Source organism: Ascaphus truei, chromosome 9 (assembly GCF_040206685.1).
Source record: "Ascaphus truei isolate aAscTru1 chromosome 9, aAscTru1.hap1, whole genome shotgun sequence".
Lineage (NCBI taxonomy): Eukaryota > Metazoa > Chordata > Amphibia > Anura > Ascaphidae > Ascaphus > Ascaphus truei.
The window spans coordinates 19,434,717-19,502,248 of NC_134491.1; the positions used below are offsets into that span (position 1 = coordinate 19,434,717).

General features: G+C 47.5%; 2 protein-coding genes across 2 annotated transcripts; one reads left to right on the top strand and one right to left on the bottom strand.

Moving 5' to 3' along the window:
- Positions 1 to 21,534: 21,534 nt before the first annotated feature.
- ATP6V1D (ATPase H+ transporting V1 subunit D) lies at positions 21,535 to 37,550 on the bottom strand. The gene is made up of 9 exons (XM_075613566.1): positions 37,228 to 37,550; positions 33,714 to 33,831; positions 29,684 to 29,763; positions 27,942 to 28,009; positions 27,002 to 27,046; positions 26,807 to 26,910; positions 25,035 to 25,101; positions 23,580 to 23,658; positions 21,535 to 22,169 (listed from the first exon to the last, which is right to left on the bottom strand). Exons 1-9 carry the CDS (start codon positions 37,266 to 37,268, stop codon positions 22,025 to 22,027), a joined length of 747 nt encoding a protein of 248 aa, XP_075469681.1. The 5' UTR covers positions 37,269 to 37,550; the 3' UTR covers positions 21,535 to 22,024.
- Positions 37,551 to 40,726: 3,176 nt separating this feature from the next.
- EIF2S1 (eukaryotic translation initiation factor 2 subunit alpha) lies at positions 40,727 to 58,954 on the top strand. The gene is made up of 8 exons (XM_075613565.1): positions 40,727 to 40,864; positions 49,537 to 49,778; positions 51,338 to 51,417; positions 53,487 to 53,638; positions 54,527 to 54,633; positions 55,738 to 55,835; positions 56,112 to 56,255; positions 56,583 to 58,954. The coding sequence occupies exons 2-8, from the start codon at positions 49,538 to 49,540 to the stop codon at positions 56,706 to 56,708; spliced, it is 948 nt and encodes a 315-aa protein (XP_075469680.1). The 5' UTR covers positions 40,727 to 40,864; position 49,537; the 3' UTR covers positions 56,709 to 58,954.
- Positions 58,955 to 67,532: the final 8,578 nt, after the last annotated feature.

Here is a 67,532-nt window from a genome sequence, read left to right on the forward strand (position 1 = left end):
ACACTACCGTGGTCCAAGTACCAGGCGGCCTGCTGGTGATCCAGATAGCCGATCAGGAGTACCTGCGGTGCCTATGCGCCCATTGCGGAGTGCCCGGCGAGGTACCCAGCACCAAAGCACGATGCTCCTTGTGTGGTACCTACTACTTCTGGTCTACGGAGCCGGAACCGATGACCGAGACCCCTCGGGGTGCCTCTCCGGGAACGATATCGGAGGTGGCGGAGGGCAGCGAGAGAACGGCCCTGGTTCCCCGTTACAAGCGAGCGGGACGAACCCAGGCCCAACCGGCTGTCGAGCCGAAAGAACTCGGAGCAGGGACACCTTCCTTAATGTTACTTTCCTGATCACCCTGGCAGTGGGCACCATTGGGTTAATCCCTTCTCACTCTAGGTAGGACAGGAAATAGACTTTTGCAGGTAGGCCATATAAGGCCCCTCCCTCTACCTGCACCTTAGTCTTTTTCCTGTCCTCACAGCTAGGTGTAGGATTTTTTTATTTTCTAACAGGACTCACTTACTGCACCTTGTGCAGATATCCAGGGTCTCAGCCTCTCTGCCCTGAAGCTCCGATCGACGCGCCCTACGGGTGGCAAGACGGAGACCCCTTAGAGTCGGGGGAGCCCCTGTTGGGGGGGGGGAGCAGCTGCAGCCGCGGGTGGGGAAGCTTAGGTGCAAAGCCCCAGGACCAAACAAAGGCGCGCTGCAGCTGCAGCTGGGAGCCGTGGAGGCCCAGACTCACCGCATTAGCGTCTGGTACGCTGCGGTAAAGTACCCAGGAGCCCGCTACACGCGGAGGGGGGAGCAGCCATAGCTGCGAGCGGAAGGCTCAATGACCGCACTAGCATCTGTGGATGCGGCGGTAAAACTACCCCAGGAGCCCCGCTACACGCGGAGGGGGGAGCAGCCATAGCTGCGAGCGGAAGGCTCAATGACCGCACTAGCGTCTGTGGATGCGGCGGTAAAACTACCCCAGGAACTCTGCTAGAAGCGGAAGGAGTAGCAGCTTTAGCTGCGAACCGGGAAAGGTTCTTTTGACCGCGTGAGTATTTGAAATACTGCGGAAAAAAAGGGTACAGTACACGCGGCCGCTTGGGAGCGCGCGCGTCACGCCGGCAGATATGTGCACAGCATGTGAGCCGTGCACGAGCACTTGATGACGTCAGAGAAGTGACGACCACACTGTGTGTCTGTGTGAGGAGAGCGGCAGCATGGAACGCTCAGCAGGGAGAAGCCAAGTGCTGGAAATGGATTCAAAAACGGAAACACCCAAAACTTCAGTTCCCAAGACTAGGTGAGTCCTTAGTTTTAGTTCTACAGGGGAAAGAGAGATGGTATATATATACATTAGGGTGTATGTTTAGTATTTATTTTGTTTTTATAATTTAGTTCGGTGGTTACCCTCCCAGAAGCAGAATCTTCAAAAGGGAAGGGGGAATCCCTGCAACATAAAAGAAAGGTTGCTAAGAAAACTAAATGGTGTTCAGCTTGTGAAAAATCAGCCCTAATAGGGAAGAAATTATGTGAAGATTGTCTTAAGGCAGCCTATTTTGATCTGGTTTAATACTGATTGGTCGGCGAACCCGGCCAATTCAGTTAAACAGCAATTCTACTTGTTGCCAAGTAGAACAAAGAAAAACCAGTCAAACAAATATATAAGGGAATCAGCAAGTGCACTGTAAAAAATGCACTTAAAAAAGAAGGGTTAACTCAGAAGACCCCATGATGGGGGATACCGAGCAGAGCACCCCGCCTAACGCCCACTGGGAGGCAAACTCCGAAACCGTCCCAGCGGACTCGGCGTACGTGAACTCTGCCCGAATACGGGAGTGCACCAGCGCCCGGAACATGGCCACGATGTTCGTTGGGACCCCCCTCTCCAAACGCTGCCTCCTGGTCTTGTAAATGGCTAGCTTAGCCACTGCCAGGAGCAGGTTGACTAGGAGATCCCTAGGCTTATTGTCTCGGGACACTGGGCACCCAAAAATAAAAAGATGAGGAGAGAAGTTTAACCAGAACTGCAGGAGAAGTCTCCTCAAGAAGGACAAGAGGGGCTGCAGTCTGGCGCAACTCAAATAAATGTGAAATACGGACTCCCGCTCGCCACAGAAAGGACAGGCGGCGGGGGAGTCCGTGAAGTGTGCCAAAAACTCTCCTGTGCTCAGTGCACCGTGGAGGACCCTCCAACTCAAATCCCCGGCGGGACGGGGAACCAAAGCTGAATAGAGCTCTCTCCACCGGGGTCTCTCATCCTCGTTCCCAAAAAATACCCGCTTCCAGATGGTATCTGGGCGGGTGACAAGGGCGAGGTAGTGCACTATATGGAGCACCAGAGAATACAGGACTTTCCTCGGCATGCCGCGAAAACATGCCGGGGACATATCCCCCAACCTGCTGAGGTTTGGGGAGATAGGAACTCGAGGGGGTTGCCTTGGTTTGGGTTCTACGCAAAGATTCGGAGAGCTGAAGTTGATACACTGGCGACACATTTAATTGCACTGCGGCCAGATCCGCAAGCCGGGAGATTTCCCGGCTTGCTAGTGGCCGCCCCTCGGCGTGCCGCGCGTCATAGACGCGCGGTCACGCGTCTTCGGGAGCGTGCGCCCCCTGCACGCACATCCAGGGGCTCCCCGAGGGAGCCCTGGTGTCCCGCGATCGCGGGACAGCGGCAGGGGGTTCCGGGGGACCCGGCGGACCCGGCAGCGGGAGGGAGAGCGCCCCGATCGGAGGGCGCTCTTCCGCTGCTTCGGCGCGCGCCCGTCACACTCGGGCGCGCGCCAGGCTACTGCTGCGGCACAGAACGGGCAAATGCTCGAATAAACTGTGCCGCAGCAGTAGGTTGACAAGGCTCTCCGGTCTGCAAAACCCCCTCGATGAAGGTGCGTGAGTCGGGGTGGATGGCATCTTTAATCTCCTGGATCAAACGACGAGGCACGCGGGCAGTAAGCAGACCCATACGGGGCGCGAGCTCCTCTGCTCCTACCCAGTCCCGCCGCTCAAAGTCCAGGAGATCCCCGACTCTGGTCACCTGTGCCAGGATTAGCCGGCGGCAAATAGAGGGTGAATCCAACATCCGAGCCCCCACTGCCGGATTATATAGCAGGGGCTCAGCGAGGAAACCAACCCCCACCGCCTGCCCCTTCCTGGTCGCGGAGACCAGTTTCCAGGCCTTCAGTAAGTACCGGTAGTATGCCGGCAGCACCGAGAGGTTTCTACCTAAACCCTCGTGCCTGATGAAAAACAGTTGCCGGTCATACCTCATATTGTGCAGCTGGCGAAAGAAAAAGGTCGCCAGCTGGCACCACTGCGGAGACGGATCTGCGAATAGGTATCTCTGCAGGTACTGGAGGCGGAAAGTGTGTAACTGGGAGCGGACACACACCACTCCCTGTCCACCCTCCTCCAAAGGGAGACACGCAACTCCCGCAGAGACCCAATGCTTCCCCATCCAGAGAAAATCCATCAATCTCCTCTGGATCTTGTTGATAAATTCGGGGGGCGGACCCATGGCTATCAGCCGGTGCCAAAGCTGACTGGCCACCAGCTGATTAATCACCAGGGTCCTTCCCCTAAGGGAAAGCATTCTCGACAGATACACCCATGACCCCAGACGAGCAATGACCCGTTCTTCAAGATCACTGAAGTTTTCTGGGGCCGGGTCCTCCGCAGCAGACAGGTAGACTCCCAGATACTTGAGAGTATCGCTCTCCCACGAGACATTCCGAAACGTGGGGGGCAAAGAGTCCACCTGTAAGGGACCCACCAATATGCCGGAGCACTTGGACCAGTTGATCCAAGCAGAAGAGGCCGCGGTGTAGACCTCTTGGCACGCTTGTGCCCGCTCTAGATCATCTAGGTCCTGGGCCACGAGGAGCACGTCATCGGCATAAGCCGACAGAACTACTCGCATGTCGGGCTCCCGCAGCACCAGCCCGGTGAGCCTCCTCCTCAGTAAGCAGAGGAAGGGCTCAATGGCCAGCGCGTACAGTTGCCCAGACAGGGGGCACCCTTGACGTACTCCCCGACCAAACACAAAAGGTGCCGTCAGGGACCAGTTGATCTTCACCAGACACTCTGCAGAGGCGTACAGCATCTGGAGAAAGCCCACAAATTGTGGGCCGAAGCCAAATGCCCGCAGGGTCTCCATAAGGTAACGGTGATGTCAAACGCCTTCTCCTGATCTAGGGACAGGAAGGCGAGTGACAGACCAGTCCTCTGCGCGTAGTGCATCAGGTCCCGGACCAGAAAAATGTTGTCATGAATGCTCCGGCCTGGGACAGTATAGGACTGGTCGGGGTGAATCACCTCTGCCAGCACGGACTTGAGCCTCAGCGAAAGTGCTTTGGCTACGATCTTATAGTCCGTGCTGAGCAGTGAGACCGGTCGCCAATTAGAGATCTGACGGAGATCCCCCTTCTTCGGCAGCAAAGACAGTATTGCCCGCCGACACGAAAGTGGCATCTCACCGATCTCAAGGGCTTCAGCTAGGACCTCGGTGAAATCAGATCCCAGCATCTCCCAGAAAAACCGGAAGAACTCCACAGTCAGCCCGTCTAGCCCCGGCGCTTTTCCGTGGGACATGAGACTGAGGGCTTCAGAGAGCTCGGCCAGAGTCAAAGGTAACTCAAGCAGCTCCCTTCCATCCTCACTGACCGTGGGAAGCCCCTCTAATATGACCCTGCATTTATCTGGCTGGATGGACTCCGGAGAGAAAAGATCTACATAGAATCTCCGGGTGCTGTCCCGGATGCTCTCCGGGTCAGTCAGAGGGGTACCGTCCTCTGCCAACAGGCATGTGATATGTCTACGGTTTCCCCTCTTTTTCTCCAGCGCGTAGAAGAGGAGCGACCCGCGATCCATCTCTCGAAGGAAGTTGATGCGGGATCGCACATACGCCCCCCGAGCTCTCCGATCTTCCAAGTCCCGGAGAGTGCACTTCCTCTCCACGTACATACTCTGCAGGTATTGGTCTCCTGCCACAGACAGCCGCTTCTCGAGATCGAGCACCTCCTCCCTGAGGGCCTCAATCTCAACATCACGCCGCCCGCTGGCACCTTTTGTGTACTCCTGACACACGAGGCGCAGATGAACCTTGCCCACGTCCCACCACTGCTCTAACGTGGCAAAGTCTGACCTGCAGGCCATCCAAAAGTCTCGGACCATCGTCGCAAACCCCTTGTCCTCCAACAACATATTGTTGAAGTGCCAATATGCGGCCGAGGGTGCTGCAGGTAGCAGCGTCACCGTCACGGACGCACAATTGTGGTCCGAAAACGGCGCCAGCCTAATGGCACTGTACTGGGCTCGTGACAGGCTGTGGCTGAAAATATACAGCCTGTCGATCCGGGACCAGGACATCCGTTCACCCCTAAACACCCTAACATGGGTGAACTCAGTGGATGCCTCAGGATGTTGTTCTCGCCAGACGTCTACCAAGGAGTAGCGGGTGATGACCTCCCGCAAGGCCGACGCAGAACACGGGTGTGGCTCCGGACCATTCCGGTCTTTCCGAGCCTCGAGGGTACAGTTAAAATCACCCCCGAGCACCACGTATTCGTCTGCATCGACTGTCTCCAGGTATTCAGACATTCTGACGAAGAACTGCCTTCTCAGGGGTCCGTTGGCAGGAGCATACACGTTCAGGAAATTAAACGTGTAGTCCTCGTGTCGGACCCTGATATGCAACAGGCGACCTGGAACAACAGCTTTGGCAAGCAGCAGCTCAGGTTGAAAGGATTCAGAGAACAGGGTCGCCACCCCACAAGATGTCGAAGTGAGGTGGCTGAAAAAGACCTTGCCTCGCCACTCCAGATGCCAGCTGGCTTCAGCCTCTGGAGTGGTATGGGTTTCCTGCAGGAAACTCACAGAATACTTTCCCTTTTGTAAAAAGGAGAGTACCTGGAACCTTCGAAACCCGTCCTTACATCCATTTACGTTTAGCGTACCGATGCTCAAAGCCATTGGTAATCAAGAGTCTTGCTTCCCATAGGCGCTCAGGGTACTATACCCCGAGAAGCCTTTACGTGCTCTCGCATCACTTTGTTAAACTTTAGGACCCGAGTATGTTCGATAGTCCCGGAAAGTTTGGCCTTGTGGTTAGCCTTGATGTATACTCTGAGAGAGTGGAGAATGACCGAAGCATCCTTCCACCTCTCAAGGGCCAACTGCACCTTCGTATGTCCGTGTCTGCAGAGGGTATCATCCAGGAAACTATCTAGCTCCCGGGCAGGGATAATGGTGATCGAGGATTCCACCGACTCCATGGTGCCAGAGGACTCCCCTCTGAGCCCCAACTCCCCAGGCTCCTCTTGGCTGGAGAATTCAAGACCCCCTTCCTTCTCTGCGGGGGCCTCTCTCAGCCCTAAATTGGATCCCCTCCTCGGTGTTTCCACGAGGGGGTCCACTGTGCTCTCCACCTCCATCCCCGAGTCAGGATGTTCAGGGGCAGCTGGTGGCGACATGGCAGAGGCAGTGGTCTCCCGAGAGTCCTCGGGGGCCACAGAAGCACACGTGCCACGGGTGTTCGCATCACCCGCGGGAGGGCACTCGCCAACAGCGGGAGGGCCCTCACCATCCGCGGGAGGGCCCCCACCATCTGCGGGAGGGCACCCACCATCTGCGGGAGGGCACCCACCATCCGCGGGAGGGCACCCACCAACCGCGGGAGGGCTCTCACCAACCATGGGGGGGCACTCCTTAGCAAGGGCTTCAATGGGAGGGTCTTTCCCAGCGTTCACTCCCAGCAAAGTGCCCGCCCAAAACTCTGCACCAAGAGGGTTCAGGTCAGACAACTCCCAGATGTAATCGGAAGTGCTCACCACAACACCCTCCAAACCCTCATCCACGGGGGTCAGCCCTAACCCATCTCCTTCCTCTGGTGACGCAAACCGGGGCTTTTTATCCCTATGTGCGTCACCCGAAGGCGGTACAGCCGAAGGGGGATCTTGGTTGGCTCTGAAGATAGGTGCACTCGGCATGTCAAATTTACCGAAGCACAATTCTCCAGGGGATGCTCTCCAACCGAGAGGAGCGCTGGGAGGTTCCCCAACGTCCCCAGAGGCATCGGGTACCTCCAGCTGCATTCCTTCCAGAAATTCGAGGGGGGTGGGCTGTACATTTGTGGGATCCGGCTTACACTGGTTAATCCCAACCAGTGGGTCGGACAGGACCACCTTGTGCGGAACTGATTTTTCTTTCCGCTTCTGAGGGTAAACATAATATGGTTCACGCTCAACCTCCTCAATCACCCTCTTATTGGTTTTAAATTTGCTCTTCCTGGGGATTGATTTCCCAGGAGAGGGTGCCGCTGTCTCCATAGCAGGAGTTTCCTCCCGCTCCCCTTCACCCTGTACGGTGCTTACAATGGGGTTAGGGGGTTCTTGGGGGGGGACAGCGACAGAGGGTGACTGTTTTGGGGTGACTTTGTTCTTCCCCCTCTTTTTTGAGAGGAGAGGTTCAGATGTCACTGTTTGAGTTGCGACAGTGACATCTTCTGTGGTCCCAGGAGGGACCTGGGCCCTCGAGCTCTTTTCCTTCTCCCTCTGTTCTTTGGGGAGAGGTTCAGATGTCACTGTTTGAGATGGGGCAGTGACATCTTCTGCGGTCCCAGAGGGGGCCTGGGTCTTCGAGGGCTTTTCCCTCTCTCTCCTTCTTTGGGGGAGAGGTGTAGACGTCACTGTCCGAGATGGGGCAGCGACATCTCCTGTGGTCCCAGCGGGGGTCTGGGCCCCCGAGGGCTCCGCTGCGGTGGGTGCAGTGGCACAGGGCGTTTCCCCCTGGGGGGAGACAGCGCTAACAGAGGCTGGCCGCTCCAGGGCGACCCCCTCTCCTTCCTTCCGCTCTCCAGGAAGAGGTGCAGAAGTCACTGTTCCGGATGGGACAGCGACATCTCCTGCGGTCTCAGGAAGGACCTGGGCCCCTGAGGGCCCCGCTGTGGTGGGCACAGCGGTACCGGGTGTCTTGGCAGAGGGAGGGGCGGGTGCAGGAGTTGGGATGGGTCCTCTGTTCCCTCTGAGGCAACTCCTACGAGTGTGCCCCAGCTCTCTGCACAGATAACATCTAACCCCCTCCGTGCCATAAAACACAGTGTATGCTATGCCCTCGTAGGGCACCCTAAACGAACCCTCCACAGATTCATTGCTCCCTGGCAGCAGCAGTTGTACCTGCCGCCTAAATGAGAGTACATGCCTCAGCGCCCTATCTCTGCAGCCCAAAGATAATTTTATTATGGGGGACTTAATGTCTCCCAGGGCTTGCAGGTACGGCTTCATGAGGCAATCTGGGATGAAGGGGGGCACATTTGACAGAATGACCTTTGTGCCTAACCCCTCCATGGGTTCCATAGGGATGTATTTCCCCCCTACACTGATGCCTTTCTGCACCAGGTAGTGAGTGGCAGCCAGCGTACGAAGGAAGAAAATGCCCCTCCCATACATTTTGCTGGCCACCACCACAGCAGAGGGACCCACCACATCAGCCACAGCCCTTACATATATCTCCATGTTTAGGCCAGGTGACATTGGGCACCTCACCCCAAGCTTCCTGCTCAAACAGGGCGTGGCCCCAGCATTGTTGTTGCTGGGGTCAACACCTGCAACTGCCACATGCGCCCATGTTTGAACTGGGACTGCAGGGGTTATGCTGCTAACAGGTGCTGGGGGAGGCGTGGCCAGGGCACTGGAAGGACCAGGCCTAGGGCTGTCACTAAGAGTGTTGCTCCTAGGGGCCACAGTTTTTGGTGTTCTGTAACCGGGCGTCGCCCCCGTTGCCGCACTAGTCCTATTCCCCTTTCCAGGCATGATAACAAATAAGCCTCTAAGTCAGGGGAAGGTATTGCTTAGTGAGAGAGGTATTGAGAGAAAACTGTCCCTTTAAGAAGAGATCTCTCTGCAAGGGGAAAAAACAGCAGCTTTTAAAACCTGCTGCAGTTTTAAATCTTTTCCTCTTATTATTAACTCTCTCTCTGTTATAGTAAGCAAACACCCCAATTTACAAGTCTTTATAGAAAAGACACAGAGCTCTCAATAGCAAGTGAGAAAAGGAATCAGGCTTAAGAAAAACAAAAGAGTGAAATTGGAAGTTTAAACAACCAGTAAAAACCTCCAGTAGTGAGGGAGGAGAGAGGGGGGGAGACTGCAGTTTTCCAGCCAGCTAAACTGCAGCTATGCTGGGTTAAATCACTGCAGCCCCTGGGTGAAAACCAAAAACGGTTTTTAAGCCTGAAAATGCACCCAAAACCCTCTATAAAACTCCCAGTATACTCACAGTATACTCCCCCACAGATCCAAGCCAAAATATAACAAATAAAGAAAGAATAAAGCTGATTCCTTACCAAATGCCTGGAGCTCTGCACATACACTTCTGAGTGGAAGCAGCAGCAGGTGACAATGAAAAAAATGAGCAATTTCCTTGTATTAATGAAGGAGGCAGTTAAACAGAGTGTGGATGAAGCAGTCCAGCAAGCAGTTAACCCTACGCAGAAAAGATCTAGATCCCAAACCAGTTTGGATAAAGGGAAAGGGTTTTCGTCAGATGAGTCTGAAATTGATTGTTTTCAAATATCAGAAGGGGAAGTGAATTCATCAGATCAAGATATTCAGGAGGAAGAATCTGAATTTGATGTAGAGATGGTGGATCCACTTATCAAAGCCATGAGACAGGCGTTAGAACTAGAAGACACTGAGGAGTTAACCCACAAGAAGGATAAACTTTTTGGGGCAAGACAAAAGAAAGGTAGAGAGTTTCCTATCCATCAAGTGATTAAAGACCTCATTCAGGTGGAACTGGCTCGACCAGACGCCAAAATATTTGCGCCTAAAAGATTTGGGAAGATGTATCCATTCCCACAGGAAGAGGTAAAAAATTGGGAGGTTAGCCCAAGGGTGGATACTGCTATTTCCAGAATAGTAAAAAAGACCACAATCCCAATAGAGGAAACTGCGTCACTAAGGGACGCTATGGATAAGAAAATGGATTATGTTTTAAAAAAAGCATATGTTACCGCAGGAACAGCTTACAAACCTGCCATAGCAACTACGTCAGCAGCAAGGGCTATGCGAGTATGGATTGCCAACATTGAAGAGGCAATAGACAAAGGCGTAAAAAGAAGTGCTATTCTTAAAGCACTGTCAGAAGTAAAATGGGCAACAGATTACATAGCAGAAGCTTCGTTGGATGCAGTAAAATTAGCTGCCAAATCTATGGCACTGACGGTATCAGCAAGAAGGGCTTTATGGCTCAGACAGTGGATGGCTGACACAGCATCAAAGAATACCTTGTGTGCATTACCATTTGAAGGTGAATTCCTCTTCAGCAGCAAACTGGATGCAATAATAACAAAAGCATCAGGAGGTAAGAGCACTTTTTTACCTCAGGAATACAGAGCCAGAAGATTCGGCTTCCAACAGGCTAATAGAAACCAGTATAAAGAAGCAAAGACATATAGACCTGGTAGGTCTTTCCCAAAACAAACAACATGGATAGGTGGCCAGAATCGGCTTTTTCGTGGCTCCAGAGGAAGAGGATCCTTCACAAGGAATAAGTCCACATGAAGGTCAGAGGGCCCAGCAATTGTCCGTAGGAGGGCGGCTGAGACAGTTTTATACAACATGGGCCCAAACAATACTGGACAATTGGGTATTACAGACCATTCGTCAGGGGTACAACATAGAATTCAGGGAGATACCAAGAAGGAATATGGGCGTAATAACATGTATACAGTCCAAGGAAAAAAGAAGACAGATGAATTCGGCTTTAAAGAAATTATTACGAGCAGAAGTAATAAAGAAGGTACCTCAGGAAGACAGAGGAAGCGGAATTTATTCCAGGATTTTTCTAGTAAAAAAAACCTACTGGGGATTACAGAGCAATCCTAGACCTAAGAAGGGTAAATTCATTCTTGAAGATAAGAAAATTCAAGATGATGTCCTTGAATCTGATTATTCAAGAAATACAACCAGGAGACTGGATGGTGGCGATAGACTTAAAAGACGCTTATCTGCATGTGCCCATAGCAAAAGGACATCAAAGATTCCTAAGGTTTGCAGTAAATCAAGATCATTATCAGTACACAGCGCTGCCATTTGGTCTTGCTACTTCCCCAAGGACGTTTACAAAGGTTCTAGCCCCTCTAGTGGCAGAAATGAGAGAAAGGGGGGTAGAAATATACCCTTACCTGGACGACATCCTGGTAAAGTCAAAGGATTTGGAGAAACTCCAACAAGACCAAAATATGGTAATAACCTTCCTAGAACATCACGGTTGGTTAATAAACAGAGACAAGAGCCATCTCGTACCCATTCAGCTGTTAAGATTTCTGGGCGTAGAATTCGATACAGCAAAAGGAGAAGTGAGACTACCAGAGGCAAAAAGACAAGACATAGCCATACAAACAAAGAAGCTCAGGAAAGCTACCAGGACTTCAGCAGAAGAATGCATGAAGCTCCTAGGGAAATTCGCTTCAACATTAAGCGTCACAAAATGGGCAGCACTACATATGAGACCACTGCAAAACAATTTCCTACAACAATGGAATGGGAATCACAAAGACACAAGACAAAGAATCTTGTTACACCCACACACAAAACAGGAATTAAAGTGGTGGGAAGATACCCGAAACCTTGGAAAAGGAAAAACGCTACAACCAGTACACTGGTTAAGAATTACAACAGATGCGAGCAAAACAGGTTGGGGTGCCCAGATGGGAGAAAAGGTGGTGCAAGGAACCTGGGGAAACCAGGAAAAGCACCTGCCATTAAATCTACTGGAATTAAAAGCAGTACAAAGGGCCCTAGAAGCTTTCCAAGACCATATAAGAGGTGGTTGTATAAAAATAGAATCAGACAACAGGTCAGTTGTCAAGTATATAGCCAAGCAAGGAGGAACCAGGAGCAGAAAGCTGATGAATCTCACAGCAGAAATCCTCTTTTGGGCAGAATGCCACTTGTTGGATATTACAGCCATACATATCCCAGGACTAGAAAATGTCACAGCAGATTTTCTAAGTCGGAACATCATACACCCAGGAGAATGGTTATTAGATCCAGAGGTGTTTCAAGAATTGGTAGAGCGATGGGGTCATCCAGACATAGATCTCATGGCGACACCCCAGAACCGCAAGGTAAGGAACTACTGTGCCAGACAGTTTCATCCAAGTGCACAAGCTACAGATGCTCTCAGCTTCAAATGGGACTTCAAGTTGGTGTACTTGTTCCCTCCAATTCCCCTAATTCCAAAAACAATCAGGAAAATCAGGGAAGACCAAGCAGAGGTGATATTCATAGCACCATATTGGCCAAGAAGGCTTTGGTTCACACACTTGGTAAATATGGCAGTAGACGCAACATGGCACATACCAGATCGCAAAGGACTGATGCGACAAGGACCAATATGTCATCCGAATGCCAAACAATGGGCTTTGACGGCATGGCGATTGAGCGGGAAACATTGAGACTGAAGGGTTGTTCAGACAAAACAATTCAAACCCTTTTACAAGCAAGGAAAAGTTCCACATCAAGTGTATACCATAGAATCTGGCTTTGCTTTTGCGATTGGTGTGAAAAAGAGAAACAAAATTTCCTTTCACCTGGAATTGTATCTATAGTGGAGTTCCTGCATAAAGGATTTGAGAAAGGTCTCAGTCTCAGCTCGTTAAAAGTACAGGTGTCTGCATTATCAGTCTTGTTGGAAAGAAATCTGGCAATGGAAAGATTGATCATCAGGTTCTTTCAGGCAGTTAAAAGGTTAAGACCTCAAATCAAAAACAGGGTACCTACATGGGACTTGTCCCTAGTATTGGATGTACTAACAGCAGCTCCGTTTGAACCTATAGAGGAGATAGGCCTAAAATGGTTGTCATGGAAAATGGCGTTTCTGATAGCAATCACCTCAGCAAGGAGAGTGGGAGAACTACAGGCGCTATCTGCCAAGGAACCATTCCTAGTCATACATCAAGACAAGGCAATTCTCAGACCAGTGCATCAATTCCTGCCAAAGGTGGTATCACAGTTCCACATGAATCAAGAGATTGTGATTCCGTCATTTTGTCCAGAACCAAAAAATAAGAAAGAAGAAAGACTACACAAGTTAGACGTGGTAAGCTGTCTAAAGGTGTACCTGGAAAGGATGCAAGATGTCAGAAAGTCAGACAAACTATTCATCATTCCAGAGGGAACAAAGAAAGGTCAAGCAGCATCAAAGACAACAATTTCCCAGTGGATCGTGTCTTGTATTAAAAAAGCTTATGAAAGCAAAGGACAAGATAAACCTTTGAACATTAAAGCTCATTCTACAAGGGCCATGGCGACTTCATGGGCATTTAAGGCCCAGGCTACACCAGGACAAATATGCAAAGCAGCTGTCTGGTCCTCATTCAATACATTCTTGAAATACTACAGACTAGACGTACAATCATCAGCTGACGCAAGCTTTGGTCGTAGAGTGTTAGAAACTGTAGTAAAATAAAGTGTAAAGTGTATTAATAAAGGTTAAACTGATAAGGCATTAAACTGGTGTTGTCTATTCTGATGTATCCCTCCCTAAAATTTGCACTGCTTGGGTATGTCCCAATGGTGCCCACTGCCAGGGTGATCAGGAAAGGAGAAAATTTAAACAACTTACCATCATTTTCTTTTCCTGGAACCATGGCAGTGGGCACATAGTTACCCTCCCTATGTATGTCTAATGCCTATCAGTTATATATTTTCAGCTATGGAAGAATCGTAAGACTAAGGTGCAGGTAGAGGGAGGAGCCTTATATGGCCTACCTGCAAAAGTCTATTTCCTGTCCTACCTAGAGTGAGAAGGGATTAACCCAATGGTGCCCACTGCCATGGTTCCAGGAAAAGAAAATTACGGTAAGTTGTTTAAATTTTCTCCTTTTATGTCTGAAGCACTTATTCCCATGACCTGTTATTTATATTATTTGTTATTTATATGATATGTATTACTACTGTGAAGCGCTATGTACATTTATGGCGCTATATAAATAAAGACATACAATACAATACAACTGTCCAAGGAGAAGAGCGCGACCGCAGTGGAGGTACCGGAGCACACCAGCTTTGTACCTATACCCACTGGCTGTATCGCCGAAGATTCCGGTGAATCCCGAGCGGAGGAGCCGATCATAATTTCATCCGAAGAAGAAGTTGGTGTCCCATCGGTGGCGATGCGCCTACCGGCGAACCACCCCAGCGGCATCAAGGAGGAGCAGCCGAGCGCGGACCCCGTCCGACAGCGAGCGCTGGTACGGCCGGAGGCCCGAAGCAGTCCCACAGCCGTGGTGACTCCCAGTGCGGAGGAGATGGCGATCGAATCGACCCTCGATTAGCCTGATCTCATCAAAGAGCAGCGGAGCGGTAAGGAGACTCCACCACCCCCTTATCCCTGCCAGGAGGAGACAGTAACCACGGAGGACGAGAAGGAGAGGCTTGAGGCCTACTTATTCGGCCATGTACCGGATGCTCCGCCAACGCCCATGCCGGTCCTAGACGTACTTCCGGTGCGTGACCACGGGGCAGATGGCGATTCTGCGGGCACACCTGATGACATCGTTTCCGGGTCCACCGGAAAGAGAAGACCGAGATTAATGTTTTCCTCATGAAGCATCGATACGGCCATTGCCCTGGCTACTCTACAGAGCCGAGGTCCATCGAGAGAGGCGCGAGGCCTAGCGGAGAGAGAGTTAAAGAAAGCGTCCATGGGTCGCGGGATTGCCCGCTTGTTGGACACTGATTTGGACATTGCCCCAGCCCCTAGCTCCACTGCCCCTGCACCGTCACGAGTGATACCACTGGGACCTACCCGGGATAAGTTGTGTAAATTCCCCACCTATTCAAAGGACTTGCGGGATTTGGAACTAAGGGCCTCATGCAGTAAGCCCCGATAAAATCTTTTCGGCAAGGGTTGCGGATAGGGCTTTTTTTGGCGATTTGCCCTCGCAGTATTCAGTAAGGGCTGAATCCATGCCGATCCCTGCCGAATCACTGCGAAAGCAAGAAACCATGTGTTTTGGCCGATAAAAAAAAAAATGATGACGTCACTTAAAGCCAATGAAAGCACAGCCAATCAGAATGGCTTTGCTTCAATTGCCTTTAAGATGACGTCATGAAAAGAAACATGGCCGGCCTCACATGGTACGGTAGCCAATCAGAGCGTGGGAAGTCTATCCCTACTCTGATTGGCTCTAGTACCATGTGACAGGCTTTCAATTACGTCACATCCGTTCTCCCCCAAGCCTCTGTCACGTGGTATTTTCTCTCTCTCTCTCTCTCTCTCTCTCTCTCTCTCTCTCTCTCTCTTTCTCTCTCTCTCTTTCTCTCTTTCTCTCTTTCTCTCTTTCTCTCTCTCTCTTTCTCTCTCTCTTTCTCTCTCTCTTTCTCTCTCTCTTTCTCTCTCTCTTTCTCTCTCTCTTTCTCTCTCTCTTTCTCTCTCTCTTTCTCTCTCTCTTTCTCTCTCTCTCTCTCTCTCTCTCTCTCCTTAATTACCTTTGCGGTTATTATCCGATAAGGTGTTTAAGGGGTTAATTGATATCTGAATGTATTGGCTTTGTATGGGTATGTATTGGGTATGTATTGAATGTATAGGCCAGGTTTATTTGTTTTACATTCAGGGTTTGTTCCGTGGTTCTGCGTGGGACCTCTGGAGACCACCTGCGGGTATCAGGCTGGTGGTTCCACGGGTGACACATGCGGGGATGAAGCGGTGGCCTCACATCTGTGGGGGCACCGCCGACCCATAGGTGCAGGGATGAAGCAGTGGTCCCACTTCTGTGGGGGCACCGCGGACCCGTAGTGAGCACTTGTGATTTCCCCAGACCCCCGTGGGAACCACCAGAGGCCCCGCAGACACCTGTGGGTCTGACCCGGGGCTCCCAAACATCCTTGGGCCTACCGTGGGGACCCAATTGTGGCCCACGGTGACCCAAGGAGACCACCTGGGGGCCAAGGCGCTTGGCGGGACTCACCAACAGGCCTCCAGAACCTGTTTGAAAAGGGCTGCTGGTACCTTGTAGGTCTGTCAGGTGCCCCGCCAGCCCACTGGGGACTCGCGTGGGGCTGTGTTATGAACCCTGTTTGTAAAAGGATAAATCTTGTATTTATGGGGGGGCACAGGGGGTGGGTAATGTGTTTAATAAATATAATGATGTTTATTATGTGTCACTATTTTTTTTATTGTGGGTACTGGGGGTGGGGCGGGGGGGGGGGGTATTTTCCCCAACGGTATGTGGGTAGGCCTCCCATGTGGGTAGTGGGTGAGGGTGGTTAGGCCTCACGGGGTTGGGGTTTGTGGGGGAGGGTATGTAGGCGTCCTGAGTGGTGGGTGAGGGTGGGTTAACCCCTTAATGACTGTAGCGGTTAATAACCGCTATGGTGATTAAGGGGTTAGGGGACATTACATTGGATGTTTTCATTCTTGTGTCTGCTTTGCAGCAGCGGAGGGGACATGGGCAGGATGAAGAGGAGGATGGCCTTCATCGTGGCAGCCGGACATGGGTGGTGAGTACTATATGTATTTAATGTATTTATTGCTGTTTATGTATTTAAAATGGGCACATTCACTATTATCCCTTTGTGGATAATAGTAATTGTGGCCATTACTATACTGTATGTGTTAAGGGGGGGGTTATTTCTTTATAAGAATGTATGTGTTTATTCATTAATTTGGGGGGGCACATATTTGGTACTGCAGGCCTGCGGGTAACACCCGAGGGCCCCCGCCGGCCTATAGTATCATTGATGTGCATATATGTGTGTTAGGGGTTGTTGGGGTTATATATATATATTTATTTATTTATATATATATTTATTTAGATTTATTTATTTATTTAGTGCGGGGCTGTTGTGTGTGATTATTTTTTATTGTGGGTAGTGGGGGTGGGTGAAGGGGGTATTAGCCCCAACGGTGGTTGTTTTGGGCATGCGGGGGGTAGCGGGAGGGCTTAACTCCTTCATGACCGTAGCGGCATTAACTGCTACGGTCGTGAAGGGGTTAAGTGCACCGGCAAACCCCCCCCCCCCGCAAGCCCTAAACTCACACCCAGGGCCAAATACCCCCTTCACCCATAACGCTACCCACAATAAAGCTGGCAGGGTGGGTTACCCCCTTCATTGCCTTTAAATGCATTTTTCCTGCCTCGGATGCATGCCGGGGGGCTCCGGTGCAGGTATCAGCTCCAGAGACCCCCGGCATCAATCCCAGACAGGAAAAAGGGCTGATTTTTTCTAAGTGTCACCCTTGCCGATGCATTTCCTCCACCAAGTTGCCAACTTTAGTTGGCGGGCTGAATTCCCAATAAACTCTCCATTCTGGAGTGCCGATCAGCACCGAAAAGCTGATCGGGGCTACCTGAATTCCACCGGGTTCAAAAAGTGCCGATAAGTGGCTTATCGGCAGCCGGATGCCGATAAGTTTTTATCGGGAAGAAAAGTTGCCGATAATTCCCACTTATCGGCGCTTACTGAATCGGGAGGGCAAAAAATGGGTCCTACAGCTAGAGGGAGAGCCCATGGGCCACATACTCCAGCTGAGACTGGGCCTTCTAGACCAGTGGTGCATAAGATGAATCCTACAAGGTACATAAATGCAAAGGGAAGGAGAGATTGCTCGCGATCTACTGATGCGGGTATGTCAGGTGTATCGTCTCAGGTAGAGTCAGAAGTAGAAGGTACAAGTCATTCCGCAGAATCTGAACACAGAGACAAGTGGGTGGGCACCCTTATTCACCGGTTACCACGAGGGGATGGACCGTACACGGTTCCTTCTTATAAAGAATAATGTTGTTGATCACTGTTGGGCGGCTGAGTCTTTCACTCAACAGGAGGTGGAGGATGAATTAGACCAGCGGTGCGCAAACTGTGGGGCGCGACCCCCAGGGGGGGCGCGAGACTGCCGGTGGGGGGGCGAGGGGTTTACAGAGGCCTCGCGCGCTTCCCGAAGGCACTTAAATTAAGTGCCGGGGGAGCTGCATCGCCTCTGTAAACCTAACTTACCTGTGACTCCGGCGGCTTCCTTCTTGCGTCGCCATGGCAACGCGGCGTCAAAATGACGCCGCGAGGTCATGTGACGTCACATTGCTATGGCAACGTGACATCATGACACCGGAGGGCGGGTAATTGGTGGTTAGGGGGGGCGCGGAAGAGAGGGGACCGCCGGCAGGTGGGCGCAGGGAAAAAAGTTTGCGCCCCCCTGAATTAGACCATAGGTAAGGGAGATAGAACAAAAGCTCATTGTACCACGCGGCCAAAGTATTTTGTATGACGAGATAGCTCCGGAAGAGCCAGTGTTTTGAGTACTGCCCAGCCGGGTGGGTCGCCGAACACTCACCAAATTGAGTAGGGCTGATAGAGCCATAGTGGCCAGATACCGACAGTCACACTGTTATGAGTATCCTTATGTGCCTGAACCTATAATGCGGGAGATTGAAGAAAACAGAGACAGTTGGTTGAGAGAGGCAGTCCAAGAGAACTTACGAAGTTTGGTAAGGCCGGTTATCACAACGAAGACAAAATTAGTGAGCTCGTGTGCATATGGAGTATAGGGAGATGCATCTACATGCAAAGTGTGAGTTACCGACCGGAACATGGGTCAGTTCAGTACTTCTCTGTAACGGTCACTGATCACAATGGCAGGAAAATACGAAAGCCAGATCCTAAGCATTATTATTAGTTTCTCTATGTTAGGAGTAACTGGATTCAGTGTGCGATAATTACTACCTTAAGATGTTATGACCATGTGTGTGTATAACCTGTGTTTGTTCCCCAGGTTGTTCACTGCAGGATGGTACTGCCGCGCGAGGTCCAAGTGGGGACCATTGGATTCCATCATAGGGAGAGTGTAGCCCCCTGTAAACAGCACGGGCTACTAAATCGTCCTACTACTGTGGTAAGCCCTGTTAATGGCAGGCCCCAGTAGTAATCATGGGTTTTCCCCCTTGCAAAGCCCTGCCTGCTTGATTAATGCAAGCCTGTCTCTGCTGCAGGCCTGTGCAGAGGGGAGGTCTTGTTGATGTCATGAGGGGCGGGGCTGACAATTTAGTAGCGGTTCCAGTGTGCTCTGAGTCAGTCTGTCTACTCCCTGAGTTCAGAGAGGAGAGAGTTATGCTCGGGAGTCTGAGCCTGGGGTCGAGCCCGGAGGTCAGTCTGAGTCGGGAGTCTGGAGTGAGTTGTTCAGGAGAGTCAAGAGAGAGTTCTGTCTAAGTCGGGAGGTCAGAGGAGTCGGTTATGATTTGGAGTCTGAGAGTACCGGAGTGTCTGGCTGAACAGTCAGATAGTCAGAGAGAGAGTGTAGCTAGGTTCCTGAGGAGTAGGGCCTAGTGAGTTATAGGTGGATCCATGCCCCTCTCCCTGCTTAGGGGTTGAGGGAAGAGCTAACCCCACCCGTAGCGCCCTTGGTTGCGGGTGGAGGCAGGGAGAAAGATACACGTGCTACCATCCTGAGGTGAACGATCTGGCGGGAGAGGAGGAGGAGGTGTACCTGTATTGCTGTGCTGCTACTACTATCCTGCCGAGAGTGAGTACAATAAAGACTCTGTTGCTTTCAACATTGTGCCGTGTAATTCTGGAGTGTTCACCCCGGGACCAAGGGGGTTCTTCTATAAGGGTCTCTTCCCTCATCCCTGGGAATTATAGGAGATGGAGGCGCTGCACCACTAAGACCACATGGAGGCCACTACCTCAGAAGCCTGGTCCTGTCTCCCCCATAACATCGCGGGAAGCTCAGGCCCTCCTGTTCCAAACAGGTATGCACCACCCACACGCATGTAATCTGCCCTCACGCACCCTAGATACACCAGTTGAGTCTGGGGGGGGGGGGGGGGGGGAACAAAGGGGTTACACTCCTAATAAAGCTGGTGGCTGTTTACGGTTCAGTGTGTGATAATATTATGGCTTGCTATTCGCTTTTCCTAATGGGTTTAGCCTTTTTTGTTTTGTTCCAGCATAATCAGACCATGCAGGGTGTGCGATACATTAGAGATATTGCTGCTAGTTGCAAATGGCCTAATCGAGATGCAGGGAAAATTAGCTTCTTTAGATCAATGTAATTATAACATAACCTTCATTCAAAGCTCACAGGGTTGCTGGTACAAATGTACTTTTCTGAAACCTTCACATTTCTGTCTCCTAAGGCAGTGGTCCCCCAACTCCAGGACCCCTAACAGTGCGGGTTTTAAGGATACCCCTGCTTGAGCACAGGTTGGCTCAGTCAAAATGATTGAGTCACCTGTGCTTAAGCAGGGGTATCCTTAAAACCTGCACTGTTAGGGGTCCTGGAGTTGGGGGACCACTGCCTTAGGAGATCTATGTATCAAGCCAAGAAAGGGTTTGCAATTTGTTTATTTCTCCAAAGTTCTCCGTATGGCAGCGGCCGAGACGTACCGGTGAATACATTGTAATATAAGCGTCTACTAAAGCAGGCGTGCTCAACTACAATCCTCAATCCCTCACACCAACAGGTCAGGTTTTCAGGATATCCCAGCTGTAGCACAGGTGGCTCAATCAGAGGCTCAGCCAAAGACAGACTGAGCCGCTTGTGCTGAAGCAGGGATAGCCTGAAAACCTGACCTGTTGGGGAGGGCTCAAGGACTGGAGTTGAGCACCCCTGCACTAATAGGACAGTCTCTCCTACACGAGTAACTTATTTAATGAATTTGGTCTGGCTGAAGTCTTTTTACCCAAATCTAACACCTATTTTAAGCATTTTTAAATCATTTTGTAAAGTTACTTTGAAACCCGGTGAGCTGACACTTGGGAGAGGTGTCATTTCCTCTGGCTGCTCCCTTCTGTCTGATATCACGGTGTGTTCAACAAGAGCTTGCACAGGCAAAACTCCCACTTTCTTCATCTTTATTGCCTCTCTGATATGAACAGGGTGGTATGGGGGGTGGGGTGGGGAGAGATAAATACACTATTAGCAAAAACTGCCCCATTGATATGACCTATTTAATTTTCATACAAACAAATATTTTCCTTTAGGGAAGCCAATTATGCGTCTTTGTTTGTTTTGCTGGCTAACGCTACCCAGCTCCTCAAATTGCAAGAATACGGGACATTAAGTTCAAATCACCGAGAAATAATGGTCTCTATACTGGAGTCCTCTCATTTCAAAACCAGTGAAGAAAACAGCACAGGAATTACCCAAAATGTGTTTTTTTCTGGTGCAGTTGTTGCAGCAGGATACATTCATAAATGAACCCCCCTCTGTGGTAGATTAACTTGTTGGCTGCACACGGGCCAATAATTATTGTTTAATGAACCAGAGAAATCTATTTGTCATCCATATAGTAAAATGTGGCTAGTAAAGTAGTTTTATTTATTTTTTTTATAACTCTTTCATTGAGCAGAACACACGGCATAGACACACGTGTGCAGCCTGCCGTGTACCCTCAGCCTGGGGAAGAATTAGTTACAGAGCAGGGTTTGTGTACATGTAATGCTCTTATCATAATCTTCATTGGAAATCCAAGTGTACAGATATTAACAAAGAAAAATATTAAATAGTGTAAAACTGCATTTTACCAGGAAAAAAAAATACACAAAACTTACACGATCACAATTTATTTAGTCACATAGGTGAATAATGTTGCTTTTAAACTGGAGCGTAGGAATAACAATTACAGAAATAATTTACCATTCGGAAATAGGTTTCCATTTCTTTTCGGCCAGGTCTTTGGATGATCACATTTAGATATGTATTTAATTCAATAATGTCACACAACACAAATCATCACAATGTTCACAAATACAGGTAACAAAAATGATGCACTGTGGTATAAATAGTATTAATATACTGTGCAATATAACATACTGTGACAGCCTGAATATAAGCTCTCGTAGCATATACCCTTTAATACAGGGGTGGGCAACTCCAGTCCTTAAGGGCCAACAAGAAGTTTGTCAGGATATCCCTGCTTCAGCACAGGTGGCTAAGTCATTGACTGGAGCGACCTGTGCCGAAGCAGATGGCATTTAAACCCGACGGTGGCCCTTGACTGACGTTGGCCACCCCTGCTTGATTAGAATAGTGAATGGCTATTCAAACAGTAGGTCTTCATCGCGGTCTTCAGCAAGCAGATTGGTTGGCCCCGCCGAATCATTTACAGTTTGAACCCACTTTGCACGCTCTATCTCAGCCTTTTCCTTAATTATTTTCTTTTTTTCCTGGATCTTTTTTAACCTAAAAAAAATAAATAATATAAGCACACGGTACAAAATAAGAGTTTACACACAAACCGGAACAAAACCAACTTCCCCCGGGCACATTTATGTTGTAAAGATTTCTTAACTATACAGTAGGGCAGAGGTGGCTAATGCCAGTCCCCAAGGGCCAACAACAGGCCAGGTATTAGGGATATCCCTGTTTCAGCACAGGTGGCTCAGTCATTGTGACTGAGCCACCCGTGCTGAAGCAGGGATATCCTGAAAACCTGGACCTGTTGGTGACCTTTGACTGGAGTTGGCCACCCCTGCAGTAGGGTGTCTGTTTTCACCTATATCGTTCTAACTGTTCACCAATTTTATAGTCCTAAAGAATAAGCCCGAAGCGGACATTAATGTGTTTGCCACGTCCCTATTTTATGACATCTCTGGATTACAAAGAACCTTATGAGAGCAGCTCGGGGGGGAGGCAGCATCACTGATAAAGTTGTTTGAAGTCTACAAGAAAACCCACTCTGTGCTGCTTGGTGGAGAGCAGCAACCAGATGTTGCCATGTGAACACTACTACAGGCTTTGGGCCTTCATTCTTTTTAGCTGGGAAAAAATAATAAGTATAATCTGCTTTAAAAGGCATCAGAGAGACTTCACTTTCAACGTCATGTTTGGGAAACCGCACCCAATTGAAAGATAGGATGTAATTACAACGCAGGTCTGCCAAATGCCTTCTTAAATCGAAACCCTGCACCATCACTTAGCCAAAGGTGTCCTAGCACGGTTTTGATGCCCACAGTTATGTGGGTGACTTGTCAGGCTGCCTCAATACCAGAAACTAGTAGTGCAATGAAATCTGTTAATGCCACTTTGAGACCCACTATCTCATTTTACGCTGACATTATTTACCAACAAATACAATTATATTTTTGGGATTAAGACTATTTGCTTGGTGTATAATATTGCTCATACACAGAGTTTAAGAACAAGGAAAGAAATGAAGGCTGCATTATGTGTGTTAAACCTTTTGGGAATTTAAGAAACAAATTCTGCATTGAAAATGTATTTATAAACGGGAATGTATTTGACAAATAACAGTACAGTATCACAAGACTCGATACATACAATAATAAAAAAACAGGTTCAAATAATATACAGAACCCAGAGAAGCAAAAATACTGTTCAAGGAAGAAGTATAGTAAGAAACAGAGGTGGATAACTTGTATGTGGAGGTCAAGGGTAATTTCCTCATTATGCGACGCTGTATAGGAAAGCACAATCTCTTTCTTCTTGGTTTGTGTGGTTTAAATACGGTTATTGGGTGGGGGGAGAAATGTGTGCAACAAACATGTGAAAAGACGGCTACATACGGCGTATAACACTGAACATGCTTACGATGCATGTTTTACCTTACGAGTATAGTAATGTACACAGTACCTGTAGAACTCCTCTCTCTCACGCTCATCCAGTTCTGTGATGATGTAGGACAATGTACGCTCTATTCGAGGTATAATCACTAAAATAGCAGAGAAATATGTTACAGGAGTTGCAACTTGTAAACAAATATAGGAGCGGTCTATTGGCAACCTTTGAAATGAGTGGAGTTAGAATCAGAGTGCCAGCTCCTGGGGCAAGTTGTGCTCTGTACATGTTTGCCGGCACTGTATATGGCAGTGGTATACAAGGAAATGATCTTTCATAGAAGAGGAGTGGAACACACTCAATTTAAACAGGCAAGTGATTTTCAGGTACAATATATCATCTTCAATTAAATAAATTCACGGGCAAAGCACTGTCACTAAATCCTAACAAGCTTAAGATCAGACTGGATTTAGTAATCACCAAAGACGGTGAACAAGAGAATACACATTTACTGATCACTGCAACTTTGGAATTAGAGCTACATTATATCTCCCCAAAATATCAGCATGTATTGTATATCCTCAGAGATACCCATCATTGTCCCTTTGGTTTTTAGACAAACACATGCAAAGCTCTTTAAAATATATTAAGAAATTGCATAGCAGTCCTTACAAATTGTATAGGATTTTTACAGGACTGAATGCTTTGCAACTTCAATGTTACTTTTTCTATTTATCATATTACAAACCAAAACAAAAATACAGAATAAAGCATCTTCAATACATTTACAGAACAAAAAAACAAAAAAAAATTCTAATTAAAGTCAATTAGTTAATTAAATATGCTAGAATAGGTCCAGTTCTCCAATACAAAACCGAAGTCCTATTTTCAATCCGAAGATTCTCGCTTCGTTAAAGTCTACCTAAATGTTTCAGATTTCGCCTCCATCTCTAATTTGCATTAGCAAATACCCTTCTGTTGCCAAAAAATCGAACTCCCTCTGTACAGGCCGTCCTCGGTTATCCAACGGAACCCGTTCTGCAATTGTAGCGTTTGATAGTGAAACCGTTGTAAAGCGAGTCCCATGTTAATCAGTGGCGGTGAGCGTCGGATAACGCATTCCGGCGTCGAAAAACAGCCCGTATGGTTGCATTGTAAAGCGTTGGATATGCCATTCGTTGTAAAGTGAAACGTTGGATAGCGAGGACTACCTGTATATCCAAGGTCACAAGAGGTTTCGGTTTCCAATTCAAGATAAAAAAAATTCTAAATACATTTGTTAATATCTGGCATTGTACTTTGAAAATGTTTTGCCCATATAACTTTTGTCGATGTCCGTGTGATGAAAACAAACTGGGAATGTGCGTTTATGGAACCAAGCAGGAACCCAAAATAAGGATTAAACTCTGACACCAAAACACAGTATATCAAAATGTAAATCCCAATCCCTGAAATACTTTGTTATTATAAGCAGAATAATGGCGGTAATCCCAATGTATCGGCCTGGTTTTACGGCAGCACACCACTTACCATGTTCTATGGCATTCACACGTCTGTTCGTTATTTTAATGGCTTCATCCAGTGTCACAAATGAAGTCTATAACACCATATAAGAGAGCACATTAAATATATACATACATACATACATACATACATACATACATACCCATCCAAACAGTAATACACGTGACAATAATTTAACACATAATGGGAATAAGCGCTGGGTGTGTGAGGCTATGAAAATGGTGGCTTAACCGTCCCACGAGCCAATAGGAAGCTGTGACGTCATCCCCTGCGGCTTCCTTTTGCCCCGAGTGAACGAGACATTTAAACCTGGGCAGGAGATATCGTCACCCTTTACGGAGGTCTGTATCTCAGGAAGCAGGGGGTCCCCCGGGGCTGAAATTAATGGGGTTCAGCTTCGAAGACCCCCTGCTACCCACCTATTTTTTCAGGCAGCACTCTGCACTGTTTATAGTTTATGATAATTATATCATTGCTTTGGATTGTACGTTATATTGCTGTACTGTTGCCACAAGTACTTACAATCCTGGTGTATTAACACCAATTAAAACCAACATTATTTGAAGTCTGTCTGCTTTATTGTATTAGGGATGTTTGGGTGAGTGCAGATATGGGGAATCTTCTTTGACCCCTCTTGGAGCCCCGTGTAAATATCAGTATTCTATTACCCCTGCACCCCATAGAGCTAGATACCTCACTGTTACATGTTTATTAAGGTTGAGCGGTTAGTATTTTTCTGTGTTTACTTAAAATCCTGTACAGACATTAGTGTCAGACAACATTTCATACAGGCAGCTTCTGTGCGTGTACAAAAAAAAATCTTATACCAACTAAATCTGCAGACGTAATTAATGTTATATTATTCATTAATACGATTATGGTTTAAAGAGTTCTTAAAAAAGATTTTTTATGTATTTCTCCTCAACCATAGGCTTGTTTTTAAATAAAGTATTTTGTTATTTATTTTTTTTCAAATGAAGCCCCACAAAACAATATCACGTTGTCTCCTTTAAGAATTCATCTCTGCTCAATGGCAAAAAATACATAAGATATAGTTGGGGTTTGTGGTAGTTATGACAGATTGTACAACTTTTTCTGTGCAGAAAAATAACATTGTGTCTACAGACATTGTAATTCTCATATATATATATATATATATATATATATATATATATTTTAAAGCAGCGGTCCAAGCTGCGTTCCCCCCTCCCCCCCTTTAATATGTGCATCAATCCCAATCCACACAATGATAAGTAATTAGCCAAGTTGCCGATCGATCCGTTCTCCTGTGATCAATCAGTGAAGATTCGGCTCGGGGGTTCACTAAATGGCTGTCAGTGCAGTAGAAGAGGACCAAAGATGTAAAGTTATGTGGGGGACATCATGTGACCAGGCAGTCACTAGATACAATTGGTGCACTGCTAGAGAGAGCAGGGCTCAAAAAGGGCTATGCCATAGCCTTTTTCAGAAGAGGAAGGCGATGTGACTTTGTAAATGGTTGCTATAGAAACAAAAAATTCTTGTTACATTATATTAAAATGTAATTCAGGAGGATTATTTTTTATTTAAAAAATAAATAAAAATAAATGCTATAGTATTTTCTCATAAGGCAGAACTGATTTACAAAAACAAAACCAAAAAAAGCTTCTATGCGTCTTATTTTGAAGGAGGCATTACTTAGTTCCCTTGGGTGGGACTGTCCCTTTGAATACACACAGTTGAAGTGTGTGTGTGTGTGTGTGTGTGTGTGTGTATATATACATACACACATCTCATACCTGCAAAGAGGCCAGTTCTACAAGCAGTTCCACTGCTTTGGCATAGTTCCTCTTCAGCTTGGCTAGCTGTTCGCCACCTCTCGCGAGACCGGTCAGCTCGTAACCTAGCAGACAGATACAATCATGGAGAGGCATGCAAAAGGAAAGCTACAACAGTACTATGTACAAGAAGCGGAGATCCAGATCTGTACTCACTGTCTCCTCCTTCCTGATAATGCTCAAACACGGGCAACGTTACACCTGCACGAAACAAAAACAGAGGCGTAGTTAAGACTTCTTGTTGCATTCCTACAAAGCGGATCATTTAACCCCTACCCTACCAGGAGGCGCAGATCTGAATTCTATGTCAGGGAAGGGGTGAAAATGTCAATCCAAACAAAATATATTTTGGGAGGAAACCACAAAAATAATAATAATATCACTACATATACACATTTACACCAATGTCCGCACTTCTGTAATGTGGACACACTTAAAAACAAGATGATCCAAGTATTTTACATTGCTAAATAAATTAATTATGCGGTTAACCAGCTAATCTATTTTCATTTCCATATTGACCATGTCTCAGCACTCTTCTTCAGGAGTATCTTCTTCAGGAGTATCGACATCAGGGGTGGCCAACTCCAGTCCTCAAGGGTCACCAACAGGTCAGGTTTTAAGGACATACCTGCTTCAGCACATGTGGCTCAGTCTTCGACTGTAGCACTGCTTGAGCCACCTGTGCTGAAGCTGGGCTATCCTTAAAACCTGACCTGTTGGGGATTCTTGGGGGCCGGTGTGGAGAACCCCTTTGCTAGATTATAAATGGTTGAGCGGAAAATCCATCCTCACATTTACTGCTCTCATGGTGTGTCACAACCCTGGAACAACGTTATACACATTTACTGCTCTCATGGTGTGTCACAACCCTGGAACAACGTTATACACATTTACTGCTCTCATGGTGTGTCACAACCCTGGAACAACGTTATACACATTTACGTAACGGTACAGGTAGCAAAGCTAGAAAAGTTTACCAAAGGGCTTTAAAAACCCCGGTTTTTAATAATAGTAAAAAAAATCTGCATATTTTAATATTGTGGGTATCAGTAGTGGCTACATTAAGATCTTTCAAAATAATAGATCATATTACCTGCTACATTGTCTTTCTTTGCTCTGACCTTAACTTGGGCTTTATTCACATTCTGGATTACAGTTGTACTGTTGGGGGGAAGAGACACATTGGTAACGGTTATTATGAAAGGGCACACTTTTATAAATCAGTTATATGCACTTAATATAATTAAATTATAATACACAAGAAATGTATAGCTAGTCCAATTTAAAAATGCAAAAAAACATAATTACATTTGTTTTTATAGTCAATAAAAATCCCACGTGTGAGCACATTCACATGTTGTAGGCTGCGGCCCCAGTACGTTCTGCAGCACATGCCTCGGCGTGCGCTGCACGAACAAGTACTGCCCCTCAATGGTGCTGGGCCTAGTACGAGTATGTGCCTTCGCGCACATTTGGCAGCCGCGCTCTACGACCAGTTTTTCAAAAGACAGCAAAATCGTGTTTAGAACTTGCGACGGAGGGGTGGCCACACCCCCCACAGTGGTTCGGCCAAAGAGGGCGAACCATCTGCGTAAGGTCATGGCCAGGCCACTGCAAAACCCCCGCCTCGCACCCCGTTGCAATCTCCTGCATCTGCCACAGAACGCAGTTAAGCGCTGTGCACGCGCCGCCACCCCGCCAAACACGCGTGCTGCAGTGCAGGCTGGGACTGCAGCCCTGCCTTTCTCCATTATCTCTTCGCATACAGTGCCTTAACTGCAGCCAGGGATTCTGGGTAATAACATGCAAATGAGCAGTGTCCCCTTTTGCTTCAGGTACATTTTAACATGGACCCCTATAAGCTTATGCCTGCCGCATTTATATAACTAAGCCTAATGAAGCTTAGAGCACAGTCCTCCCCTAATCCCCAAAAGCAAGAATTTTGTGATCTTGTATGAATTTGGGGTTCTACAGTGCTGAACTCTGAGCTCCCGGGGATCCCTTGCTTGTAGAGATATATTTGTTTACTTTTGCCAGTACTTGCAATGAGAAACAAAGATGGTTGCAGGGTCACTCAATCGGAAGCTGCAAGGTCATCTCACAATGGTCACTGCTATCGATCGGACGCCAGGGTGGCTGACCCCAGGGGCCATATTGCTTTCCCCAAGAATTCTTGAAGTGCTACAATTCAGCTCCAGGGGGACCCCTTGTTTCAAATAAGGTAAACATATTTATATGTATAAATAAATAAAGGGTTTAAAAAAAACCAAGCAGCACAGATTGCAGCATTAGGCCGCGGTCCCAGTCTGCACTGTAGCAGGCGGGCCCAGTGGGGTGGCGGCGCGGGCACGTGTGGAAACCGCGATCTACGGTCTGTGGTGAGATGCAGGAGATTGCGATGGGAGGGGCGTGGCAGGGTTTTGCAGGGGCGGGGCCATGACCTCACACGGCTGGTTCGCCCTCATTGGCTGAACCGCCGTGGGGGCATGGCCACCCCTCCGTCGCAAGTTGTAAATACAATTTTGATGTCTTTGCAAAAACTGGCCATACAGCGCGGCTGCTAAATGCGCGCCAAGGTACATAGTGGGCCCAGCCCCATTGAGGGGCGGTACTTGTTCGTGCAGCGCACACCTCAAACGAACTGGGGACCTAGCCGTAGCAAAGATTATTGCCCAAAACATTGCTGATTTCTGAAGCATTTTTAGCTAGTTATTTAATACATGCCATGCGATTTAAACACGAGTGCATTTCATGCTTAGCAATGTGTCCTAGTGACTCTCCAGAAGCAGCTAGACATCAATGTTAGAATCAGGAACACATACACCCGGCCCTCACCTGAAGTCTCCAGCTGTGAATTTAGCTTCAGCGAGGGAGAAGGCAGCTTCTCTCATTACTTCTCCCATCAGCATCTTGGTCTGCAGAAGGACATATTTGTTTTATCAACATTATAAAGTTTGTCTGAAAGCCACTTTTCCACAAAAAAATTAAATGAAATAAAACTGCTGTAAGCCTTGACTGCATGTCATGCAATCATACTTGGGTTGACCTAAACATATTATGAATAATGCAGCATTCATATACTGTATTATGATTTTCAGATGTATCCACCATTCACATTATAAACGAAAGGTTTCTTAAGAAGAAGACAGTACAACACTCCTTTATAGCAGGAACTCCCAAACTGTGGTGCAAGTATCAGTACCATTTGTGGTACATCACTGCGGTCTCTAAAACCAATAGGCATTAACTTCCATCCAAGTAGGTGGAAATTAACAGATGGGGGGCTGCCCTAGGATTTCGTTTACCTTAACACAGCAATCTCAAGTATTTATAGGAGCACCTTAACCCACTGCCCATGGTATATCAGCATCTATGTATAATGTTGCATACTGCTCGTTATTCAGCAAAGCCATGGATGGACAACTCCAATCCTTAAGATCCCCCCATCAGGTCAGGTTTTAAGGATTTCCCAGCTTCAGCACAGATGGCTCAATCAGTGGCTCAGATTGAGCCACCTGTGCTGAAGCTGGGATATCCATAATACCTGGCCTGTTGGTGGCCCTTGAGGACTGGAGATTTGGCCATCCCCGAGTTAAGCTCATGAAAATATTATTACAGATGCTGTAAATGTGCCAAACTGTTATTCTTATAGGGTTGAAGTGCATTGATTTGCAGTGTCTCCCTCGAAGACCTTATGGCATAATACAATTGTATCAATTTACTGTTAATGTGATATTTCACATTAAGTGCCAGGTTTTTTTTTTGCTTATTTGTTGGCAAAACAAATGCTGGTCCACCACTGATGTAGGGCCAAAGCAGATGGCACCATCTTTGTAAGGTCAGAATACAGTATATTCTACTCTGAAATCTGAAGTCATTCCCATTTATAGGGACTTTGGTTACGTTTTTATAACATTTTAACAAGCCATTAGGTGCTTACTACAATTTTGGCCCAGTGTTTAATACATTTTGAATATTTTCTTTTTAAATAACGAAAGCATAGACATTGTGTTTTAGAAAGATGTATACAATATTTATGCTCTGAAACCAGAAACGGGGAGAGTCTTTGTGAAATAAATCCCTTCACTTTAGTAGTAACACAGGAGGGAGGAGGGGGTATGATACCTTTCATTGACTTAGTAAGTAATTGACATGTTACAAGCTTCTGAATCTCTCAGCGTGGGTTACTCAATTTAGGACCCCAAGAAATTCAAAAGCTTGTAGCATAACTACTTGTTGGTTCAGTAAAATGTATCATACCCCCTCCTCCCGCTCCCTCCTTTGTTACTACATTGAAGAAAGGACCAACGCGGCCCCCCACCCTACTTTGCCTTCTCTTTAGTGGAATGGTTACTGTGGAAATAAAGGGATAATGGCCTCTAGGTCTGTAAATACAAAAAGTAACGGTGCCCCTTCAACCCTGAGAACCATCACACTGGATGTGTCGCTATTGATCGCCTCTTCTCCCTCTACCACTTGCCCTCTTGATCCCATTCCCTCCCATCTCCTAAAACCTCTTGCTCCTACTATAATCCCTACGCTCACACACATTTTTAACTCCTCCCTCTGCTCTGGAGCCTTTCCATCCTCCTTCAAACATGCAACAGTCATACCATTACTCAAAAACAGCAAGCTTGACCTTACCTGTCTTTCTAACTATCAAACTGTCTCTAAACTTCTTGAACGTCTTGTATTCTCTCGCTTGCTCCATTTTCTCAACACCTATTCTCTCCTAGACCCTCTACAATCTGGCGTCTGCACTGCTCACTCCACTGAAACAGCCTCACTAAAATAACTAATGACCTCCATGCTGCCAAAGACAGAGGTCATTATACTCTGCTCATATTACTCGACCTCTCTGCAGCATTTGACACCGTGGACCACCCTCTTCTTCACATTCTCCATACTCTTGGTATTCGGAACAAAGCTCTATCCTGGATCTCCTCTTACCTCTCCCACCGTACTTTCAGTGTCTCCTTCTAACACCGCCTCCTCCTCTATTGATCTCTCTGTGGGGGTACCCCAGGGCTCTGTCCTGGGACCTCTTCTCTTTTCTCTGTACACACTCTCTAGGTGACCTAATAACTACTTTTGGGTTTAAATATCACCTCTATGCTGATGACACACAAATATACTTTTCAACACCTGACCTTACACCTGCTGTACAAACCAAAGTTTCTGAATGTCTCTCTGCTATATCATCCTGGATGGCCCTCCGCCGCCTTAAACTCAACATGGCTAAAACAGAGCTTCTCATACTTCCTCCCAAACCTGGCCCTACTACCACCTTCCACATTACTGTTGGAAATACGATCATTCACCCAGTAGCCCAAGCACGCTGCCATGGGGTCACACTCGACTCCTCACATTCAAAACATTTCTAAAACCTGTTGCTTTTTCCTCCGCAATATAACAAAGATACGCCCTTTCCTGTTGCTCGACTGCTAAAACTCTGACACAGGCCCTCATTCTCTCCCGTCTTGACTACTGTAACCTCCTGTTGTCCGGTCTTCCTGCCTCTCACCTGTCTCCCCTACAATCTATCCTAAACGCTGCTGCCAGAGTCACGCTACCCTTTCCTAGATCTGTCTCAGCATCTCCCCTCATGAAATCCCTCTCCTGGCTTGCGATCAAATTCCGCATCTCACACTCCATTCTTCTCCTCAGTTTTAAAGCTTTACACTCTTCTGCCCCTCCTTACATCACAGCCCTAATTTCTTGTTATGCACCATCCAGACTGTTGCGTTCTTCTCAAGGATGTCTTCTTTCTACCCCCTTTGTATCTAAAGCCCTCCCCCGTCTGAAACCTTTTTCACTCACTGCCCCACACCTCTGGAATGCCCTTCCCCTCAGTACCCGACTAGCACCCTCTCTATCCACCTTTAAGACCCAACTTAAGACACACTTGCTTAAAGAAGCATATGAGTAGCACTGTGGATATTCTGAACACGATACATAAAGCTTGGCCCCCTGCAGACGCACTTACCAGAACTCCCGCCTACTGTCTCTGTACGTTCTCCCTACCTACCAATTAGACTGTAAGCTCCTCGGGGCAGGGTCTCCTTCCTTAATGTTACTTTTATGTCTAAAGAACTTATTCCCATGATCTGTTATTTATATTATCTGTTATTTATTTGATTACCGTGTGTATTACTACTGTGAAGCGCTATGTACATTAATGGCGCTATATAAATAAAGACATACAATACAATTCACTGATCACTGCGTATGTTTAATATTCTCGCATATCAGGGTTTGGAAATGCGAAAATTGAAAGTTACAAAGAAAAGGCAAAAAGGAGATCTCTGGTCAACAAGGGATGCTCAAGGTTAAAAGGCCAGATAAGCAGATGGGCAAGAAGGTTGGGATCAAAAGTTGGGAGAGTGTGTGTGTGTATATATGTATTACCTGGAAAAAGGTGCCTCTCAGAGGACCAAAACGTCGGTTACGGTGCTGGTATGTTTTAATACATAGTTTTGGACTACTGAGTGCGGTGCGCTCTCTCTTCTTGCCAGTGTTATACCTGCTGAAATTGCTTTATTGGATATCTATGGGACCAGCATCTGTCTATATAACACGGAAGGTGTGTGCATTGCTGGACTGACATACATATAATATTATACACACACACGACATAATAATTTAACACATAATGGGAATAAGTGCTTCAGACATAAGCAACATAAGGAAAAAGGCTTCCCTGCCCCAAAGAGCTTACAATCCAAGTCTATCGCTAATTAAATTATATTTAGATGATGACGTGCCATCATCTGGTTCTACATGTGTTTTGACACTCAAACCTATAACAATCTCTTGCTTTCCCATTTAAAAATGGTGATGCAGCCTTTAAAAAAAAAAAATGTACCTCAATAATTTTTCTAAGGATTTGCCGGAAACGCATGGTTAGAGCATCAGACTTTTTCTTCAGGAGGTTGCGTCCCGTCTGGGCACCTTTCAGACGCGCTTTCATGATGGTCTGAGCCCTGGAAGAATGGTTTTATAATGAATAATCTACCACCATAAAAACAGCACAATCCCATGTATCCAGCCAAAAAACAACAACACGACCCTCTGTACAGAATACATCCAACTGGCTTCCCAAACCAAATCCACCGTGTTAAAAGCAAACGTTTGTGTTTAGTTGGAAACTAATTATATTTCTACGGGGCCTCATAGTATTGGTCAACCAAGTGTTTTCTTAACCCTTTGCCCACCCTGTCCTTATCAGCCAGTAGAGATAAGGGGATGGAGAAGGAGGGCGGGCTCTGTGTGTGCAAACAGTTATATCAGACAAAAGGAAGCGGACAGATAAAATCATACATCACACCCCCCCCCCCCCCCGCCCTTACTTACTGCTGGGTTTTTATTTACATGCAACTTTTAATGCAATTTTAATGAGTTTTAATATACAGAGCATCCTTTGGTTGCTATAGCAGGTTTTAGCACATCCCCAGTTGTGCAAAATCTTTGGCAACAAATGATCACAAACAGGAAAGTGTTGCAGTGCTCCCAGCAAGAGACTGGTTGTCCTGAAAGCTGTAACAATAGACAACGTTACCTTGGTAATACAAGGATACATTGTAGCAGCTGACTTACAACGACTGCAGGATTGATTGAAACTGAAAGGCGGCCATTACATGAACCCGGGGAAGCAGGATCTTTGCCGATTGATCACAGGAGAACTATTGATCGGCAGCTTAAGAAATTAGTTTGCATTTATGGTAATTTAAGGCTACATATATTAAAATATTTTTGGTTTAAAAAGTGCCTCCAGTAATGCAGCCGTCACTGCCTCATTTTGGTCCCAGGAGGGACTGCACCTTTAAAAATGTATAAGAAATAAATAAGAGTGTGTCAATTTGATTAACAAGCTCAGAATCTCTATACAGTATGAACACTTTCAAAGTACAATCTTAGGCTGCGGACATAGTAAGTTCTCCCGTGCTGTGGCGCGCGGAGGCTGAGGGAAAGCGAGTGCTTTCCCTGGCCATGGTACGCGCGCCGTCCGTGGGCGTGTCAGTGATGTCACGGAGCTGGTTCGTCCTCATTGGGTGAACCTCTCACGTGACCGGCCTGTCGCACTAAGAAAGCCCCCTCCCACGCGCACGCCACAGACGCGAACACTGCCTTAAGGCAGTCTATTCGCTGAGTGCCTGTCTGCGGCCTTACATTGCACATACTTTACTAAGCAGTCTGTCTATTCAAATCAACAGCTGCAAAGCGTATTCCAACATAGGGACGGGTCTTACGGTAGAAGACTGCCTAGTAAATATGGCCTGTACGATTCTAGCTTACCATGGTCTACAAACCAACCTGTAATATCCACTGTGTAGTTTATTTATTTATTAAAGGAGGACCAACTTTATATCTACTTAACCCTTTCACTGCCAGGGGTCAGCAATGCGTTGCAAGAGTTAAACTAGTCACTGCCACGTGCTTATCTGTTTTTACCTTTACTGTATCTCTCACTCCACCTCCAACTGGTTTCCACCATCATATACCCACCTCAATACTGATCCGCATCTCGTTTGTTCTAGTTATCCCTTTTCCCTCCCCACTGTTGTCTAAACAGAACATGTTTACAGGGTAGTGACGAGATCTCTTGCTGAGAACATGAACCGACAACCAAACCTTCACTTTAAAGGATTTGAAAAAGACATCCGTGCCCTTGTCTTTTTTGGAGTTTGTAGGACGTACAGATATTATTGCCAACTCCATATATTTTCTTTTTACAAAGACATCTCACATAGGAACATATATTTTAAACAAACTGAACCAAGGTAGAGAAATATAATATATTATATTATACATAAGAAAATAACTGACCGATTAAATAAAGTAATTGTTTTAAAAAAAAAAAATAATCAGACATGAACTACCGCAGAATCTGATTTTATCTGCCATGTAGTTTTATCCCAGACAGCAGGGCTTTTCTTCTACTTAGGCTGCGTCCACTCTGCCACGCTCATGCTTGAGAGTGGTGACTTCACCAACTCTCCAAGCATGAGCGCCGGGTGTCCGGCATATTTTTTTCAAGTGCAAGCGGGGGTGCCATGGCCGAGCAGTGACTGGCACTGATTGGTTGAGGAGGTCATGTGCCACTTCAGCACGCCTGGAGGACAATGTCATCTGTCTCGCCAAGCATCTAGCGCCCGTGAGCGTACGGGCACGGGCCGCACGAGCGTGGCCGGAGACATTCACATTTATTGTACACAACACGCCAAGCGTGGTCAGCGTGAACGCAGCCTTAGTCCCAGAGTCGCTAAAGGGTGCCAAGCTTTAACAATCCTTTCACATGAATGGGAGATAAGGAGTGCTACAAACGCATGTACATATTTTGAAGGAGAACTCCACTGCAAGGGGTGGTTCCAGCCTCATTTTTAGATTCAGGAACTGCTAGTTCCAGGAAGTTATGGCAAGTGCAAATTCACAACCTAAAACATTGAAAAAGTGTTACTAATGAACGGGACCCTATTAAACATGAAAATATTCCGTGTACCCTTGTCCCTCTCAGCCGCACTGCTTCCCTGAAATCATCGTTTTGCCAGGGGTTCTCAAGACACCCAACAGGTCAGGTTTTCAGTATATCCCTGCTTCAGCACAGGTGGCTCAGCCACTGATTAAGCCACCAGTGCTGAAGCAGGGATACCCTGAAAACCTGAACTATTGGGGGGGGGGGGGGGGTGGAGGGGCGGGAGCCTTGAGGGCCCCTGATTAATACCAATAAACAGCTGCTAGAGAATTCAGTCCTTGTCTGGGATTTAGCAAATACCTAGCTCTGTTTAGTAAATCTGGACCGAAAACCAAAAACCACCACTGACTAGTTATCTTGAACTTGTGGTTAAATCCAGAAATTAAACATAATTTCTTATTTAATTAAACTTTTATAATCCAACCACAGATACAAATGCACAGGAAGTAGGAAACTAAAAAAGTACCCAACAAAACGGAATTGAAAGGTGTCATTTCCCCCCCTTGTTAACACTGATAAACAGATTTTTTTTTTTAAATAAAACAAAAACACATAACTGGAATCCCTAATTATGAGCATTTTAAAAAATTGCTGGGTTAAAAAAAATAATATATATTATCCAATGAAAGGTTTTTTTCTAGTCACAGAATGGCACAGTCTCTACTTTACGGGAATGGGTCTATAGCAGATCTCAAGTAATATATAGTGACTGCTCAATTCCATTGCATGTATGTTACAGTGTGCTGCAGCTCCATATACACCCCCCCCCCCCATTTAAATAAACACACACACACACACACACACACACACACACACACACACACACACACACACACCATTGAGAGAGAATAAAACACACACACACACACACACACACACACACACACATATCTCCCCCCATACATACATCCGGGACGGGAACACCTCGATCCGGTCCTTGCCCGACATCTTGCTTCCTTGTCCCTTGGTGCTGCCCCCTCAGTCTCTGCAAGTCCCCACTCCGGTCTCTGTGTGTCCCCCCAGGCCGCAGTGTGTGTATATGTATGTGTGTCCAGGCCGCGGTGTGTCCCCCTTGGTCTCGCGGTGTCAGTGTCCTCCCAGGCCGCGCTGTGCCCCCCGGTGTCAGTGTGTCCCTCCGGTGTCAGTGTGTCCCTCTCGGTCTGTGACTGGCGCAGCTTTGAAGCTGAGCCACAGTCAGCCGGGCATCGAGTCACGTGATGCAGGATGACAGAGCGGGCGGTGTCACCCCAGTCACGTGACCCTCCCCCTTCAGGCTAGGGAGGGGCGGGGCTTGATGGGCTGCTGCATCAAAATGGCGGCAAAACTAATCTGTGAGAATGGGCTATGTGCACTGTGCATGTGGGGGGTGAATCCCCTCTAATCGCATGTTATGTGTTCATGTCATGGTTATTACAATAGGTTATCACTACATTCTCTCCAAGTGGACATATTTAATGGGTTGTATACCTATTTAATGGACAATGAACATATTTAATGGGTTTTATACATTTTTAGTGAATACTTATCATTCTTATCCTTGACCTATTTAGTGGGTGCTGAACCTATTGTTTGTGTCCCATGAAGGTTGCCAGGGGTCCAGTATTGAACCAGACTGTCCTGTATTTGTATTCTCTGTCCAGTAAAAAAAATTAGTGGTAATACTGGACATGTACAGTATGTGTCCGGTATTACCTCTCTGGACATGTCTGTGTCCGGTATTACCTCTCTGGACATGTCTGTGTCCGGTATTACCTCTCTGGACATGTCTGTGTCCGGTATTACCTCTCTGGACATGTCTGTGTCCGGTATTACCTCTCTGGACATGTCTGTGTCCGGTATTACCTCTCTGGACATGTTTGTGTCCGGTATTACCTCTGGACATGTCTGTGTCCGGTATTACCTCTCTGGACATAGTGACCTGGCCGGCTTGGGGGGTGGGGGCAGCAGGATTTCCCTGAGCAGGGCTGTTGCTGGGGGGCCTCCTCCATCCTGATTGACTGCAGCAGCCAATCAGGAAGAGGTGTCAAGCCTGAAGGTGGGGCCAAGGAGAGGAGGAAATGGCATGGAGTGGAGAGAGGTGTGTGTATGTTTTGAGCACATCACACCTTTCACCATTGGGTACAGTATTTTTGGAGAAGCCACCTGGCAAGCCTATGACCTGTACCTATAAAAGGAGCAATCCCTTCCAGAACCAAGGTGGACTAATGGCAGTGACGTGTTTAAGGGATTCAAAATTTCTAATATAGTCTAAGATGGCATTCTTACCTACCTCCAATGGGTTTTCTGGCTACAAATCTACAATGCAACTTATTCAGTGGATAGATATTTTTTTTCACTGCAATGAAATAAAGGATTATGGCCCATATAATTTACTAAACAGCACAGTTGTAAAACACAGTCCGTTGCTCAGAGACACCTTAGAGCAGTGTTTTCAAAACCTCTCCTCGTGACCTGCGGACAGACCAGGAAATCACTGCCTTAGAGGACCTTAACCTGAACAGGGCCAAAAAGGTGTCTTGACAGAAGGCTGCTTAGTGAATATTCAGAATTGCTTAAAGTTAGGCTGCTTAGTGAATATTCAGAACTGGAAGATTTTAGACTATTTTCTTTAGGAATAAATACTCCAGTTGCTAAAAAAATATTAATTTTTTTACACAAATCTGAAAATTATTTTAAAATTATTTTTTAATGTTACTTTGTAAACAGGATGAGCTGATATAACTGTGTGTTCAACGGGTGTTTGCACAGGTAGAGCCCCCTTCTCGTATCTTTATTGCCTCTTTGATAAGGACAGGTTGGGATAAGGGTAAAGAAAACATTGGACTGACAAACATCCCCCCATTCAGAGGATCCAAATCATGTGATTTGTAATTAGTTTTGAAAAAATATGAAAGCAGACAGATAAAGCTATTAGCTTGGTTATGTTTGATTAGGAAAACTAATTAGACTGTTACTTTGCATATTTGAGACTTTAAAGACATCAGATGTGTCTAATTAAAGGATTATTGACAGTCCCCGTGGAATTTTGCACTTGCAGACAAACCTTGAACAGCACCCTAAAGCCACTTCACCTTTTGTTTCAACATGGACCCTCATTACCTTCTGTATCTGTTTGCTCATGTGTGTCCTTATTTGTATGTAACACTGTTTTTGTAATTATCACATCTCTGTACCCCCATTGTATCATGCTGCAGAATATATTGGCACTTCACAAATAAACTATAATAAGAATAATCATTACAGTGGGAAAGCTTTAGATCAGGGGTTCTCAACTCAAGACACCCCCCCCCCAGCCCATCTGGTCAGGTTTTCAGGATATCCCTGCTTCAGCACAAGTGGCTCAATTGGTTGAGCTACCTGTGCTGAAGCAGGCTTTTCGACTGAGCCACTGATTGAGCCATCTGTGCTGAAGCAGGGATATTCTTAAAACCTGACCTGTTGAGGACTGGAGTTGAGAACCCCTGCCTTAGATAGTTCTGTGCCATGATGAACACTTCTTTTCACACGCCTACACGGCAAAGCTCTTTGAATGGTTCCATTGCAGTAATGTCATGTTCTTATTGAAGATTCCTTTAGAGCTATATCTGCACAATGTCTACAAATGCATTGCAGAATGTAAAAAGAAAACAGAAGCAGAACTTTGAAGACAAAATTGTAGAATGTAGGGGACAAAATAGTAGAATGGTGACTGTATTTTGGAGACAGTGGGATCATTTATTTTCTCCGGCTGCAAAACTGATGCAAAGACAGTGAACAGGATTTATCGAAGAAGAAAATCCTATTGGCTTCAATGGGAATGTTTTGACCTTGGGTACATTTGATGCAGTTTTTGCCCCAGATTTGCAACTGGGAGATTTCATTCAAATAGATCCTAATGAGTTTGAGTTAGGGTGATCCAAATAAGTCCATAGGGGCAAAGTATAGGTAACCCCCTTATAGAGAAAACAATGTAGCAAAGAGGTCAACCTCTGAAGACCCAAATAAAAACAACTTACATTTTATTAAAAAGAAAAGGGTTTTATGAGTAAGTCTTCACTGAAGTTTATGAGAGGCTGCAAATGTTAAAAATCAGTGACCAATCAATTAATTTTTACCAGTGAGATTTTTTTTTTTTTTTATAGGATGGTCATACTGAGTCCAGAGGCAACTGCTTATTTGTAGGTTATCCTAATGATATACTAATACTAAGGTTATCCCAATGAATAATGGAGATTGACACCTTCCATAGGACACACACCTAAACGACTACACTTGTAAGTTTCTAATTTGGGTTTGATGTAACTGAAGCTATATTGCCACCACCAAGATGGCAGCCAGCTGTCCACCAATAACCATGGTTACTGTTGACACTCTAGCCTTTCTTTTCTCTGTGGTTTTGTCTGCTCTCTCTGGTTCTTCCTGCGGAGGTCAGCCGCCGCGCATGCGCAGAGATCCTTCGCCGGAGCGCATGCTGATGAAATCTCACGGCGTGCGGGAGGAAGACATCCGGGAGTCGCTTACCTCGCACCGCGCAGCTCGGAGGACCGGACAGGGCCGTTTGCCAAGTAAGGACATGTCCCCCTCGCACCCCCTACTGGGTGCTTTGGTGTTATAATCCCATGGTCACCCCTTTTAGGGGTTCATTAGGTTTCCCTATAGACTTCAGTGGGGTCACCATCTTGAAAGGCACAGTCACCCTCTTGTTCTCATCACTGGCACCCTATACTACACCTCAGTGGGGTCACTCATCACATATTACTGGCACCATGTACCTCAGTGGGGTCACTACCTCAGTGGGGTCACTCCTCTCATTACATAGCACTGGCACCCTGTACCTCAGTGGGGTCACTCTACCTCAGTGGGGTCACTCCTCTCATTACATTACATAGCACTGGCACCATATACCTCAGTGGGGTCTCTCCTCTCATTACATAGCACTGGCACCATGTACCTCAGTGGGGTCACTATCTCAGTGGGGTCACTCCTCTCATTACATAGCACTGGCACCCTGTACCTCAGTGGGGTCACTCCTCATTACATAGCACTGGCACCCTGTACCTCAGTGGGGTCACTCTACCTCAGTGGGGTCACTCCTCTCATTACATAGCACTGGCACCCTGTACCTCAGTGGGGTCCCTCCTCTCATTACATAGCACTGGCACCCTGTACCTCAGTGGGGTCCCTCCTCTCATTACATAGCACTGGCACCCTGTACCTCAGTGGGGTCACTCCTCTCATTACATTACATAGCACTGGCACCATGTACCTCAGTGGGGTCACTCCTCTCATTACATAGCACTGGCACCCTGTACCTCAGTGGGGTCACTCCTCTCATTACATAGCACTGGCACCATGTACCTCAGTGGGGTCACTCCTCATTACATAGCACTGGCACCCTGTACCTCAGTGGGGTCACTCTACCTCAGTGGGGTCACTCCTCTCATTACATTACATAGCACTGGCACCCTGTACCTCAGTGGGGTCCCTCCTCTCATTACATAGCACTGGCACCATGTACCTCAGTGGGGTCACTACCTCAGTGGGGTCACTCCTCTCATTACATAGCACTGGCACCCTGTACCTCAGTGGGGTCACTCCTCATTACATAGCACTGGCACCCTGTACCTCAGTGGGGTCACTCTACCTCAGTGGGGTCACTCCTCTCATTACATTACATAGCACTGGCACCCTGTACCTCAGTGGGGTCCCTCCTCTCATTACATAGCACTGGCACCCTGTACCTCAGTGGGGTCACTCTACCTCAGTGGGGTCACTCCTCTCATTACATATCACTGGCACCCTGTACCTCAGTGGGGTCCCTCCTCTCATTACATAGCACTGGCACTCTGTACCTCAGTGGGGTCACTCCTCTCATTACATAGCGCTGGCAGCCTGTACCTCAGTGGGGTCACTCCTCTCATTACGTAGCGCTGGCACCATGTACCTCAGTGGGGTCCCTGCTCTCATTACATAGCACTGGCACCCTGTACCTCAGTGGGGTCACTCCTCTCATTACATAGCACTGGCACCCTGTACCTCAGTGGAGTCACTCCTCTCATTACATAGCACTGGCATCCTGTACCTCAGTGAGGTCACTCCTCTCATTACATAGCGCTGGCACCCTGTACCTCAGTGGGGTCCCTCCTCTCATTACATAGCGCTGGCACCATGTACCTCAGTGGGGTCACTCCTCTCATTACATAGCACTGGCATCCTGTACCTCAGTGGGGTCCCTCCTCTCATTACATAGCACTGGCACCATGTACCTCAGTGGGGTCACTCCTCTCATTACATAGCACTGGCACCATGTACCTCAGTGGGGTCACTCCTCTCATTACATAGCACTGGCACCCTGTACCTCAGTGGGGTCCCTCCTCTCATTACATAGCACTGGCACCCTGTACCTCAGTGGGGTCACTCATCTCATTACATAGCACTGGCACCATGTACCTCAGTGGGGTCACTACTCTCATTACATAGCACTGGCACCATGTACCTCAGTGGGGTCACTCCTCATTACATAGCACTGGCACCATGTACCTCAGTGGGGTCACTACTCTCATTACATAGCACTGGCACCATGTACCTCAGTGGGGTCACTACTCTCATTACATAGCACTGGCACCCTGTACCTCAGTGGGGTCACGCTTCTCATTACATAGCGCTTGCACCCTGTACCTCAGTGGGGTCACTCCTCTCATTTACATATCACTGACACCCTATACCTCAGTGGGGTCCCTTTAATACCTCATATATCATTGACCCATGTACTTAGTGGGGTCACATTTTTCACTTTAGACTTTGTGGTAACCTATGGCACTGTGACTTAAGTGGGGTTATCTCTAAATGACCTCCCACTTATTCGTATCAATTGCATTACAGACGTCAATTGATCAACACTTTTATACACCCTCTTACACATCCCTTGCCCTATAGGCTTCTGTGGGATCATTTTCTGAAACGTTCATATCACTCTCCCATAGCCAACAGTCTTATCATAAGAGTTGTGGGATCAACCTTATCTTACTACACAGCACTTGTCCTATACATGCCACTGGAGTTATATTCTTAACACACCCTCTTAGACTTCACAAGCCTTGCATAATTCAGTGGGACTATTCTCTTAAAAGCCAGGGGTCACACTCCTACTTCCCAGTTTCATCATAAACTTTATAGGGGATCACTCTTACATATGTTCCAATACAAACCAGTAAATACACAGTCTTCCTCTTATAACTTGCTCTAGAAGCTTTAGTGAGATTACTGATGCATGTCGGTTTCATTATACACTTTAGTGGAGTCACCTTTCTAGACATTAGTTGTCCCTATAATTGTCTGTGAGATCACACGTTTCATCAGCCTCTTTAATTGCCAGTTTCCCTTATAGATTTTCCTGGGATTCATCATATTGAAACATAATTCTCCTACACATAGTTACATAGTAGATGAGGTTGAAATAAGACGTACGTCCATCAAGTTCAACCTATGCTAAATTTAGACAACAGATACTTTATCCTATATCTATACTTACTTATTGATCCAGATGAAGGCAAACAAAAAAAACCAGTGTCATATCATCCAATGATATTTCATAAGGGGAAAAATAAATTCCTTCCTGACTCCAAGAATTGGCAATCGGGTTACTTCCTGGATCAACATCCTTCCCATGTTTACTTATTAGGTATATCCCTGTATACCTTTCCAAAAAGATGTCCAACCCTTTTTTGAACAAATCTATTGTATCTGCCTCATACACGCTTCACTTGCCTCATGTACTTTAGTGGGGTCACTTTAAAATGTCAGGATCACCCTCTTACATACGCATGTTCAGTCACACTTTAGTGGGGTCGTCTACCTACTCTTACCTGTTATTTGTCCTATAAATGTTGACTGGATCTTTCTTGTGTTCATCAGTTTACTAAATGCACCATCTTGAAAGAAGACACAGTCACCATCCTACACATATCATTTGCCCTATGGACAATTACCACCTTTCTCAGCTCAGTTTCCCCTATATACTTAAAGTGGTGTCCATCGTATAACACTAAATACACACACACACACACACACACACACTTCATTGGGATCAACATATCAAAAGCCTGACGCCCTCTTGTATAACGTAACTGCACTACAGACTTTAGTAGGATACCACTTTTTTCACTGTATAAGTTGCAGTGGTAGATGTGAAGGAAATCACCCACTATATAGACTTCAGTGGGGGTCTTCATGTTGTTAATGTGTGTGTACATCCATGCGTGTGATTTGGTGAATTCCTGCAGAGCCTTCAAAGAGTGTCCAGTCCAATCGGAAGGGCCAGCAACGGGGTCATATGTGTTGTCACAAAATACATGCCCTGCCTGGCTCCCCTAACTCTACTCGCACAGCACATTCCCCACATGCAAAGTCTCGCGTTCTCTTTCGCACCTCCTTATCTGTGATGATAACTGGGGAGCAGTTGTGGGATGGAGGCACAATTATTTCTGTATATGTTGGAAGATTCATGTTCAACTGGATGTTGCTTGTTTTGGGTACATTTGAATTAATTTATTTTGATTATAGACAGGGCTGGCAAAATCCATTTGACAGCCCCCAAAATTTGACGAGACAGGCAAAATGTCTATTAAAAAAAAAGTGTATATATATATATATATATATATATATATATATATATACATACATATACACTAGCTGAGAGCCCCGGCGTTGCCCGGGATGTTTGTGGTGTGGGTGTGGCATTTGGGTGAGGAGTGGTCAACGCGGCCCATGTGCGGTGGTAGTGCTGCTGTGGCTGTACTGATGGTGATTGTATCGGTGTGCTGATTTGGGAGCGTTTGGTGCTGATGTGGGGGTGCCGATGGGGGAGGTGCAAAGGTGCCGATGTGTGGGTGCTGATGGTGTTGATGGGGGCTGGGAATGGCGGGGAGCCGAGAATGCCAGTGTGCTGGGGGGGCATGGGATAGCGGTGTGCTGATGTGGTGGTGCTGGGGATAGTGTGTGTGTGTGTGTTTGAATACGTGTGTGTGTATACACACGTGTGTGTGTGTGTGTGTGTGTGTGTGTGTGTGTGTGTATACATGTTTGTGTGTGTGTGTGTGTATACATGTTTGTGTGTATACATTGTGTGTGTGTGTATACATGTGTATACACGTGTGTGTATACACATGTGTGTGTATACGTTGTGTGTATGTATATATTGTGTGTGTATACATGTGTGTGTGTATACATGTGTGTGTATACATGTTTGTGTGTGTGTATACACGTGTGTATGTGTGTGTGTGTGTGTGTGTGTGTATGCGTGTGTATACATGTGTGTGTGTGTGTATACACGTGTGAGTGTGTGTATACGTGTGTGTATACATTATGTGTATGTATACGTGTGTGTGTGTGTGTGTATACATTATGTGTATGTATACGTGTGTGTGTGTGTGTGTGTGTGTGTGTATGTCTCCATGTGTGTGTGTATGTCTCCATGTGTGTGTGTACGTGTACATGTGTGTGAGTGTGTGTGTGCGTGTGTGTCTACGTGCGTGTGTCTACGTGCGTGTGTGTACGTGTGTGTGTCTACGTGTGTGTACGTGTGTATCTACGTGTGTGTGTGTGTTTATATGTGTGTGTTTGTGTATACGTGTATACGTGTGTGTGTCTACGTCTGTGTGTGTGTACGTGTGTACGTGTGTGTGTGTACGTGTGTGTGTTTACGTGTGTGTGTGTGTCTACGTGTGTGTGTCTACGTGTGTGTGTCTACGTGTGTGTGTCTACGTGTGTGTGTCTACGTGTGTGTGTCTACGTGTGTGTGTGTCTACGTGTGTGTGTCTACGTGTGTGTGTCTACGTGTGTGTGTCTACGTGTGTGTGTCTACGTGTGTGTGTCTACGTGTGTGTGTCTACGTGTGTGTGTGTGTCTACGTGTGTGTGTGTGTCTACGTGTGTGTGTGTGTGTCTACGTGTGTGTGTGTCTACGTGTGTGTGTGTCTACGTGTGTGTGTGTCTACGTGTGTGTGTGTGTCTACGTGTGTGTGTGTGTGTGTCTACGTGTGTGTGTGTGTGTGTGTCTACGTGTGTGTGTGTGTGTGTGTCTACGTGTGTGTGTGTGTGTCTACGTGTGTGTGTGTGTCTACGTGTGTGCGTGTGTCTGCGTGTCTACGCGTGTCTACGTGTCTGCGTGTCTACGTGTGTCTGTGTGTCTGTGTGTCTGCGTGTGTCTGCGTGTGTCTGCGTGTGTCTGCGTGTCTGCGTGTGTCTGCGTGTGTCTGCGTGTCTGCGTGTCTGCGTGTCTACGTGTCTACGTGTGTGTGTGTCTACATGTGTGTGTGTGTATACGTGTGTCTACGTGTGTGTGTATGCGTGCGCCTACGTGTGTGTGTATACGTGTGTGTGTGTACGTGTGTATACGTGTGTGTATATACGTGTGTCTGTGTGTATACGTGTGTCTGTGTGTATACGTGTGTCTGTGTGTATACGTGTGTCTGTCTGTGTGTATACGTGTATACGTGTGTCTGTGTGTCTACGTGTGTGTGGATACGTGTGTGTCTGTGTGTATACGTGTGTCTGTATAGGTGTGTGTCTGTGTACGTGTGTGTGTGTCTGTCTACGTGTGTGTGTGTCTGTCTACGTGTGTGTGTGTCTGTCTACGTGTGTGTGTGTCTGTCTACGTGTGTGTGTGTCTGTCTACATGTGTGTCTGTCTACATGTGTGTGTGTGTCTACATGTGTGTGTGTCTACATGTGTGTGTCTACATGTGTGTGTCTGTGGACGTGTGTGTGTGTGTGTGTGTGCCTACGTGTGTGTGTGTGTGTGTGCGTGTCTACATCTGTGTGTGTTTCTACATGTGTGTGTCTACATGTGCGTGTGTGTGCCTACGTGTGTGTGTGTGTGTGTGTGTGTGTACATGTGTGTGGTCTCTGTGTGTGTCTCTGTGTATGTGTATGTATATAGATATATATATATATATATATATATATGTGTATATATATATATATATATATATTTATGTATAGAGATATATATATATATATATATATATATATATATATATATATATATATATATATATATATATATATATATATATATATATATATATATATATATATATATATATATATATATATATATAGTGTGTGTGTGTATGGAGGGATGAGGCTGGCGCTGAAGGAATGTGTGGGGGGGGGAGCTGCTTACCTTGCAGTCGGCAGCATGTTCCTCGTGCAGGCCGGGAGACGGACCCTGCAGTCAACTGGTATGGAAGGGCGGGGATCAGACCGGAGCTGGACAGAGGGCATGTGGGGGGGGGGGGAGAGCAGCACGTAGCATGTGGAGGGGGGGAGAGCACATGTGGAGGGGGAGAGCAGCACGGGGCATGTGTGGGGTCCCTCCTGCAGGGCGGGAGCCCCCCCCGCTGCCCTCCGGCTCGAGGTGAGGCCTCCTGCAGGACGGGAGCCCCCCCCCCGCAGCCCTCCGGCTCGAGGTGAGGCCTCCTGCAGGGCGGGAGCCCCCCCGCTGCCCTCCGGCTCGAGGTTGAGGCCTCCTGCAGGGCGGGAGCCCCCCCCCCGCTGCCCTCCGGCTCGAGGTGAGGCCTCCTGCAGGGCGGGAGCCCCCCCGCTGCCCTCCGGCTCGAGGTGAGGCCTCCTGCAGGGCGGGAGCCCCCCCGCTGCCCTCCGGCTCGAGGTGTGGCGGCGGTGCCGAGGAGCGTTGCAGGCGGCGCCGGGTAGGCTGCTCTTTGCTGTGAGGGGGGGTGGGAGAGGTGAGCCGGTGCCGAGGAGCGTGCGCCGCTGCCTCACCCGTCCTGCCGCTGCCTCACTCATCCGGCCGCTCCCACGTGGATGTGAGGCGGGAGGCCGCGTGTTGTGGCCGCTCCCCCGCGTGTGTCTCGGGCGCTCGCTCCGCTCCCCCGCTGACTGTAGCGGCGCCGGGGTGTGAGCTTGGGGGGGTGTGAGCTTGGGGGGGGGGGTGAGGTGTGTGTGAGCTTGGGGGGGGGGGAAATGTGTGTGTGTGTGTGTGTGTGTGTGTGTACACGGGACTCCGGGTAAGTTCGGGCACAGGGAGGGTGGGGGGGGTGTGTGGAAGTTGAGGTGCGGTCCAGCTGACGGGGGAGAGTGAGGGGCACCGGGAGGGGGGGGAGGGGAGGGTGTCTGTGTGTGTGTCCCTGTGTGTATGTGTGTCCCTGTGTGTCCTTTGGCCCGTCACTCCGCCTCAGGCCAATGAGAGGTGTGCGGGGGCGGGCCAAGGGACCAATGAGATTTCCTCTAGGGACACCGGACATCCAGGCAGGCAGGCAGGCATACAGTGCTTTCACTAATATAGTATAAAGATATATTATTATTTTTTTTTTGTGTTGGGAAGGAATGTATTTTTTCCCTTACGAGACTTCCTGAATAATCTATCACTGGGGTATTTGTTTGCCTTCCTCTGCATCAGTATACTATCAGTATAAATATAGGATAAGTATCTGTCACCTACATTTAAAGCAGCCGTTCAAGCAATATCCAACACGTTTAAAAGAAAAATCAGTTCTGTACTATGAGAAAATACTTGTAGCGTTAAAAAAAATAATGTTTTAAAGGCATTTTTAATGTTTCTAATGTAGGAAGCATTTCCAAAGAAACAGCCCATTCCCCTTCTGGCTCACAATGCTGTGCAAGAACGGAATGAAATAACCCAAGCAAGCAATCAATTACCGGAGAACGGATCAATGTGCAGCTTAGCTAATCACTTGTCGGTGTGCAGATTGTATTGATACACATATTGAATGGGGAAAAAAATATATATAAAAAAAAACGGCAGCTTGAACTGGAGAGTTTTGGAGCAGAGAGAAGAGGAGGAACAGGGAGCTGAGGACACCAAATACGCGCGGTCTCGCTACTTTGTGTGTGTGTGTATCAATGTGTCAATGTCAATGAAGTTCAACCCATGTTTAAGTTGCAGTTCAAGATGCCGTTTTTTGTTTTTTTATATATAATTTTTTCCCCCCATTCAATATGTGTATCAATACTATATATATATTTTCAATTTCATCTACTATGTAACTGAAGAGGCTTGTCTCTGCTTCAGATTTCAGATGCCCTGTTAATAGAAGGTGCAGTCATGATAACTAGTTAAATTGCTACGGGTACTAGGTAAAACTTGATGGACATATGTCTTGTTTTTTTTTTCCAACCTCCTTTTGCCGACCTGTCCGAATAAATGAGGGTTTAGATCTGATTTGCTAAAACCCGACACTCCTTGTTATTTTGCAGGATGCCGGCGTTAAGCAGTAGGTTTTACCAGCACAAGTTCCCCGAAGTCGATGACGTCGTCATGGTTAACGTTCGCTCCATCGCCGAGATGGGAGCCTACGTCAGCCTGCTCGAGTACAACAACATCGAAGGCATGATTCTGCTCAGCGAGCTTTCCCGGAGACGTATCCGTTCCATCAACAAACTCATCCGCATCGGTCGCAACGAGTGCGTGGTGGTGATCAGAGTCGATAAAGACAAAGGTACGTTGTGGGAAAGTACCAGTTACTTTTACAAACCTTGTTAGGGAGCCGTTTCTTCTATTTGTTTTTTTTTTGGGGGGTGGGGGGCTTTACCCCCCATTTTTTTACAGGGTGGGAACTGAGGGGGTCCTCCTGAACCAAACTCCCCGGTTCCTGAGGTATGTACCAGTGAAGATACTGGGCTTTAATCTCCCTCGGGGCAACAAAATGGCTACCTATTGGCTCAGGCCAATAGGAAGCTGAAACATTAGTTGGGGCTTCCTATTGGATGTCCATGTAAAACCCTTTCACAAACCAGGAAGTAAGACTAGTAACGTCACCAGTATGCATCTCGGAAACTGGGGGGTTCCCCCAGAGCTGAATATAGTGTGGTTCAACCCTGGATAACACCCCACCCCCACCCAATGTTCTTATCCTGTATGAAATAAGTAATAAAAAAAAAAAACAGATGTGAAAACAGGCTACTGTTCTGTTGAGAAATCTTTAAAAAAAAATTTTTTAAAAATAAGCGTGCAGTGGGACTGCCCCATTGCGTTCTAGATTCTGGCTGTACCGGTATCACTGTTAGTGCGGAGGACTGTTTCTGTTGGGGGACTTTGGTAATAAAACCACTTGCTTGCCAAACACTGCCATTCAGAAGCCATTAAAATGCAATTTGTAATTTAATTTACAGAGAAACAAAAGAAGCACCCATTTTTGCTTTTAGCGCTGTTAAATTTATCTGCAAAGTATTGTTTGTAGGTTGGCTAGATTGGCATGTTTAATATGTTAAATGTAGGTAATTGTCACCTCCTTAAAATAACCGCCGAAGAATTCATAAATCCTTTTTAAAAGCGTTTAATATGACCAGTTACTCCAGGAGTTGCCAACTCCAGTCCTCAAGGGCCACCCACAGGTCAGGTTTTCAGGATATCCCTGGTTCAGCACAGGTGACTCATTTGAAGAGCCTGCTTCAGCACAGGTGGCTCACAAAGTCTTCCAAAAAGAGGTTTAAACAGCTCTGTATACGATAGTTTTTTTTAAAAGAACTCTTAGGTCAGGTGAGACATATCCTGCTCTACAACAAATAATCTTCTCTAGGACCAATATGGCAACTGATCTGCACGGTAACCCGTGTGTAAGTGATCACAAATGGCGAGTCCCACATAGGACTGAATTGAACTGAAGACTATATGTTTAACAGGTGAAAGCTAGCAGGTTACAAATCAGACAGATATCATGGGTGGGCAACGCCAGTCCTCGAGGGCCACCAACAGGTCAGCTTTACAGGATATCCCTGCTTCAGCACAGGTGGTTCAGTCTTCGATTGAGCCACTTGTGCTGAAGCAGGGATATCCTGCAAACTTGACGTGCTGGTGGTCCTTGAGGACTGGGGTAGGCCAGCCCTGAGTTTCTCCATGCTTTGGCGTGTTTTTGCGGTCTTTAACTAATATGTTAGCTCACTGTGTGCGAGGAGGGGGCTCCCGAAGAGATGAAGGTGCAAGCCCACCTCGCCAGACAGAAAACCTTTTGTTCACCATGTAAAAAAATAATAATCGATTTTCCACGTGTGTTTTCAGGGTACATAGACTTGTCCAAAAGAAGGGTTTCTCCAGAGGAAGCGCTGAAATGTGAGGACAAGTACACCAAGTCTAAAACTGTAAGTGTACAGGGCTGCAAACGACCATCCTCATCACATCGTAACCCGGGAACATATACCCCATTTCTAGGTACCATCGATAAAACATCAGTCTGATTACGTTAAGAGATCTCCCCTTGCCCTTTCCATCGCTGGTTTATTATTCTTTAATCTGATGCTCCATTCAGGCGATGTAAGCGTTTAAAATGTTAAATGTCTGGGATGTAAAAATGGAGTGATGGCATGAACCCAGATTGTTGTGTGTGGGGGGGGGGGGGTTGCAAGCTAAAGATGGCGAAACAAGTAGAAAAATAAGGCAGTGCACTGCCCAAAGTAACAGAAGGAGGCTCACGGTTTTAAGCAACAATAAATAGATTTATTACATAAAAAGTGGACAAAAAGGGTCCCCCCTAGGCCACAGCAGGGGTCCACCAACTAGTTTCAGGCAAAAATGCCCTTTATCAACGGCCTAGGGGGGACCCTTTTGTCCACTTTTTATGTAATAAATCTATTTATTGTTGCTTAAAACCGTGAGCCTCCTTCTGTTACTTTGGGCAGTGCACTGCCTTATTTTTCTACTTGTTCCTGCCATCAGCTGGGAGATTGCACTATGCCTATGAAGATTCTGAGATTGGATACTCCAGGAGAAACTGAGTGAGTTCACTTTGTGTGTCGCTGTACCCCTTTTTTCTCTGATATATGGGACGTTGGTCTGTACTATTTATTTATGGTGCCGCTGGCATTAGGTACTAGTCCCCTAACCCTATTAGGGCTTCGTTATGCTATATGCTTACATTGAAGGAGTTTATCCCAAACCTCAGTTTATTATGCCAAACAGGACTTGTTTTTTCTGATGCACTGGCTTTCTACATAAAGATGGCGAAAGCCCTCATCTCAGTAGCAATATTTAACAGCAGGAATGGTATGAGCGCTAAGGAGGTTAAAAACAAATTTTATTTATTTTTATATCATGCTTCCCCACCCCACCCCACCCCTACACTGCACCTCCCGTCCCCCCTGTCGCAAATTATCTTTACTTTGGGAACCCCTTCTGTGTAAAGTTCACACAGCAAGATGATCAGTATTTAAGGGATCAGTCCTTCCAAGGAGCAAAGTGTACTAATGGCAGTGACATGTTTAAGGGGTCAGTGCCTCCTACGTACAAAGTTTATTAATGGCAGTGACATGTTTAAGTGCTCACATCTGGGCAATCGCTGCAATAATTTTAAATCGTTTTATAAAGTTATGTAAAAACACTGAGCTGAGGCTCGGGAGGGGTTTAATTTCCTCTGGCTGCTCCCTTCTTTCACTGTGTTCAACAAGTGTTTGCACAGGCAGAACCCCCTCTCCACCTCCCCTTATCTTTATTGGCTCTCTGATAAGACAGTGAGATAAGGGTAAAAGAAACACTTGGTTGACAAACATTTCTCCATTCAGCGGCCTCTACGAAATGCTTGGTTTTTTTTGTGTTTTTAAAAATCATTGTTTTCTAAACCTCACCATGGTAACTTTGAAACTGCCCCGGAGAGAGAGCTCCATTTTTATCTCCCAAATACTTAATATTTCAACTGCACATATCTCCTGAACGGAGCATCACATCACTATAAAAACAGCCTTGGAAAGGGCAAGAAGAGATCTGTGAAAGGAAATATAAAAGAAATAAGAGGAAAAATAACGCCAATGCAGAAAGCTGCTTTAATTGTGTCATTGAGGCAGTTAAACAGACATTATTTCTTGGCATCTCTGGCATTGTCGTTTTGTAAAACCTCACCTGTTAATGCAGTGGTCCAAGGGGCTTAAACAATACAAAGTAGCAGTACTGTTCATAACTTCCCCAAAATATAACATTGCGGAACAGCTTTTGTGACCATATTTTACCAAGATTTATATAATATTGACGCCTAGAATTCAGAATGGGAGACGACTTCCCTCAAATATATCCACCTTTTTTAAATATGGAATGGATCTGTTAGTCTGTCACTAAAAATGTGCGGTACTGTGGGGTGATAAATGAAAAAGCAGTGGTACTCCGTGCTAGCGGCATGACACTTTGCGGTTCCTGACCGTATATAACGTGTGTTTGTTTGCAGGTGTACAGTATTCTGCGTCACGTTGCAGAGGTGTTACAGTACACAAAGGACGAGCAGCTGGAGAGTTTATTTCAAAGGACAGCCTGGGTGTTCGATGACAAGTACAAGAAACCGGGATACGGAGCCTACGATGCGTTCAAACACGCCGTGTCGTAAGGACCATTCTCTCCTCTCGCAGTGCGAGTGTTATAGTCCAAGAACGTGTTATCTGGGATTGGTGCAGGGTGTTTTTAAGAGCCCATATTTAACCAGTGTTTAGTTAAAATATTTTAATCGATGCTATTGTTACACACTTTAGTCTGAAAAAAATATTTGTCATAAAAAAAAATAATGGTGTGTACATATAACACATACATACTTGTTTATGGATATACAGTACACACTGTTATATATGAGTGTTTACGTATATATCAAAATTGTGTGCGCGCATGCATACACATGGGATTTTGGATATACAGCACACTGTGAGATGTATCTATATATCTCTATATCTATGTATACAGCGGTGCGCAATCTGTGGGGCGCGACCCCCAGGGGGGGCGCGAGACTGCCGACGGGGGGCGCGGTGTTTACAGAGGCCCCGCGCGCTTCCCGAAGGCACTTAAATTAAGTGCCGGGGGAGCTGCAGGGCCTCTGTAAACCATACTTACCCGTGGCTCCGGCGGCTTCCTCCCGGCGTCGCCATGGCAACGCGGCGTCAAAATGACGCTGCGAGGTCATGTGACGTCACGTTGCTATGGCAACGTGACGTCATTACGCCGGTGCGAGGGTAAGTTGGGGTTGAGGGGGGCGCGGGAGTGAGGGGACAGCCGGCAGGGGGGCGCAGGGAAAAAAGTTTGCGCCCCCCTGTATGTATAGATTTAATTGATTACAGTGGCACGCTACTGAGACTGTTATACTGCCTGGGGTCATCAACTGCAAAAAGATTAGGAATAAAGGAAGACAGTAGCAGAAACTACAGGAAAAGGGAAACATATTTATTAAAAAAGGTGCAACATTTCAGCCCTGCAAATATATGTTGCTATTTGTTTTCATTGCAGTGACCCCTCCATTCTCGACGGGCTGGATTTGATAGAAGAGGAGAAAAGTGTGCTTATTGACAACATTAACAGACGCCTGACACCCCAAGCTGTGAAAATTAGAGCAGGTGGGGACCGTGTTCCGCTTCTTGTGCAATGACAGCCTGTCTCCTTTATCCATGTTCCTTGCAGACCTCCCCTCTTTCTGAAAGAGTTATTGATGATGCGTTGCAGGATTTAAACCATTAACCTTCTCTTCCCCCCCCCCCCCCCCCTCTCCTGATTTCTGAGAGATTCAATTTTGTTTATAACCTGTTTTACCAGGTAATAATTGTTACCTCCTTGTTTTCAAGTATGTTCCGGACACAGTTATGATAACAATACACTGTTATATCTATCTGTATGTATGTATGTATGTATGTATTACCCAGTTTATTTAATGTAAAGACATTTGATGAACTGTTACAGATAATGTTACAGGCGTATGTTACAGACAGATTAAAATATGAGACGGCTTTTGTCGTTCCCTTAAAATAATTCTTGTGCAGGAGAGAGAATATGGGATCTGGGGTCAGCCTCACTCTGGTGGCCAATAGCAAAGCCGTGACATCATCGTGCGATGGCAGGGCTGCTTGTGACAGGGTGACGCTGCAGCCATCCTTTTTTGTTCTCGCCAGTACTAACAAGTAAAAATATATATGTGGGCAGTCAGGGGTCCCCGGTGCATTGAATGCTGCCTTTCAGTTCCGAAGACATCCGGATTCATATTGGATCATATTCATACAGTTAAAATCTATATCCATTTTTATTTTTCAATTCTGTGCTTCGTTCAGGAGAGAGAAGCGCCCGGAGCGATCACGTGACGCAATCAGATCCCCCAAATGCAGGAAACGGAACTCTACTTTTTTGTTTCGATTGGGCTAGCCACTCTGTCGGAGTGGTTGCCCCAATCACCCCTAAAAAGAAAATAACTTTTTGCCCGTGACATAACCTAGTATGGCATAAAGGCCCCTGGCATGCAGGGCACATCAATCGGGCATTGTAAATTTTATAAAACAGAGTTTTATTGACTTGGACTGACTAGTTGTGAAAACTGATGTATTTCCACGGTTTACTTTTTCCTTGACTATTTGATGCGAGGCACGAGGCCCTGGAAGGATTAATGCGACTTGCTTTTGATTTATTTTTTTGACGAATGAAAGATGTACTTTACAATTTCTTTTCTCTCTAAGATATTGAGGTCGCCTGCTATGGTTACGAAGGTATAGATGCAGTGAAGGAGGCCTTGAGAGCTGGTCTGAGCTGTTCTACAGAGAGTATGCCCATTAAGGTAAGAAGCCTCCCTGTAGGCCCACTGAGCGGGTGCCATATTATTCCATATCAGGACTATTTTTTTTACCGTAACACAAATAGAAGAATTCTAATGGATAACAGAATATTTAGCGTGCTTTTGTTTGTGTTAACCTTTGAGTGGGCTTCCGTCATTTACAGACGGATTTGATGACTTGATTTGTAAAAAAAAAAAAAAATCAATCCGTTACTTGTTCAGCGACAATCTCTTGCTATCTCATGTCTTTGTTTTTTTTTTTTTTTTGTTATTGCATAGATAAATCTGATAGCTCCCCCTCGATATGTGATGACCACCACGACCCTGGAGAGAACGGAAGGCCTCTCTGTGCTGAACCAAGCCATGTCTGTTATCAAAGAGAAGATTGAAGAGAAGAGAGGAGTGTTTAATGTTCAGATGGAGGTATTTTATTGTCTGGTACTTCAATAGCCAAATATTAAACAGAACCCCGTGCGTGTGCGCATTTATATATACTGCGTGTGTACACATGTATCTATATCCATACACCGGGTATGTATGTATGTATTTCTCCCCCCTTCAACCACATAACTCTTTAACCCTTTTTAATGACCTACCAGGTACTGCAGTTACCAATAATCTCGTGTGTGTGCGCAGATGAAGATTTTTCTTTGTTTTGACTGTTTTTTCTTATTCAACACCACTTATAGGGGGCAGATTGTACATGGAAGTTTTAAAAATTGATTCACATCTTATTATGTCTTTGTTTAGGCCAAGGTGGTCACCGACACAGACGAAACGGAGCTCGCCAGAGTGCTGGAGCGATTGGAGAAGGAAAACGCAGAGGTTGACGGAGACGATGACGCTGATGAAATGGAAGCAAAAATTGAAGATTAATTCCATGATCAAACGAATACAAAATTATCAGCAATTCAGTAACAGTGTAAAAAAACAGAAAACCACCAATTCCACACATCCGACACGAACAGGCCACACCCTTCCCCCCCCCCCCTACCCCACATCTGGAAAATGTTTTATTCAAAAACGTTCCAATTTACTCTCTCTTTGTTAAATCTCTTAATTCCAAACTGTACTCAACAAATCTGTTCATTGTGACCCATTTATCAGTGTAGTTTCATGATCTATATTAATGGATCAACAGGAGCTCTCTGTAGATGAACAGAGCTTTTGAAACCTCCCAAAGTGTCCAAGGAAGATGTTTCAACAGCTCTGTACACGATCGTTCACCAATAGAACTCTTAGGTCAGGTGAGACGTGTCCTGCCCTATAACAAATGTCATCTTCTCTAGGGCTGTTATGGCAACTGATCTGCACTGTAACCAGTGTGTAAGTGATCACAAATGTGGAGTCCCACATAGGACTGAATTGAACGGAAGACCATGATATGAAAGCTAGGCGATTGAGAATGTTAGAAATCAGACGGTTATTCCAGGGGAGGGGGCGGGCAACTCTATCCTTAAGGGCCACCAACAGGTCAGCTTTTCAGGATATCCCTGCATCAGCACAGGTGGTGCAGTCGAAGACTAAGGCTGGGGCCATAGAGGGGGTAGCAGGGCTGAGGCGCGCTGACGCTGAGGCTCGCCTGCTGAAATCTGCGCGATTTCATGCCCATGCAGGCGAACCAGCGGGCGCGATCAGAGGCGGGGGGAGACTGAGGGAGGCGGGGCAGTGACGTCGCTGGGCCAATCGCCCGCGATGCACCAACGTCACGGCGCCGTGACGTTGACGCTGCTCCGCGCTGATTGGATGTTTTCAGCCGACAGCGCTCTGAAAAACAGTTTGGCTTTCGGCTGAAAAATCCAGCGCCTCAGCACGCCTGCGGAAGTTCGCGTGAGCCCCCTCTAAAGACATCCTCATGGAGGATGCAAGGGCTCAGCGCGGAGCGTCTGCACGGCTCAGCGCGGACGTGCCTTCTATGGACTCAGCCTAAGCCACTGATAGAGCCACCTGTGCAGAAGCAGGGATAGCCTGAAAACCTGACCTGTTGGTGGCGCTGGAGTTGCCCACCCCTGAGTTATAGGCATTTGAAGATCCTTGCGTGTCACGTTTCAGTAGCTCACAACGATTAGTCATTTCCGTCCTGTTTAGTGTGGATTTTATTGCCTAACCTGCTCTTCCTTGTTCTACTCCTTACCTAACTGGTCCTCCAACAAGGAGTAGGTACAAATTAATGTGCTTCCCATATCAATGCGGTGGTGTGGACAGGATTGTCCGTTCTCCTCCCCTCCCTCATTATAACACTGAAAACAAGGTGACGTGACGTCTTTCAAAAATGATTGGAAAAAAAATGCTTATTATAGAAGTCTGATTTTCCAAGATATCAATAGCCAGGTTTATATCTGTTTAAAGCTGCAATTCCCCAATAGTTTTTTTTTTTTGTGGGGGGGGGTTCACTTTTTTTTTTTTTTTTTTTTTTTTAGTTGACACAAACTTCAAATGTCCCTGGCGTCACCAGTAGAAAGTAGTGACGTCCTCTCCCAATGTCTTGGCTTCGTCGGGCGCCGGAGCAAGACTTACCCGGCGGGGAGGGGGGATGCAGCGTGAGAGACTGCTTTAATCAAACTGGTTTTGTTTAGTCCTATGTGGATTGCACCCGTGCGCCAGATTGCTAATATACCAGTGCAATATATAGGTGTCGGCATGGATTGTTCTCGATCCCATTCTAGTACAAGTAAAACTCTTTGCTATTTCTGGCCGCGCTTTGGTAGCACCGATTCTTCAATGATGGGTTGTCTTTGTTTTCAGAAACCACTGCAAAATGTGTTATGCTACAGTAGTAAAAGACACGAGCTGTTGTTGAATATTTTTATGACCAGTTTATATGGTTCAACGACAATGCTCTAAATCAGGGGTGACCCAGTCCAATCCTCAAGGGCCACCAACAGGTCAGGATTTTCAGGATATCCCTGCTGCAGCACAGGTGGCCCAGTCAATGTCTGATCCCCTGCTTCAGCAGAATTGGCTATCAATCATTGGCTCTATCTTTGACTGAGCCGTTGATTGAGCCACCTGTGCTGAAGCAGGGATATCCTGAAAACCTGACCTGTTTGGTTGCCCTTGAGGACTGGTGTTGGCCACCCCTGCTCCAAATGAAGTTAGCCAATAAAATTCTGGAATATTTACTTTTCATCTTTTTATTTGCGAACATTATGGCCTTTTCCGTGCTTTAGTGTAAACGAGCGCTCCATTTTTCTTGCCATTTAAATATATCATTTGCAACACAGGAATATGTTTACGAAGTTGAAAATTGTTAAAGATGGTTAACCCAATTAATTCGCCTGGCAGAGATTGGCGTAGGAACCATCAACAATCGGGAATCTTCTAGTACGCTTTTAAAGGATCTCCGAAAAAGTTTCCAGAATCAATCGCACAAAACAAACTATGGTTCAAGTTGTCTTTAGATAATTTTTTACTGCTTGAACTCATGGGTAGTGAGCAGGGCTGCTACCTTCTACTGAAGGTAAACCCGGAGACTTTTTGCAATTAACTTTAACCTTTTCAATATATTTGTATTTATATATATATATATTTACTTCTCGTACCTTCTCAGATAGTGACTGCATCTCCCACGGTCACGTCCCGTTGTCATGGCAACGTGGCACCATTATTATACGTCACGGTGCCATGTTGACGGGACCCTGCAGGGGAAAATGGCGCCGCAACAGCCCGGAGATTTCACAGGTAAGCCCGGAGATACGTGGCCGAATCCCGTAGTCTCGTGGGTCAAACCCAGAGTGTTGACAACCCTGCTTATGACCGTATTTCATGCAAAATCCAAGACTGGTTTTTACCAAAGTCTCTGTTGTGAATTACAATTTAATGCAATCCCCCTTAAATTCTAAGCATCTGGAAACCTCAATGTTAAGGTGCAGTCCCAGGTAGCTGGCTACAGAACAACCTTTCCTAAAAAATGTAACATTCTGATTGGCGCCCTTCAACTACGTGTGTGTGTGTGTGTGTGTGTATTCATTTATTTGGAAATGAATTTGTACTCTAGGGAGCAATCAAACCCCACATCGGTGTTTACAAACTAACCTTTAAACAGTTGATAAAAGAATAGTTACAGGTGTTCTGTTTTGGTAAAATGACCTCAATCATCTTAAACATGTCACTGGTATGAGTACACTTTGGCACTAGAAGGGATTGACCCATACGTGACGTGTATATGTATTTATCATCGGAATCTTTCAGCCGTTGTCTCCCCACTGCCGGACGAAGGCCTCCCCAATGATTTACCAGGTACTGCGGTTGCAAACCTTCTGCACGTTGCTCTTAACACATTTTCCTCTTGCTGTACGTCCGGCCCACTGCCGGTTTGAGTTCTTCACTCTTGTAATAATGTCACGGTCATTTTAGTTTCAAACCCATTCATTTTTCCCCGCTTATTGTGTTTTTGTAGCGCGAACGGTGTCCTAACCTTGAGCAAAGAAAATTACATTTATATTTAGAATACAAGATATAATTCAGCCCTAAATGTGATCGAAAAGGGATTTTTCTAATCCAACTTAATATTCTATCACGGATTGCCTTTTCAAAATAGTACTGGTAAATACCCCAGTATAGGTGTGATAGTTTTGTCTCATCACAAACCCTTTGGGTACGGTGAAGGTGTAAGGTGTCTAAGATAACCGCGTATCTGTAAGAAAGTTTAAACTTTTAAGCGGCCGCGGTCCGGCTGGCTGTATTATTGCGACTGGACCGCTAACATTTGCTGTCAAGGAAAAACAAAGATGGCAACTGTGAAACACACTGAAGCAGCAATGTCATTTAATGATGTCACAGCTTTCTATTGGCTGATCCCCCAGTGGCCATATTATTTCTCCTGAAAGGGAATTTTAAAAGCGTATAAGGAGTGGGGGTCCCTATAGTTTGCCATTGTTCAGCTTGTTAAAAATAGGATAGACTTTTTATCTGGAAACAAGTTTTGGACATTAAAACATCAAATCGTTACAGAGCTGGAGCCCTCAGTTGCTCTATTCAAAGTATTACTCTTCCCCCATATGATTAATCTTTCCGAAGCACTAGACACCTCGCGGATATATATTACTACTGTCCACTTCTGATTTTGGACCATTAATAAAACCTCAAAGGGTCTGTGTATTGAAGACTTCCATTCTTAGCCCTTTTTTCTGAAACGATGATCACTGAGATTTGCAAACGCTGTCGTCAAAAATTCTACGGCTCTGCGTATCCACATGTAACGGACTGTTTCTCAGTACCTGGCCCTTACCCGTTATGCTAAAAGAAAAACCTCAACAATAGATTAAAAAAAAAAAATTTATGTATGAAACGGTCAAAGCCAGGATTTAAAGATTGTGAAGGTTTGAGACTACTGCGGCAAAATGAAAATCAGATCATTGAGACCCCGGGGCAGTAGGTCCAGCTGTCCCCTCACGTAGAAAAAGAAAGCAAACCGCGCACTGCCAGGGAGCCAGGTGGTGAAGAGATAAAATCCATTTATTGCAGAACTTATCTGATAAAAAAACATCACCCCAGGGGGGGTAACAAACAGCCTCCTACGTGTTTTGGACGGGTAGGTCCTTTATCAAGGAGTGTGGAACAAAGAGCAATAAGGGTGCCCTATATACCCCCTACTTGATAGAGGAATTCTAAACACATGAGCAAAATGTGAAAAAAAAAACTCGGTCCACAACCCACTGCGCATGCGCGTGGCGTCACGCGAGGCGCCACCGTCGCCGACAAAACGTAGGTAGGTAGATAGATACAAGGACATTCAGGTTATATAGGAAAGGATACACCACTTATGATTACTCGATACAACAAATGTAGTCAACAAGTTCAAAATATCATTCAAAAACATTGGAATATCCTATCATTAGACACAAGTCTAAATTGTATCACTAAAGGTCCGCGGTTTGTTTACCGAAAAGCCAAGACAATTGCTTCCTATGTGTCTCCAAGCTATGTAACTACACCCACTAGTACTAGGAAATTTATTACAAAAGGGTCCTTCAGGTGTGAAGGATGTAAAATCTGCCAATTTATGGTACCCTCAGTCCAATTTGAAAGTGCTTCTTCTGCGCGTTTTTTTCCCGATAAAAACCTTTATTAACTGTGACACACAGTACGTTATATATCTATTAACGTGCAAATGTGGAAATAATTATGTAGGAATTACTACGAGATCCCTAAAGGTTAGGATATTAGAACACAGGCTGATTAAAAAACAGGACTGTTCACATCCAGTCTCAAAACACTTTTCGGTTTGTGATAAAGGAGGGATAAAAGGATTGATAGTGAAAGGCATTGAAAGGGTGTTTTGAATGAGAGAAGGGGTAATTTACTCAATCTTTTAGACCGCAGGGAGGCTTATTGGATATTTATGTTACAAACTAGAGCCCCCTGCAGTCTGAATATTGAGTGGAACGTGAGCCATTTTTTGACCTAATGAATATGTATGTGTATATTTCTGCTTTAGACTGAATCCTAACCTTTATATTGTCTAGATCAGGGGTGAGCAAACTTTTTATGCCGAGCCCCCCTTTTCATCCATGAAATTTCTCGGGCCCCCCCTGCCTGATGTAATCAAAATCACATGACGTCAGTGCACGTGAGCTGGTTCAGCCATTGAGGGCGAACCAGCTTTGTAACGCCCCCGCCACGCGTCTACAAAAAAAGTATTTATAGCACAAATTACATAACTTAAAAATAAATATTATAATATTTGTCTAATAGCGTTCCCATTTCTGCTGTATTATTAATCTCTCTCTTCCCGCCATATTAGAACACCTCAGGACCTCTCTAACCTCTTCCAGTCTCTCCCTGTATTTCTCACTCCCCCTCCAGTCCCTCTCTATTCCTCCCCTCAGTGTCTCCCCCTCCCCCCCCACTCTCTTTCCCTCCCCCCAGTGTGTGTCTCTTTCTCCCTCCCCCCATTGTCTCTCTCTCCCCTCTTCCAGTCTCACACTCTTCCAGTCTCTCCAACTCCCTGTATTTCTCACTCCCCCTCCAGTCCCTCTCTATCCCTCCCCTCAGTGTCTCCCCCCACTCTCTTTTCCTCCCCCTGTGTGTGTCTCTCTCTTTCTCCCTCCCCCTAGTGTCTCCCTCCCTCCATTGTCTCACTCTCCTTCCAGCCATTGCCTCTCCCTCCCCCCAGTGTCTCTCTTGCACTCTCCAACCAGCTATTGTTTCTCCCTCCCACCAATGTCTCTCTCATCCCCATCCCCATGTAGCTCTTTCACCCCCCCTCCCCATGTCACACTCACTCTCACCCCCCTCCCCATCTCACACTCTCACCCCCCTCATGTCACTCACACCCTCCCCATGCCTCAGTTTCACACTCACTCCCGCATGTCCCAGTCTCACACTCACTCCCCCATGTCCCAGTCTCACTCTCCCACCCCCCCATGTCCCAGTCTCACTCCCCCCCCCATGTCCCAGTCTCACTCCCCCCACATGTCCCAGTCCCCCCCCCCCATGTCCCAGTCTCACTCCTGCCCCATGTCCCAGTCTCACTCCCGCCCCATGTCCCAGTCTCACTCCCCCATGTCCCAGTCTCACTCCCCCATGTCCCAGTCTCACTCCCCCATGTCCCAGTCTCACTCCCCCATGTCCCAGTCTCACTCCCCCATGTCCCAGTCTCACTCCCCCATGTCCCAGTCTCACTCCCCCATGTCCCAGTCTCACTCCCCCATGTCCCAGTCTCACTCCCCCATGTCCCAGTCTCACTCCCCCATGTCCCAGTCTCACTCCCCCATGTCCCAGTCTCACTCCCCCATGTCCCAGTCTCACTCCCCCATGTCCCAGTCTCACTCCCCCATGTCCCAGTCTCACTCCCCCATGTCCCAGTCTCACTCACCCCATGTGCCAGTCTCACTCACCCATGTCCCAGTCCCACTCCCCCCCATGTCCCAGTCTCACTCCCCCATGTCCCAGTCTCACTCCCCCATGTCCCAGTCTCACTCCCCCATGTCCCAGTCTCACTCCCCCATGTCCCAGTCTCACTCCCCCATGTCCCAGTCTCACCCCCCCATGTCCCAGTCTCACTCCCCCCATGTCCCAGTCTCACTCCCCCATGTCCCAGTCTCACTCCCCCATGTCCCAGTCTCACTCCCCCATGTCCCAGTCTCACTCCCCCATGTCCCAGTCTCACTCCCCCATGTCCCAGTCTCACTCCCCCATGTCCCAGTCTCACCCACCCCCATGTCCCAGTCTCACTCCCCCCCATATCCCAGTCTCACTCCCCCCCCATGTCCCAGTCTCACTCCCCCCCCATGTCCCAGTCTCACTCCCCCCCATGTCCCAGTCTCACTCCCCCCCATGTCCCAGTCTCACTCCCCCCCATGTCCCAGTCTCACTCCCCCCCATGTCCCAGTCTCACTCCCCCCATGTCCCAGTCTCACTCCCCCCCATGTCCCAGTCTCACCCCCCCATGTCCCAGTCTCACTCCCCCCATGTCCCAGTCTCACTCCCCCCATGTCCCAGTCTCACTCCCCCATGTCCCAGTCTCACACCCCCATGTCCCAGTCTCACTCCCCCATGTGCCAGTCTCACTCCCCCATGTGCCAGTCTCACCCCCCCATGTCCCAGTTTCACTCCCCCCCATGTCCCAGTCTCACTCCCCCCCATGTCCCAGTCTCACCCCCCCCCATGTCCCAGTCTCACTCCCCCCCATGTCCCAGTCTCACTCCCCCCATGTGCCAGTCTCACTCCCCCATGTCCCAGTCTCACTCCCCCATGTCCCAGTCTCACTCCCCCATGTCCCAGTCTCACTCCCCCATGTCCCAGTCTCACTCCCCCATGTCCCAGTCTCACTCCCCCCGTGTCCCAGTCTCTCCCCCATGTCCCAGTCTCACCCCCCCATGTCCCAGTCTCACCCCCCCATGTCCCAGTCTCACCCCCCCATGTGCCAGTCTCACTCCCCCATGTGCCAGTCTCACGCCCCCATGTCCCAGTCTCACTCCCCCATGTCCCAGTCTCACTCCCCCATGTCCCAGTCTCACTCCCCCATGTCCCAGTCTCACTCCCCCATGTCCCAGTCTCACTCCCCCATGTCCCAGTCTCACTCCCCCATGTCCCAGTCTCACTCCCCCATGTGCCAGTCTCACTCCCCCATGTGCCAGTCTCACTCCCCCATGTGCCAGTCTCACCCCCCCATGTCCCAGTCTCACTCCCCCCCATGTCCCAGTCTCACTCCCCCCCATGTCCCAGTCTCACTCCCCCCCATGTCCCAGTCTCACTCCCCCCCATGTCCCAGTCTCACTCCCCCCCATGTCCCAGTCTCACTCCCCCCCATGTCCCAGTCTCACTCCCCCCCATGTCCCAGTCTCACTCCCCCCCATGTCCCAGTCTCACTCCCCCCCATGTCCCAGTCTCACTCCCCCCATGTCCCAGTCTCACTCCCCCCATGTCCCAGTCTCACTCCCCCCATGTCCCAGTCTCACCCCCCCATGTCCCAGTCTCACTCCCCCCATGTCCCAGTCTCACTCCCCCCATGTCCCTGTCTCACTCCCCCATGTCCCTGTCTCACTCCCCCATGTCCCAGTCTCACTCCCCCATGTCCCAGTCTCACTCCCCCATGTCCCAGTCTCACTCCCCCATGTCCCAGTCTCACTCCCCCATGTGCCAGTCTCACTCCCCCATGTGCCAGTCTCACTCCCCCATGTGCCTGTCTCACTCCCCCATGTCCCAGTCTCACTCCCCCCCATGTCCCAGTCTCACTCCCCCCCCCATGTCCCAGTCTCACTCCCCCCCCCCATGTCCCAGTCTCACTCCCCCCATGTCCCAGTCTCACTCCCCCCATGTGCCAGTCTCACTCCCCCATGTCCCAGTCTCACTCCCCCATGTCCCAGTCTCACTCCCCCATGTCCCAGTCTCACTCCCCCATGTCCCAGTCTCACTCCCCCATGTCCCAGTCTCACTCCCCCATGTCCCAGTCTCACTCCCCCATGTCCCAGTCTCTCCCCCATGTCCCAGTCTCTCCCCCATGTCCCAGTCTCACCCCCCCATGTCCCAGTCTCACCCCCCCATGTCCCAGTCTCACCCCCCCATGTCCCAGTCTCACTCCCCCCATGTCCCAGTCTCACTCCCCCATGTGCCAGTCTCACTCCCCCATGTGCCAGTCTCACTCCCCCATGTCCCAGTCTCACTCCCCCATGTCCCAGTCTCACTCCCCCCATGTCCCAGCTCTCACTCCCCCCATGTCCCAGCTCTCACTCCCCCCATGTCCCAGTCTCACTCCCCCCCATGTCCCAGTCTCACTCCCCCCCATGTCCCAGTCTCACTCCCCCCCATGTCCCAGTCTCACTCCCCCCCATGTCCCAGTCTCACTCCCCCCCATGTCCCAGTCTCACTCCCCCCCATGTCCCAGTCTCACTCCCCCCATGTCCCAGTCTCACTCCCCCCCATGTCCCAGTCTCACTCCCCCCCATGTCCCAGTCTCACTCCCCCCCATGTCCCAGTCTCACTCCCCCCCATGTCCCAGTCTCACTCCCCCCCATGTCCCAGTCTCACTCCCCCCCATGTCCCAGTCTCACTCCCCCCCCATGTCCCAGTCTCACTCCCCCCATGTCCCAGTCTCACTCCCCCCCATGTCCCAGTCTCACTCCCCCCCATGTCCCAGTCTCACTCCCCCCATGTCCCAGTCTCACTCCCCCCATGTCCCAGTCTCACTCCCCCCATGTCCCAGTCTCACTCCCCCATGTCCCAGTCTCACTCCCCCATGTCCCAGTCTCACTCCCCCATGTCCCAGTCTCACTCCCCCCATGTCCCAGTCTCACTCCCCCCCATGTCCCAGTCTCACTCCCCCCCCATGTCCCAGTCTCACTCCCCCCCATGTCCCAGTCTCACTCCCCCCCATGTCCCAGTCTCACTCCCCCCATGTCCCAGTCTCACTCCCCCCCATGTCCCAGTCTCACTCCCCCCATGTCCCAGTCTCACTCCCCCATGTCCCAGTCTCACTCCCCCATGTCCCAGTCTCACTCCCCCCATGTCCCAGTCTCACTCCCCCCCATGTCCCAGTCTCACTCCCCCCCATGTCCCAGTCTCACTCCCCCCATGTCCCAGTCTCACTCCCCCCATGTCCCAGTCTCACTCCCCCCATGTCCCAGTCTCACTCCCCCCATGTCCCAGTCTCACTCCCCCCATGTCCCAGTCTCACTCCCCCATGTCCCAGTCTCACTCCCCCCATGTCCCAGTCTCACTCCCCCCATGTCCCAGTCTCACTCCCCCCATGTCCCAGTCTCACTCCCCCCATGTCCCAGTCTCACTCCCCCCATGTCCCAGTCTCACTCCCCCATGTCCCAGTCTCACTCCCCCATGTCCCAGTCTCACTCCCCCCATGTCCCAGTCTCACTCCCCCATGTCCCAGTCTCACTCCCCCCATGTCCCAGTCTCACTCCCCCATGTCCCAGTCTCACTCCCCCATGTCCCAGTCTCACTCCCCCATGTCCCAGTCTCACTCCCCCATGTCCCAGTCTCACTCCCCCATGTCCCAGTCTCACTCCCCCATGTCCCAGTCTCACTCCCCATGTCCCAGTCTCACTCCCCCATGTCCCAGTCTCACTCCCCCATGTCCCCAGTCTCACTCCCCCCATGTCCCAGTCTCACTCCCCCATGTCCCAGTCTCACTCCCCCATGTCCCAGTCTCACTCCCCCCATGTCCCAGTCTCACTCCCCCATGTCCCAGTCTCACTCCCCCATGTCCCAGTCTCACTCCCCCATGTCCCAGTCTCACTCCCC

Bases quoted from the DNA above. Each gene is read 5' to 3' on its own strand.
- EIF2S1 (XM_075613565.1), top strand. From the start codon at position 49,538: ATGCCGGCGTTAAGCAGTAGGTTTTACCAGCACAAGTTCCCCGAAGTC. The intron at 54,634-55,737 runs GTGGGGACCGTG...TTTCTCTCTAAG, and splicing joins AGCTGTGAAAATTAGAGCAG to ATATTGAGGTCGCCTGCTAT. The intron at 55,836-56,111 runs GTAAGAAGCCTC...GTTATTGCATAG, and splicing joins CAGAGAGTATGCCCATTAAG to ATAAATCTGATAGCTCCCCC.
- ATP6V1D (XM_075613566.1), bottom strand. From the start codon at position 37,268: ATGTCGGGCAAGGACCGGATCGAGGTGTTCCCGTCCCGGAT. The intron at 29,764-33,713 runs GTACATTTTTTT...GTCCTTCTGCAG, and splicing joins TCCTTAGAAAAATTATTGAG to ACCAAGATGCTGATGGGAGA. The intron at 27,047-27,941 runs GTAATATGATCT...TGTTTCGTGCAG, and splicing joins AAAGAAAGACAATGTAGCAG to GTGTAACGTTGCCCGTGTTT.